The sequence below is a fragment of the Stegostoma tigrinum genome, chromosome 7 (assembly GCF_030684315.1).
Source record: "Stegostoma tigrinum isolate sSteTig4 chromosome 7, sSteTig4.hap1, whole genome shotgun sequence".
NCBI lineage: Eukaryota > Metazoa > Chordata > Chondrichthyes > Orectolobiformes > Stegostomatidae > Stegostoma > Stegostoma tigrinum.
In genome coordinates this window covers 1,239,893-1,311,981 of record NC_081360.1, presented here as the reverse complement: position 1 = coordinate 1,311,981, position 72,089 = coordinate 1,239,893, and the positions used below count along the sequence as shown (strand labels likewise).

General features: G+C 45.5%; 1 long non-coding RNA gene across 1 annotated transcript; it reads left to right on the top strand.

The window, feature by feature from the left end:
• The first annotated feature begins 45,562 nt into the window (after positions 1 to 45,562).
• On the top strand, positions 45,563 to 57,245 carry LOC125454180 (uncharacterized). The gene is made up of 4 exons (XR_007247944.1): positions 45,563 to 45,670; positions 46,784 to 46,915; positions 54,129 to 54,242; positions 56,574 to 57,245. It is a non-coding gene; the product is annotated as an uncharacterized LOC125454180 (long non-coding RNA).
• The last annotated feature ends 14,844 nt before the right edge of the window (positions 57,246 to 72,089 follow it).

The following is a 72,089-nucleotide window of genomic DNA, read 5'->3' as shown; positions in this document are numbered from 1 at the left end:
GAGAGAGGGGGAGGCGGACCGAAGATGGAGAGTAAAGAAGATAGGTGGAGAAGGTGTGGGTGGGGAGGTAGGGAGGGGATAGGTCAGTCCAGGGAAGACGGACAGGTCAAGGAGGTGGGATGAGGTTAGTAGGTAGCTGGGGGTGCGGCTTGGGGTGGGAGGAAGGGATGGGTGAGAGGAAGAACCGGTTAGGGAGGCAGAGACAGGTTGGACTGGTTTTGGGATGCAGTGGGTGGGGGGGGAAGAGCTGGGCTGGTTGTGTGGTGCAGTGGGGGGAGGGGATGAACTGGGCTGGTTTAGGGATGCAGTGGGGGAAGGGGAGATTTTGAAACTGGTGAAGTCCACATTGATACCATATGGCTGCAGGGTTCCCAGGCGGAATATGAGTTGCTGTTCCTGCAACCTTCGGGTGGCATCATTGTGGCAGTGCAGGAGGCCCATGATGGACATGTCATCAAGAGAATGGGAGGGGGAGTGGAAATGGTTTGCGACTGGGAGGTGCAGTTGTTTGTTGCGAACTGAGCGGAGGTGTTCTGCAAAGCGGTCCCCAAGCCTCCGCTTGGTTTCCCCAATGTAGAGAAAGCCGCACCGGGTACAGCGGATGCAGTATACCACATTGGCAGATGTGCAGGTGAACCTCTGCTTAATGTGGAATGTCATCTTGGGGCCTGGGATGGGGGTGAGGGAGGAGGTGTGGGGACAAGTGTAGCATTTCCTGCGGTTGCAGGGGAAGGTGCCGGGTGTGGTGGGGTTGGAGGGCAGTGTGGAGCGAACAAGGGAGTCACGGAGAGAGTGGTCTCTCCGGAAAGCAGACAGGGGTGGGGATGGAAAAATGTCTTGGGTGGTGGGGTCGGATTGTAAATGGCGGAAGTGTCGGAGGATAATGCGTTGTATCCGGAGGTTGGTAGGGTGGTGTGTGAGAACGAGGGGGATCCTCTTGGGGCGGTTGTGGCGGGGGCGGGGTGTGAGGGATGTGTCGCGGGAAATGCGGGAGACGCGGTCAAGGGCGTTCTCAATCACCGTGGGGGGGAAGTTGCGGTCCTTAAAGAACTTGGACATCTGGGATGTGCGGGAGTGGAATGTCTTATCGTGGGAGCAGATGCGGCGGAGGCGGAGGAATTGGGAATAGGGGATGGAATTTTTGCAGGAGGGTGGGTGGGAGGAGGTGTATTCTAGGTAGCTGTGGGAGTCGGTGGGCTTGAAATGGACATCAGTTACAAGCTGGTTGCCTGAGATGGAGACTGAGAGGTCCAGGAAGGTGAGGGATGTGCTGGAGTTGGCCCAGGTGAACTGAAGGTTGGGGTGGAAGGTGTTGGTGAAGTGGATGAACTGTTCGAGCTCCTCTGGGGAGCAAGAGGCGGCGCCGATACAGTCATCAATGTACCGGAGGAAGAGGTAGGGTTTGGGGCCTGTGTAGGTGCGGAAGATGGACTGTTCCACCTTCTTAACCATCTTGTCCATATGTGACACAGACTTCACAGAACTCTACCTGACAGTCTAGTGTCTGTTCTGCAACATGACCAAAGGTCCTAATTTAAATTGTAAAAATCCTGCCTTGTTTGTTTTTCCGAAAACAATATCTCGCATTTATGAGAATAAAGACAACCTGCCACACCACAGCCCAGTGAGTGATATTCCAACGCACCACACATCCTGACATGTTTTGAAAGACCATCCCATCTCCAGAAGGCCAAATAACTCTGACCTTTATTTTCCCAAGACCCTGCACTTCGTTTGCTTTGTACGGGCATGAGGAGGGATGGGGGTGGTAGATTGCAGACCAGCCAGTGGTGAGGAGATTTTGGAATATAATTTGTTGCTTTGTAACATTTAGTGGTATTAGGAGGCGGGCAGTCACGCATACAAGGTGGGAAATAGTGATCTGCAATACGGTCTCTTGGGGCCGGAACTTCTGCTCTTTTGTCGTCTCTGGTGTTCAGTAATAATATCTATTCGAATCTTTGTCGGGCCGAGCATGTCTACAGGATTTCTTCCCAAATGTTGCAGTCTACAGATAATAACCACTTAAGCTGGAAATCATGGCCGAGAAATTAAAGATGTTAATAGTTCATCACAATGGCACAACACATGCACTCAACATCCTCTAGTTGAGGAAAGTACCCTGTATTTGTTCAATGCTGAAAAATCTTCCCTGTGTAAGTCAGGAAAGCTAACTAGAATTTGATAAATCCAAACTGAGTTGATAGCTGGCGTGCAAAACGTGACACAAAATCTGGGCATGGCTTTGTTCTTATGTAATGGGTTGCACCAAAGTCTTTGTGCAGAGTGCTGCATTGAATTCCCATCCCTGAACCTGTGGTAATGTTACTAGCTCTGGATTCAAGTCTTGCCAATAGCAGAGGTGTGTCGCAGCATGTCAGAAGAGGTTGATGAGCCAATTTACAGAAGGATAATGTTGCAGAATCAAGGACTATTGAAGTGCTGTGGTAATGTCCCTACCTCTGGGCAGCAAAGGTCAAGATTCAAATTCCACAAAGCTGATTCCTAAAACTTCTGAACAAGACAGTTAAATCTTAGACAGTGAGACAGTCTGAACAAGACAGTATTATCTCTAGACTGCAGTCTGAACAAGACAGTATTATCTCTCGACTGCAGTCTGAACAAGACGTCTGTGAGGTCACTCATCAAAGACATTTTAGTTTATTTTATTGTGTACAATTGTGGCAATTCTTCCACACAGCACCCACAGCCAAAAATGAAATTAATCATTAAGATTATCTGTATTGGTGGTGTTGTTAAAGGGACAAATGTTAACCAGATTGACAGGAAATCTCCCCTCTTCCTCAATACATTTCCGGGGAAAATTGAGCACCTGACTGAGACGGCAGACTAGATTTATTCCAGCATCTGAAAGGCAACATTTTTGACCGTGCAGCATTTGACTCAAATGTCAGTCTATCGACTGGATTCCATACAATGTTGAAACAGGCCATTTGGCCCAACAAGCCCACACCGCCCTTTGAAGCATCCCACCCAGATTCATTCCCCGATCACCCACACACCCCTGACCACTATGGGCAATTCAGCATCACCGATCACCGAGCCTACACATCTTTGGACTGTGGGAGGAAACTGGAGCACCCGGAGGAAACCCACGCAGACACAGGGAGAATGTGCAAACTCCACTCAGACAGTTGCCCAAGGCTGGAATCGAACGCCAGTCCCTGGTGCTGTGAGGCTGCAGTGCTATCCACTGAGCCACCGTGCCGCCATATTATGTGCTTGTATTTTTTTAAACACTCAAGGATCAGAATGATTGCCAGTAGAACCTCCACCTGATGATCTGACAACAAATAACCCTAATGGTGTATTGCTCAGTTTAGAAACACCTCGGCAACCAGCTGCACACCACAGGAAGGACCCTGCAACCTTTCCCAGCTGCTACACAGCGAGCCCTGATTAGCTGACAGGAAATGCATATTCGAGAGAATTATTTATTTTCAGTTTGGAAAGCTGCAACTACTGGAATTCCTCAGGGATCAGTGTGAGACTATCAACAGTTTACAAACTAGATTATCAGTTTGGATCAAGGGCAGATTGGATTGGAGCTCCATGTGCTAGTAAGCTAGCATCGTCATCCAATAAGATGTCAAGTGGAGGCAGAGCATCTGCAACAGGCTGTAGACAGGTGATGATAACGAACAAACTTTCAGCATTGCACATAAAACAGTACAGTGTGGGTTATGGGAAATGTGAGTTTTGGGGAACGGATAAAACAGTCATAAATTATACAATATGGAGAAGGAACGCGGAGGTCGGTGCTACAGAGGGATTTGTGTGTCCTGGTACATAAATCATATAATATTATTCTGAAGATGCCGGAAGTGATTTGGAAAGCGAATTGAATGAATTTGTTTCTTGCAAAGCGTGCCAGGTATGATCTTAGGCATGTTTCCCTGCATCTGTACAGGGCATTGCTGAGACCACATCTGGTGCTCTGCGAGTAGTTATGATGCTCTAAAGTGCAAAAAAAACTGTATTTGAAAATTTTCAAAAATGTTTCTCTGTACACTGTCCTGGCATGAAGGAATTATGTTATGGAGGATTTACCGCACAGACCTAAGAAAAATAAATCATCTTCTTAACTATCTAAGATTTTGCAGAGAGTGCAGCTGGTGAATACCTGCTGGATATTTCCTCGTGTGTGGGAGAGTAAAACTGAGGAACTAATTAAAAAAAAAGAAAGCATGTTCTGAGGAATGTTCACTGGACAAGAAACATTAACTCTGATTTCACTTCTAGATGCTTTCGGCTTGCTAAGCTTTTCTAGTAATTTCTGTGTTTATTTAGGAATAAGACACTTTCATTTTTACACAGATATTGTGAAGACATTAACATTTTTATTTTTAAATTACGCAGGGACATATAAACATATATTTAAATCAAGTAGGCCCATTTGCTGCTATGGAAATTGCTCTGTGTACGCCAATAGCAATGATGCACTGACATGGAGCAGGAAATTTGGTGGAAACATATAGATCTTACAAAGTTCAAGGAAACCTCACGTGTTCCAGTTTGGGGGCCGAATAACGTTATTGTGTGATTCAACTCAGTGTGGTTAAAATAATGTAACCTCCCTGTTTGGCAACAGCCTATTGCTCCCTCTCTCTTTCCTTCCTCATCACAACAATGTATGAGAGTGAAACACCAGTCAGTCATCTTTACCACTCATGGAGGATTCATGACAAGGAATCACTGGAATCTCCCACTGCTTGAAGCAAAGGGAATTCAGCCAAATCTACCTGTTCCAGGAAGTAATCTCATTGACAACAACTGGTGCGACCAGAACACATTTGGAAGCAGAGTAACATCTGGGGAAATGTTGCATTTTTCTTTTTATCATGAGTTCAACTATTATGGGGACAATGTTATTTCAAATCAACATTTGACTTTGTCATCAAACGTACGTACGAGTGTGTGCGTGTGTGTGTGTTTGTGTGATTAATTTTAGAAATGGAAAATATCAATGGACCTATTTGCAGATCTAAACTGTTTTAATTCTTCTATCCATCACAGCTTGAGTAACTTTATTTTGGTCATAAACGTGCTTTTCAGTAGATCAAAGAAAACTGCCTGACTTGTTCCTAACACCGACCCTGACCCAGTTTGATGTCTATATCATCAGCCACATCACCATCCTAGTTACATTTAAAATTTGTTGTGATCAGTGGAGGAGTGGGACTGGAAAAGGAAACAATGATGAGCCAAGTCAGGGAACCACAGACCAGTGAGCCTGACATGAGTCCGGGGTAAGTTGCTGGAGCACATTCTAACGGATAGGATTTACATGCATTTGAACAGGCAAGCATTGATTAGGGATAGTAAACATGGCTTTGTGTGGTGGAAAACATAGAACAGTACGCCACAGAACAGGCCCTTCAGCCCACAATGTGCCGACCATTGATCCTCATGTATGCACCCTCAAATTTCTGTGACCATATACATGTCCAGCAGTCTCTTAAATGTCCCCAATGACCTTGCTTCCACAACTGCTGCTGGCAACGCATTCCATGCTCTCACAACTCTTTGTGTAAAGAACCCGCCTCTCACATCCCCTCTATACTTTCCTCCAACCAGCTTAAAACTATGACCTCTTGTGCTAGCCATTTCTGCCCTGGGAAATAGTCTCTGGCAATCAACTCTATCTATGCCTCTCATTATCTTGAATACCTCAATTAGGTCCCCTCTCCTCCTCCTTTTCTCCAATGAAAAGAGACCGAGCTCAGTCAACATCTCTTCATAAGATAAGCCCTCCAGTCCAGGCAGCATCCTGGTAAACCTCCTCTGAACCCTCTCCAAAGCATCCACATCTTTCCTATAATACGGCGACCAGAACTGGACGCAGTATTCCAAATGCAGTCTAAGAAAAGTTTTATAGAGCTGCAACAAGATCTCACAACTCTTAAACTCAATCCCCCTGTTAATGAAGGCCAAAACACCATATGCTTTCTTAACAACCCTGTCCACTTGGGTGGCCATTTTAAGGGATCTTTGTATCTGCACACCAAGCTCCCTCTGTTCCTCCACACTTCCAAGAATCCTATCCTTAATCCTGTACTCAGCTTTCAAATTCGACCTTCCAAAATGCATCACCTCGCATTTATCCAGGTTGAACTCCATCTGCCACCTCTCAGCCCATCTCTGCATCCTGTCAATGTCCTGCTGCAGCCTACAACAGCCCTCTATACTATCAACAACACCTCCGACCTTTGTGTCGTCTGCAAACTTGCTGACCCATCCTTCAATCCCCTCATCCAAGTCATTAATAAAAATTACAAACAGTAGAGGCCCAAGGACAGAGCCCTGTGGAACACCACTCACCACTGACTTCCAGGCAGAATATTTTCCTTCTACTACCACTCGCTGTCTTCTGTTGGCCAGCCAATTCTGTATCCAGGCAGCTAAGTTCCCTTGTATCCCATTCCTCCTGACCTCTGAATAAGCCTACCATGTTGAACCTTATCAAATGCCTTACTGAAGTCCATATACACCACATCCACAGCTCGACCCTCATCAACGTTTCTAATCACATCCTCAAAAATCTCGATAAGGTTTGTGAGGTATGACCGACCCCTAACAAAGCCGTGTTGACTGTATTTGATCAAGCTATGCTCTTCCAGATGGACATAAATCCTATCCCTCAGAATCCTTCCTAACACCTTGCAGACGACAGATGTGAGACTTACTGGTCTATAATTGCCGGGGATTTCCCTATTTCCTTTCTTGAAGAGAGGAATTACATTTGCCTCTCGCCAGTCCTCAGGTACGACTCCATTGGAGAGCAAGGATGCAAAGATCTTCGCAAGTGGCGAAGCAATTGCATTTCTCACTTCCCAAAGCAGCCGAGGACAAATCTGGTCCGGGCCTGGCGACTTGTCAATCTTAATGTTTGACAAAATTTTCAGCACATCAGCTTCCTCTATCTCTATCCATTCCAGCATGCACACCTGCTCTTGAAAGGTTTCATTCACTACAAAGTTCGTTTCTTTCGTAAAGACAGAGGCAAAAAAACTCATTTAAGGCTTCCCCTACCTCCTCAGACTCCACGCACAAGTTCCCTATGCTATCCCTGATCGGCCCTACTCTTTCTTTGACCATTCTCTTATTCCTCACATAAGTGCAAAATGCTTTTTTGTTTTCCCTAATTCGTTCTGCCAAGCCTTTCTCGTGCCCCCTGCTGGCTCTCCTCAGACCATTTTTGAGCTCCTTCCTTGCCTGCGTGTAATCCTCTCTAGCTGAGCTTGACCCTAGCTTCCTCCACCTTATGTAAGCTACCTTCTTCCTTTTCACAAGAAGCTCCACCGCTCTCGTCATCCAAGGTTCCTTTATCTTACCCCTTCTTGCCTGTCTCAGAGGGACATATTCACTCATCACTCGCAACAACTGTTCCTTAAACAGTCTCCACATGTCTATAGTTCCCTTACCATGGAACAATTGCTCCCAGTCCATGCTTCCTAATGCATGTCTAATCGCGTCATAGTTTCGTCTTCCCCAATTAAATATCCTCCCATTTTGCCTAATCCTCTCCTTCTCCATAGCTATGTAGAATGTGAGGCAGTTATGGTCACTATCACCAAAATGCTCTCCCACCACAAGATCTGATACCTGCCCCGGCTCGTTTCCGAGCACCAAGTCTAGAATGGCCTCTCCCCTCGTCAGCCTTTCAACGTACTGCCTTAGGACACCCTCCTGAACACACCTTACAAAAACAGCTCCATTCAAATCTGCTCGAAGGAGGTTCCAATCAATATTAGGAAAGTTAAAGTCACCCATTACAACAACCCTACTGCGTCCACACTTTTCCAAAACCTGTCGACCTATGCTTTCTTCAATCTCCCTGCTGCTATTGGGGGCCCTGTAGTAAACCCCTAACGAGCTGACTACTCCCTTGCTGTTCCTAGTTTCCACCCATACTGACTCAGTAAGCAGATCTTCCTCGGCAATGGAAGCTTCTGTAGCTGTGATACCCTCTCTGATTAGTAGTGCTACACCCCCTCCTCTTTTTACCCCCTCCCTATTCTTTTTAAATGTTCTAAACCCTGGAACATCCAGCAACCATTCCTGCCATGAGAAAAACATGTCTCTGTTATGGCCACAACATCATAGCACCAGGTACTGATCCATGCTCTAAGTTCATCACTTTTATTCGTGATAGTCCTTGCATGAAAGCAAACACACTTTAACCGATCCCTTGGTTCCTTCCCACTAGCTGGTCTGCCTCTTGCGACTGCCTCACCTGCATCAACTTTCACCTCTGGTATACAGCTCAGGTTCCCACCCCTCGGTCATACTAGTTTAAACCCTCTCGAACTACTGGAGCAAACCTTCCACACAGGACATTGGTCCCCTTCTAGTTCAAATGCAACCCACCCTTCTTGTTCAGGTCCCACCTTCGCCAGAAGGCATCCCAATTATCTACATATCTGAAGCCCTCGCTCCTACACCAGCTGCGTAGCCACGTGTTAAGCTGCGCCCGCTCCCTGTTCCTCGCCTCGCTATCTCGTGGCACCGGTAGTAAACCAGAGAACACTACTCTGTTCGTCCTGCTCTGCAGCTTCCATCCTAACTCCCTGAAATCACTTTTTTATATCCTCTATCCTATTTCTGGCTATATCATTAGTGCCAATATGTAACACGATTTTTGGCTGTTCGCCCTCCCCTTTTAGAACCTTATACACCCGATCGGAGACGTCCCGGACCCTGGCACCAGGGAGGCAACGTACCTTCCGGTAATCCCAATCCTGACCACAAAATCCCCTAACTATCGAGTCCCCTACCACGAGTATTTTTCTATTCTGCCCCCTTCCCTTCTTTGCCACAGTGTCAGGCTCAGTGCCAGAGAACTGACTACTATGGCTTTCCTCTGATAGGTCATCCCCCCCAGCAGTATCCAAAACGGTATACTTATTGCTGAGGGGAATGCCCACAGGGGATCTCTGCACTGTCTGTCTGTCCCCTTTCCTCCCCCTAACTGTAACCCATCTATCCTCGTCCTGAGCCTTAGGAGTGACCAACTCCCGATAACTCCTCTCAATTACCCCCTCTGCCTCCCGAATGATCCGTAGTTCATCCAGCTCCAGCTCCAGCTCCATTTCCGTAACACGGTTTTCAAGGAGCTGTAGTTGGGTGCACTTCCCGCAGATGTAGCCAGCGGAGACGTGTGCCACATCTCCCAACTGCCACATTCTGCAGGAGGAGCAAGCAACTGCCCTACCATCCATACCCCACTTATCTGAACACCCACTCAGCCGCCTTGCTGATATATATGGTCACTGCTTTCCTTCCCAGCTGCCCCTCTGGTCCTCGTCACTTCCTCTGCTGCTCCCGCTCCTTCTCTGAAAGAGGAAAAACACCGCTGCCCGCTACCGGTAAGTAATTTTAAAAATAAACTGCTTTACCTTAGCTGCAGTCTTCCGGGTCCGTCTTGCCTCCGCTGCTGCTCGCACTCAAAATGGCCGTTGGCGTCGAAGGGTGAGTATTTATACTCACTGCTTTCCTTCCCGGCTGCCCCTCTGGTCCTCGTCACTTCCTCTGCTGCTCCCGCTCCTTCTCTGAAAGGGGAAAAACACCGCTGCCCGCTACCAGTAAGTAATTTTAAAAATAAACTGCTCTACCTTAGCTGCAGTCTTCTGGGTCCGTCTTGCCTCCGCTGCTGCTCGCACTCAAACCTACAAACCTCGCTCTCATACCTACAAACCTCATCCCGACCCCTTGACCAGTCCATCCTTCCCGACTGACCTATCCCCTACCTACCTCCCCACCTACACTCACCTTTACTGGCTCCATCCCTGCCTCTTTGACCTGCCTGCCTCCTCTCCACCTATCTTCTCCTACGCAGCAACAGCTACGCACTGATGATGTCTTCTCGACTGGAGACAAAACGTTTGTAATTCATTTGCCAAACTCGGCGAATAAACCAACAGCCAACTATCTTCTCCTCTCTCCATCTTCAGTCCGCCTCCCCCTCTCTCCCTATTTATTCCAGAACCCTCTCCCCATCCCCCTTTTCTGATGAAGGGCCTCGGTCCGAAACACCAGCTTTTGTGCCTCTGAGATGCTGCTTGTTTTGCTGTGTCCATCCAGCTCCACAGCTTGTTATCTCACACTCTCCACCTTCCGCAGTTCCCATTGTCTCCCCCTGATTGGTGGGAGAATAACCCCGCCCACCCGCCGCGCGTATGACGTGAACAAAACAAAGCTCCGTGGGTCCGGCAGCTTCTGTAACGGAGTAAACACAGTTGACGTTCGGGTCCGGTGATCCTGACTTTGAACTGGGCCCTGCCCTTGACCTTTGATTGGTTGGAGGAGAAGCATTTCCGGTGCCTTTTCTGTCCCGCCTCTTGCTTGCTATTGGTCGTTCGATGTCAGCTCAGTTTAGGTCTCAAGTCACAAACAGGGGTCTTGTGGTGCTGTGTGTAGGTTGCAGAGAGCCTCAGGCTTCTTCCCTGAAACAGGCCTAGACTGTCCTGTGAGAGGGAAGGTCCTGTCAGCTTTTACCCTGTCAAGCCACTTCAGAATGTTATTACAGCAATGAGAGGTGTTCTCAGTAAAGCAGAACTCCAACGTGCACTCACTGGTTAGAGGTCTTTCCACTGTGTCCAGTGTTAGCACCCTCACTGAGTTTTTAAAAATAATTTTTGGCTTGAATCTGAGAGTTGAACGGTGACGTCTGGACTGTGAGCAGCAGTTGTGCTAAAAATACAATACAAAATCAATTATTGGTTTCTGAGGCCGGGCCTGGAAGTTAATTGCAGGTTGTTTCTTATTCGAAAACCGTGTAGACTCTTTTGGCCATTAATAAGGTCAGCAACTGGGAACTGGTGCCAGCAAGTCTGTGAGGGAATGTGGTCAAACAGAAGGAATTTACAACTGGGGCAAATGCACATCTTTGACACTGAGCTGGCTGCTGGTGTGACAGAGGCTCAGAGAAAGACCATAGAGTGGAGGGAGAGAGCTGAGCAGGGTGGGGCCGTGTGGTTTGGATATTGGGGTTATTCTTTGCCCTTCACCCCACCACAAAATCCAGCCAGTTGTTTCTCTCGTTGTCCCTCTTCCCCAACTTTACCCACTTCTGTACCTCGAGCCCCTATCCCACCCCTTGCTTCCCCCAGTATCAGCAAACTTCCAAAGATATTTCTGAAATACTATGTTACTTTTCTCAGGGCATTCAACAACTTGAAAACTGGATTGAAAACGAGAGACAAAGCAGCCACTGCAGAAGCTTCCAAAATCACTCTGCACCTTCTTGAACTGCTGCAGTCTGCACAGTGAAGTCACTCCCATGTTGCAATTTCGTCAGGAGTTATAGGATTTTCTTCCAGTGGTCATAAGGTCGTGCTTGTTTTTGTGTCAGTTATCGTCATTTTGTTCGTATATTCCACATTCAACTGAATAGAAACATAGAAAATAGGAACAGGTGCAGGCCATTGCAGCTTTCGATCCTTCTCCGCTCGTCACTTTGATCATGGCTGATCATTCTACTCAGCCTCTTCCCACTTTAGAGCCAGACCCTTTGATCCCTTAAGCCCTGACAACTAGACATATCATGTTCTTCTTGGAAACATCCAGTGTTCGGCCTTAACTGCTTTCTGTGGCAGCAAATTTCACAGAATCACCAGTCTCTGTATTTTTTTAAAATTTCCTCATTTCAGTCCTTAACAGGCCTAGCCCATGCCCCTAAGCTCCAACTTCCTGGTCATTGACAACATCCTTCCTGTATTTACCTAGAATTTTATTGGTTTCTGTGAAATCTTTCCTCGTTCTTCTAAACTCCAGTGAATTTCATCCTAACCAATCCATCCTATCCTTATATGTAAGACTTGCCATCCCAGAAATCAGTCTGATCAACTGCTGTGAATAGCCTCCACAGCCAGAAGTTCCTTCCTCGGATAAAAATTCCAAATTTACACATACCATCCCAGGTGTGGTCTCACTAAGATCCTGTACAATTTCATTAAGTCATCCCTACTCCTGTACTCAAATCCTCTAACTCTGCAGGTCAAAATACCATTTGCCTTCTTCACCCCCTGCTACACCTCCATGCTTACTGTCAGTGACTTGTGTTTTCCTAGTTTTGTAATCCAAGTGGATAATCTCGAACTGAGACGCATTTCTCATTTAAACAACTAATTGATTGTATGCATACCTGGGATCCACCATGGACCACAGTACCACACTGGTCACTGGCTGGCATACAAGAAATGACTGTTTATTCTGACTGTTTCTGTGTGCCAAACAGTTCTGTATCCCTGTGAATACCCAATCTCTCATGCTTTAAATCTACGTGCTAATCTCTTCTGCTGGGCCTTTGAATGCCTTCTCAAAGCCGACATAAGGCACATCCACTGACTTTTCAACTCTAAATATTGCATTCTTGAAACATTCCAGCAGTTTTGTCCAACATGATTTCCCTTTCGTAAATCCTTACTAACTCTAATTGTGTCACAGTTTTCCAGTGTTAGGCTAAGGTTCATAGTTCTCAGGCTTCTCCCACTTCCCATCTAAAACAAAGGGATAATATCACCCACTCTCCAGTCATCTCACACCCACCCATATTTATAGATGATACGAATATTTCTGCAATTTCCTCCCTTACTTCCCACAATATCCTCAGATACACGAGATCAGGTACTGGAGATTTATCAACCTTTATATTTTCTGAGTCATTTTGCACTTCGTCTCCTGTAATGTGAACTATTTTCAAAACATCAAAATTTATTACTGAGTTCTCTAGCCTCCTTCGTTACAACTTGTCCATGCCGACCAGGCTTCCCAAACTGAACGAGTCCCACTTGCTTGAGTTGGTTCCATATCCCTCTAAACCTTTCCTATTCATGTACCTTTACAAACATCTTCTTAAATATTGGAAGTGTACCTGCATCTTTCACTTCCTTTGGCAGTTCATTCCACATAGAAACAACCCTCTGTTTGAAACAGCTCCTCAATGCTGCACTTCAAATCTTTCTCCTCTCCCGTTAAAAATTACGCTGTTGTTTAGACTCCCCTATCCAAGGGAGAAGAGCCTTGCTGTTCACATTATAGCCCTCACAATTTTATAAACCTCTCTAAAGTCACTGGTCAACCTCCTATTTTCCAGTGAAGTCCCAGTCTCTCCTCATAACTCATACCCTCCAGTACTGGTAACCTATAGACTGTAAGTGTAGCATGAAGCCACCAGGAGTAGAAAGTTAATCCAGCCACGAGAAGCATCACCTAACCTCCATCTCTTTGGCCCTTTGTCAAATAGCCTGGCAATAAGAACTGTCCAGATTCAGGCATGAACAGGGAATGTTTCAGCTTGCTTCGTCCCCAGCCCCCCTAGTCTTGGAATTCCCCTCCCAAATGAAAAGGGATCGTCCATTCACCTTATCTGTACTCTTCATGATTTTATAAACATATAAATCACCCCTCCATTCCGAGACTGCAGTGGAAAAATGCCTCAACCGATCAAGCCTCTCGTTATGATTCTCAACCTCCATTCCTGGCAACTTGCTGCTAAATCTTTGCTGAATCCTCCCCAGGTTGATGATATCCTTTGAAGAACAGGAGATCTGAAGTAAACACATTACTCCTGAAGAGGCCTCACTGATGTTCTGCACGATTTCAACATAATGTCCCACCTCCTATACTCAAAAGGTCTGAGCAGTGAAGGCAAGCAGGCTAAACACCGACTTAACCACCCTTTCTGCATGTGACGCCAACCTCACAGAATTAAAGGCCTGAACCCTGAGGTCTCTCTGTTCGACAACACTAACCCCAAGGCCCTACGTTTAATTGTACAAGTACTGATGTTGTTTGTTTTACCAAAATGAAATACCTCACCTTTATCCAAATTAAACACCACCTGCCATTCCTCAGCCAGTTGACCGTATAAATCAAGATCTCTTCGTAATCTTGGACAGCCGACTTCGCTGTCCACTATCCTGCCTATTTTGGTGTCATCTGCAAACTTACTGACCATGTCTCCACTATTCTCATCTAAATCACTTTTTTATATAAAGTCAAACAAAATTGGAGTGAGCACTGACACCTGTGGAACACTTCTGGGAACAGGCCTCCGGTCTGATAAACAACCCTCCACTACCAGTCCCTGTGTCCTGTCACTAAACCATATTTGTATCCAGTTGACAAGCTCCCCCTGAATCCCATACAATCTAACTTGACTAATTAGTCCACCTTGTGGAACCTTGTCAAAGGCTTTACTCTTGTCAAAATAAACTACTTCCACCACTCTGCCCTCAATAATCTTCTTTGTTACTTCTCCAAAAAACTCAATCAACTAATCATTCCTTGACTCTCCAAATACATGAATCCTACATTTGACAATTACCTTCAACTACGTACCCAAAACAGAATTCAGACTCAGGTCAACAGCTCCCAGGCTTCTCCTGATATCCCTTAATCAAAGGCACAATTTTAGCCACTCTCCAGTCATCTGGCACCTTGCCGGTAATGATAGATGATACAAATATTTCTGCAAAGGGATCCCATGTTTTCTCTTTAACTTCCCACAACATGGTTTGATGCACTAGAGCAGGACCTGGAGGTTTAAAGTCAGAGTGTAATACCGCATGGATTCAGGCCCTTCGGCCCAAAAAGGCCTGTGCCGACTATGGTGCCCTCTCAGCAATTTCTAATTGCCTGCATTTGGTCCATATCCCCCTCCAAACGCTTTCCATCCATGTACCTGCCCAAATGTGTTTTAAACGTTGCTATTGTACCTGTCTCAACCACATTCTCTGGCAGCCCATTCCAAATATGCACCACTCTCTGTGTGAAGAAGTTGCCCATCATGTACTCCTTAAATCTGCCTCCTCTCACCTTAAATCTGTACACTCTAGTTTTCCATTCCCCATCCCTGGGAAAAAGACTATGTGCATTCATCCTATCTATGCCTCTCATGATTTTTTTCACCTCAGCAAGGTCAGCCCTCATTCTCCTCCATTCCAAGGAATAAAATCCAATCCTGGCCAATCTCTCCTTAGAACTTGCGTACTATTCCTAGCAACATCCTTGTAACTAATCTTTGCCCATTTCCCAGTTTAACTATGCCTTTCCTGTAACAGGGTGACCAAAACTGTACACCATACTGCAAGTGTGGCCTCACCAATGAGCTGTACATCTTTAACATAACATCCCAACTCTTATATGCAATGCCTCGACCGAAGAAGGCCAGCATGCTAAATGCTTTCTTCACCACCTTGTCTATCTGTGATGCTGCTTTCCACCAACTATGCACTTGTGCTTCTCGGTTTCTCTGCTCCACAATATTCCTCAGAACTTTACCATTCACTGTCTAACTCCTACCTTGGCTGAACTTTCCAAAGGCCAACACCTCACGCTTAGCTCTATTGAATTTCATTTGGCAATCCTCAGCCCACTTACCCATCTGATCACAATACCCTGTAATTTTTGATACCTCAACGAAACCTCTTAAGTTTGCAGATGACACAAAATTACTAATCATGCCATATACATTCACATCCAGATCATTTATATAAGAGACAAATAACAAAGATCCCAGTATCGACCCCCGTGGCACACCATTAGCCACAGGCCTCCAGTCCGAGAACCAACCTTCAGCCATCACGCTATGCTTCCTACCATCGACCCAATTTCGAATCCCATGAGCTAGCTCTCCCTGGATCCCACACAACCGAACCTTCATGACTAGGCTGCCATATGGGGCCTTGTTGAAGGCCTTACTAAAGTCCATATAGACAGCATTCGCTGCCCTAACCTCATCAATCCTCTTGCTTACCTCCTCAGAAAACTTGAATAGATTTGTCAGACATGATTCTTGTGCACAAATCCATGCTGACTGTCCCTAATCAGATCTTGAATATCCCAGCTTTGGTTGATTGACTCCCTAAATATCATCTTCAATACCTTCTCTACCACTGGTTCACTGGCCTGTAGTTCCCTGGCTGGTCTTTGCTACCTTTCTTAACCAATGGGACAACGTTAGCCACCCTCCAGTCTTCTGGAATTTCAGTCGTGAGAAAAGATGAAGGGAAAAATCTCTGCAAGGGTCTCTGCAATTTCTTTCCCAGCCTCCCACAGTGTCCGAAGATGGACTTCATCAGATCCAGTGGAATTATCAACCTTAATGTGCTTGAAGGCTGCAAACGCCACCTTGATAGTCCAAAACATCCCCACTTGCTTCCCTTATTTACTTAGCATCCATCATTCACTGCTTAGTAAATACTGAGGAGAAACATTCATTAAAAATCTCCCCCATCCCCATGAGTAGTTTTCAAACCAAAATATTTCTACACCTGACTTGTTCCCCCCTCCATTTCCTTCTCAACAGTAAAACCTGATGCAATATATTCCTTTCAAATCCCTCTCCTTTCCTGATGCTCAACACAGAGTTGACCTCTTTCATCCTCATGGAGCCCTGCTTGCTCTCTCGGTGCTCTCTTGCTTTTAATGCACTTGGAGAAACTCTTTGAATTATTCTTAACCTTATCAACCAAAGCAGTTTCATGTTGCATTTTTGCTGTCCTGATCTCCTGTTTAAGAATGCCCCTAACACTACTTACACTGTTCAAGAGATTCATTTGAGCCGAGTTTTTATTTATATCTGCTAATTTATATTTTTTTTATTCTTGACTAAAACCTGAGTATCTTTTTTCACCCATTGTTCTCTCATCCTACCAGCCTTACCTTTCACTGTACCAGAGACATAATGACTCTGAATTGTCACATTTTTGAAAGCCCCCCACTTATCAGACATCCTTATACCTGCCGTCTAGTCATGTCAACTTTTGAAAGTTATAAAAACAGAAGCTGCTGGAAAAGCTTAGCAGGTCTGGCAGCATCTGTGAAGGACAAATCAGAGTTAATGTTGCGGGTCTGTTAATCCTTCCTCAGAAGTGTTGAAAGTTCTTTTCTTATAGCATTAAAATTTGCCTTACTCCAGTTAAAGCTTTTACTTTTTCTGGAAGGCATATCCTGTTCCACAATTGTTTTAATACTGATAGTAATTCTGTCACAAGACTCAAAGTTTCCCTGTACCGTCACTTCAGTCACTTACTATGCCTTTTTTTTCCATAGGAGCATCGATTTATTGATAAAGAAAAATTTCTTGAACACATTTCACAAAATGCTCACCATCTAAACCTGGAACACAATGGATGTCCCAGTAAATGTTTGGAAACTGAAAATCACCAGCTATTATAACCTTGCTATTCTTAGACATATCAGAGATCCCTCTGGATATTTGTTCCTCAGTTTCCCTCTGACTATTAGGAAGCCTATGGTACAATCCCATCAGATGATTGTTCCTTTCTTATTTCTTATTTCTAATTTCAAGATATGTTTTTATGGGATGATTTTTCAGAAACATCTCTTCTAGTGATAGCAGCAATGTTTTCCTTATTTAAAAAAACTTCCTGCAATTGGCCCATATTCGCTCCAAACCATTCAAATTCATGTACTTATCTGAATGTTTTTCAAACATCGTAACTACCCACATCCATCACTTCCTCTGGCAGTTTATTCCACTCACTGAACACTCTATGTAAAACAAAAAGATGCCCTCCATGTCTTTTTTAAAATCTTTCTCCTCTCATTTTAAAAATATGCCCCTGGTTTTGAAATCCCCCACCTGAGGAAACGACAGTTGCTATTCCTCATCTGTGTCTCTCATTATTTTATTAAACCTACATAAGGTCATCCCTCAACCTCTAACCTTCCCGTGAAAGAAGTTCCTGCCAATCTAGCGTATATTTATAACTCAACCCCTCCATTCCTGACAATATCCTGGTAAGTATTTTTCCAAACCCGCTCCAGTTTAACAATATTCTTCCCACAACAGGACGACCAGAGCAGCACACAGTGCTCCAGAAGAGGACTCGCCAACCTCACTTCCCAACGCCTGTACTCAAAAGGCCTGAGCAATGAAGACAAGTGTGCTAAATGCCTTCCTAACCACCCTGTCTACCGGTGATGCAAATTTCAAAGAATGATGTACCTGAAACCCGAGGTTTTTTTCTGTTCTGCAACGCTCCCCAGAGACCAACCATTAATTGTGCAATTCCTGCCTTTGTGAAGTATTGCATTGTGGTAAAACAAACATTTATCCAAATAAAATTCAATCTGCCATTCCTCAGCCCATTGCCCCAATTGATTAAGATCTCTCTGAAATCCAGAAAGCCACTAGACCATCTCCCTTGTTATGACAACAAATAATCATCAATGAAAAGATGTTCTGCTTCATTTGTACAAGGAAGGGGTCAGACCAAATCTCGAATACTGTCTGCAGGTTTTGGTCTTCTGTTCGTTTATTCAAAGTGGCTCAGAGGAGGTTTACAAGATTGAAACCTGGAATCAGTGGGTTGTCTGAGGAAGATGGATTGGGCAGGAAAGAGGGAAAAGGATTTGTCAGGAGCTGCTGATTAAAACAGGAAACTGATGTGAGCCAGGATACAGGGTGTATTGAAGTAGAGTCTGTTTGGGTTGAGCAATGGACAGAAAATGACCTTAGTGCTGCATATGGACCCCAAGCTGCAGTAATATTGGGGAAGGCATTAGGGTGGATTTGAGAGATATAAGGCATAAAGTTATGGCTTTAATTACAGGTGACTGCAACCTACTTATAAATTGCCCAAATCACACTGTAGCAGTACAGTGCAGGAGGAATCCTTAGCGTCTACATGGTACAATTTTATGAATCAACATGTTGAAGAAGCAGATGGGTGTTGTCTAATGAGGATGGAATAATTGACAATCCAGTTGAGTATGGGCCCTTAAGGATGAGTGACCACAATAGGATAGAATTCTTCACAAAGCTGGAGTGTGATTATGTTGTTTCTGAGACTCTGGTCCTATAATTAAGTGAAAGAAGTTAAAATGGTATGAGGCACGAGCCAGTTGTGATAAATGGTGAATCAGTGTTTAAATGGATGATGGGAAATGGGTAATGGCAAACATTGAAAGAGGGTGTGGGCAAGCTTTGGAAGTTATTCATCGCAGCCTGGCGTAAGAACAAAATGGGAAACATGATCAAACCACAGCACAGAAAGGGAAATGAACACATATTAAAATTAAGGAAGCAACATACACAATTAGGCCAATAAAACAACTGACAACAGGATTGGGAGCAGTTTAGATTTCTGCAAAGGGAAACAAAGGGATTTAATCAGAGTGAGAATACAGAACATGAGTGCATGGTGCAGGGACCATACAAACCAATAGAATTTTGTTTTATATTCATTCACAGGACATGGACTTTGCTGGCTTGGCCAGAACTTATTGCCCATCTCCGATTGCCCAGAGGGCTATCAAGTGTCAGCTGCATTGCTGTACGGCTGGAGTCACACACATACCAAACCAGGTAAGGATAACAGATCCTTTCCCTGAAGGATATCCGTGAGCCAGATGCCTTTTTTTTTCCTGACGATTGACAACGGTTTCATGATCATCATTAAACTCTTCGTTGAAGATTGGTAGTGAAAGACTGGTCACGAAGAATATGGGTTCTCCTTACAAGCAGAAACAATGAATTTATAATGGAGTACAAAGTGATCACAGACCAATTAAATATGTCTGAGGTTTTCAATCAGGAGGATACAAATAATGTCCCAAAATTAAGGGGATCTCAGGGTCTAATAGGAAGGTCGAATCAGTATTAGTAGGAAAATGATATTGGGAAAACTAATGGGATAACAGGCAGATAAATCCCCAGAGACTGATAACCTTCATCTCAAAGTACCTTAGGAAGTGGCTGTAGAAATAACAGATGCATGAGTGGCTATCCTCCAAATTCTATAGACTGTCAGTTTTTTGTGGATTGGAGGATAGCTAATGTAACCCAAGTATGTAAGAAGGGAGTCAGAAAGAAAACAGGGAATTTGCATAAAATTGTTGGTTGGCAAAATATGTTAGGGTCAGCTATAAAAGATGGAATAACAGAGTACTTGCAAGATAGTGTCAAGATCAGACCGAGCCAGCAGAGCCTTTTTTCCATGCTGTGGACTCGGCGTTGGGCGTGAATTCCCTCCACGCCACTCACCATCCTGACTTGGAAATGTATTGCTATACCTTCAGTGCTGGTGAGCCAAAATCCTGAATTCTCTCCCTAACAGCGTTATGTGTCCACCTACCATTCATGGACTATAGTAGTTCATGAAGGCAGATCCCTGCCACCTTCTCCATGATAACTAAACTCAGCCAGCAATGCCCACAGGATGTTTTTAGAAAACAATTAAGGCCAAGTGGGAATGTGGAATCCAAGTGTAAATAGATCAGCTTTGACCTTTTTGAGGCTCGAGGGGCACAATGGACAACTCTGATTCCTAATTTGTGTGTTCTCTACTCCGATTTAAAATGCATCATCTCATTGGGAACGATGTATTCCCTGTAACTTAGAAGGATGACAGCTGATGTGATTAATATTTTTCCAATGTTAATTGAAGCTGTTTGGGGTGTAGAGAGGAACTAATCCACTGGGTGAGTGAAGTGGGAGCACAAACCCTGACCCAGCTCACCCACAGTAATCAGACAAGACTCGAGTTTCTTTGTCTTGCGGTTTATTCAAACAAAGGAATGAGGAACATGTGTAGGCCACTCGGCCCCTCGAACCTGCTCTGCGACTCAATGAAATCACTGCTGATCTAATTTCAACCTCAGCTCTCTGTGCCTGCATATCTCAGAATATCTTTCATTGTCTTGGTCAGCGAGAGTCTGCCTTTTTTTTAAATAGCAAGATTCTGCATCCACTGCCTTTTGACAAAGGGAATCACAAAGGTTCTCAGCCCTCTGAGAGAAAAGCAATGTTCCCCACTATTTCAAATGGACTCACCCTTACCTTTAAACAATGACCCTCAGTTCTAGAGCCTTCCAGAAGAGGGACCATGTTTTCACCATGCATCTGGTCAGGTCCCCTCAGGATTTTTCATGTTTCAATTTAGTCTCCTCTTTCTTTTCTCAACTCCAGAGGATACAGGCCGAGCCTGTCTAGATTTTCCTCTGGATTTTCTTTTAAGGCAATCCACTCATTCCAGGTATTAGTCCACTGAATTTGCCCCGAAATGTTTCATAACCTTCTTAAAGTTGGGTGACCGGAACTGAACACAGTACTCCAAATACAAATCTCACCAGTGCAAAAGGGGAATTAATTATTGAAAGGAGGACCATGAATTCCGCCTTGCTTGCAGGAATGCATTTTCAGCCAGCTTCGGTCATTTACACATATCCGGTTACAGACAGACACACGAGATGGTCAGATAGTTGTACGGTTTGCATTGTTACACCGACAGCATTGTTGTGGTCTCACTCAAACCTCCCACTCTGGCTCTGCACAAATAATGATTGGCTCTGCAGTCAGTTCCCACAGCCTGGTTTGTCCTGTATTTTTCATCTTCTGTCCTTTCAAAGATATCAAATGATCCAAGTGGAATAGCTCAGCAGGACTGACGACATCGTGAAGTAAAAAAAGAGTTTCTGTTTCGGGTCCGGTGACCCTTACTCTGAACTTGAGAAATTGTCACCAGACCCCAAACATTCACTTTTTTTTTCATTCACAGATGTTGTCAGACCTGCTGAGCTTTTCCAGCAACTTTTATTTTCATTCCTGACTTACATCAGCCGCAGTTTTTTTTTGATCAGCTGGCAATCCGGCAGGTTTCATTCTACTTTTAACTGTATTAAATTTATTTTCCAGGAAATTTGAAAGGGAACATTTACTGACAGGCAGCTCAACTCAAACACTGGATCAAAAATTGCCAGGAACACTTAATTCTCAGGAGCTTTGAATATGGAAGGAACAAGTGTCATTCACAGTGAAGAGAAACCATACATGTGGTCTGTGTGGACAAGCCTTCAGTCAGTTGTCTGGCCTGTCAGTACGTAAATGCAGTCAAAACAGGGTGACAACCATAACATCAAACAGCTCTTGCTTCGTAATATCATAGTGATGGATCTCAGTTTGAGTTAAGCAAGGGCCACTCATCTCCTCTCCTCCCTACATTCTTGGTGAAAACATGGACCAAACAGTTGTATTCGAAATGTGAGAGTGACTATCCACTATCTTAAGGCTCCATTTGACAGAGCATTGTATTAAGGAATCATAAGAAAGCTAAATTCAATAGGAACCAGAGAATATTATTCTTCCTTGGATAGCTGGTTTTTGAAAACATTGTGTCTTCAGACCTCACTAGATTGAAACAAGTTGAGTTGATTGAAACGTGTGCCACATACACGCGGAAGAGGTCTATAAGCCTCGCTCAGAGACACTCTTCCATTTACAGCTACTCAGAAACAGCATATTGAGGCATTTTCACATCATAATGGTTGCATGTAACATTGATATAAAATAAATTTATATGTCAGTTACTTACTACAAAACAGGATGCTGTTCAGTTTCTGACAAAGTTCTGAGTCCTCTCATTTCAACAGGACTGCCACTTCCATACTATCTTCAGAGCTTCTCTACCCCACCATCTGCTCACAGCTGGGTGAGCAATACTTATATGACTATCACAAGTTATACGTAACTGATGTTACGCTGTTATGGACCTGCAGTTAAACTGTCTGAGAGATGTTAATGTGAAAACATCCCAATCATTTATATACTTCTATAAATTAAAGTCTTTTATCTGCATTTGATTCCTACACAGTGACTTTAACTTATAGAAGTAAACTCTTATTTACCTACACATAGATATGCAGGCACTGCCCTGAAGCTTCCTGCCCAGCTAGGAATTCAGTGTAAAGCTTTTGTAACTCCTTTTCTTCTCACACATCGGTATGCAGACACTGTCTTAAGCCTCCTGACTGAATTAAAATCCGAATCAAACTGTTTCACATAGGGTTAGGTGGGGAAATTTTGTAAAGGTGTGAAACCTCTGAAGCATGTAACTTCTGTCGCTGACAAAGGGGCCAGGGCACTGATTTGGTTCTAGCCAGACACACTGGCAACTTGAAATCACAATCTGTCCCAGACAACAACTCGAAATCGCATCCTACCATTAGCAGCTGCTTCACTAGCAATCGATACTATATCCTGGTCTTTTATGTTGTTGATGTAATAATTGCTTGGTATCCTGTTTTTGTCTGTTGTAGTAATTGTTTTATGTATCATGTCATTGTAAATTGTGAACTCGTTTTATGTATCATGTCTTTTGTAAAGTATAAAAAGCGGGAACTGTCCGCTGCTCGGGGAAAATTACTTGTGAGACTCTGCACGCTGAGTACAGTGATTCTCCACAGCTTGTACTTGGTAATAAAGGGATTTGTGTTTTTCTAAACAGGTCAGTGTCTTGTTATTGCAGCAAGTCCGTCAGGGTCTCCAAAAACGAACTTGACATTTGGCGCAAGAGCAGGGTTCGAACATATACAGCACTCTCATGTGGAGGGCTGAATAAGTGATCGCTAGAGTGTTGGTGGAGTGAGATGGACGGGCCCGCAAGGTACGATTCACCTTGGTCTCTCTCACTAACCTGCCATCCGTGCGACCCTTCGTCCCTGCGCATCTCTGTACTGACGGAACCCGAGTTAACTCAGGGTCTTGAACACTGCTAAATCCTAACGCCTGGAGGCTCAAGTCCCCAGGTGAGTAAAGAAATCCGGGAGGTTCGAGTCCCTGGTGGCTGGGGTTAGAGTCCCCAGGTCAGATAACTGGTAATTTTGAAAATCCAGGAGGGTAGATTTCACCCGGTGACCGGGGGTGAAATCCTTTGTCGGGCAATAGGGAAAAGGTAGGGCATTTAGTGTAAGACCTAGGTACAGTGTAGTTAGTGTCTGTCTGTTTCAACCACCCTGCCTTAGAGCGGTTGTTAAGAGGGGAATCACCCACGTGAAGGTCAGGACCCTGAAGTGGGTGTTGAGACTAAGTGCACTGCAGTAGTATATATGGATAGTAAAAAGTGAAAGCGCTAATAAAAAAAAGCAAAGGAAAAAATGGGACAAACACTGGATAAACCAGGTGTTGGCACTCCTTTACATCGATTATGCCGGGATAATCCCGAAAATGAAGTACAGTACAGACGTCTGTCAGCATGCTTAAACAAAAGATTGGGAAATGAGAATTGGCCATTGGGGAGAACGCGGGATATAGATCTATGCACTAAAGCAGAAGAGGCACTGGAAAGGGTTAATGTCATTCTGGAGAAAGAGAGCTGAGGAGCTGACTGAAAGATCAAAACTGGCCATTTGGGTGGATAATGCACAGAGGAGACGGATCAGTGCCTGTGATAACGAGGGGAAACCAAAAACTTGTGAAGTTTTAAAACTGCAGTGTGAGGATCATGAGACGAATGAAAGGGAAAGAGTTAACCAAGAAAGGCAGGAGAGAGAACAACGAGACAAAGAACGTGGGCTAGAGCGGCAGTCCGCATTGACAGAAAACAAAAAATCGGAGGTACCTCCTGACATATCTGGCGTGCCGATGTTGTTCCAAATTAATGACACAGATGAGCAAGACCGAGGAGGACTGGGGAAGGCATCCCTCTGCCTCATCGGGACTGCTACCCCCTCCAGAGCCCTACCCGTCCTTGGCCAATCTACATCTGCAGGCACCCCAACACTGCCATCAGTCCCAGCAACCGCCACCGTACGCTGCCCAAACTAAACCTCCCATAGAATCTCCTAGCCCTTCAGTAGCCAGCCCACATGGATCCCCTGACAAGCCCACGGCTTGTACTGACCCGACCTCCTGTCATACCAGATCTAAAACAAAACAGACAAACAGGAAACAGGGCGCAGGCCAGACGGTCAGTGAACAGAAGGATCCTTTTAAAACCCATGAGAAGCCCAGGAAGACATAACTCCTGGGTGCAGCCTACTTGACCTTCTAACACCTGTTTACTGTTTCCTGGCGACTCCACAAGCAGCGAAGAATATGATCGTCCCATCTCACATGCAGAGGATAGTAAATGTGAGGACAGAGTTTGGAAGAGATCCTCGAATAGCCAACCCCTAAAGAAGGACCCCTGTGAGAAAAAATGCACCGGCAACTCCCTAATCGCACGGTCCCTCACCCAAGCCCAAAACAAGGGGGTCAAAATGCAATGCAAGTCGATGCCCCTTGGAAGCCACAAAAGATGTGTTTCATTATGTCAAGGGCCCCTGATCGAGCCTGTGCTGCATCTATGCTGCGCTCTCCAGCCCTGGGGGTCAGTCCCAGGAACTTGACCTCCCTCAACCCTATCTGTGCCGCCTTAGGGTTTACCTTCAACTCGCTCTTGCACAGGAGTTGTAACAACTCACTCAGTAGGGGGCCATGTTCCTCACTATTGTCTGTGAACAACAGGATGTCATCCACGTACTGTACAAGCCTGTGTGGCTCACTGAAATCTTTTAAACAGTCTGCCATACACTGGTGGAGAATGCTGGGGCTATAATGGAAACCCTGTGGCAGAAAGCTCCACGTGTACTGTTGTCCTGTAAAAGTAAATGCGAATTTGTACTGGTCCTGCCGAACCGGGATAGACCAGAAACCATTCGAGATATCCAGCACTGTGAAATTCCACCCCACCCCCCTGCTTTAAGGCAGGAGAGCGCCTTTCCATCAATGGCACACGCCACTGTTTTGAAATTCACGCCCACTTCTCCAGGTAACGGATACCTCTTGAAACTTGCAGTTTCTCCCACAGCTGTGGCTCTGCTGGGTCCTGGGGCCCACCTGCAACATTAATTCTCTTTTTTCCCCAAGAATTTCTGATTTTTGTGTATGGTAAATTTGGTTAATTTTTTTTGCACGTATAAATCCAACTCTTGCTTGGTAATTTTTTAAACGAACTGGAGTTTTCTTCCCCTCCTGCCACTCTCTCTCTAAGTCCTGGATACCATTGCAATGTTAGTGCCCATAATGCCTCCCTGGTTCAGTTTGGTAAATGGGATATGGTGACACTGTGCAAATGAGACATGACACAGAGCAGAGATTCCTCCTGTGAGCTCACCCTGTTGCCCTTCCTCCTGACTGACAGCAATCATCATGCGGAGTGGGCATTGAAAGTGCCCTACCCCGTGTGGTACTACATCACTTACACACGCACAGACATCATACTGAAACTGACAGGTTTACAATAGGCCCTTTAAACTTGAATTATAACGTCCAGTTGCCTACTACTCCACTCACCTGGGCACTGTATCCCAGGGATTACCCCTTTGTTCACAGGTTCTCCCTGCGATTTGTTCCCTGTCTCTTCCTGCTCCAGTATTAACCCAGTCACATTTCTGAGCGAACCCCCACATGACTGCCCGCTGAGGAACCAATTTCTAACCTCACCCCGCCTGGCCCTTACTGATGCCCCACTCCCTTCTCCGGACCCAGTGTGGATTTTTAACGTCCTCAGGTACACCCATCCAGGATTCCCTGTCTGTTGAAAACCTCCAGGCAATCCTCCTCCCTAAACAGTTTCACACTTAAAACGAAACAATTGGCTATTATCAAATGTGCTGCCCATGCCTCTGATTCGACAGTTACTCGGGGCAGCGCTCGGGCTGATCTGGCTGCTAAACAGGCTGCTGCAGACCAAATTTTTATTATACCCTCTATGAACAAGCAGGCGGTAAATCGCACACCTTCAGACAAGACGGGCATGCCAGATATGGTCACTGTTCGGCACTTACACGGGGGACGCCCCTGCTTCTGAAAAGAATATTTGGAAGGCGCATGGATGTTTGCATTCTGCGTCCTCATGCCTTTGGGTTACACCAGTCGACCAAGTGTGTGTATCTAATACTTTATTACCTATGCTTGTTGACTGCCTGCATTCTGACACCCACCTTGGCAAGGAGGGAATGAGTGGTATTATGCTCCATACCTGGTGGCACCCCAGACTGACTGAGGCAGCCCAGTCTCGTGTAGCGTCTTGTCCCACATGCGAGCAAAACAATGTGGGTCAGGGGGTGAGATGCTCACCAGGAAAAACACCCTTGCCAGGTGGACTGTTTGAATACATTAAGCTAGATTTTATTGAACTGCCTCGCGTAAACTGTTATAAATATTGTCTTGTCATTGTGGATGTTTTCAGTAGGTGGATAGAGGCTTTCCCAACGACAAACAACAAAGCCTCAACAGTAGTAAAACTGTCATTAACCAAAATAATACTCAGGTTTGGAGTAACGTGACAAATTAGTTCAGACGATGGCTCTCACTTTGTAGAGAAAATTAACAAGGAACTGTGTGATACATTACACATCCAACAACAATTCCACTGTGACTACCACCCTCGGGCAGCAGGGATAGTAGAGAGAGCTAATGGAACACTTAAAACCAAACTAACCAAGTTGACATCTTCACCAGTTTCAAAATCTCACCTTCCCCTACTGCATCCCGAAACCAGTCCAGTTCGTTCCCTCCCCCCACTGCACCACACAACCAGCCCAGCTCTTCCCCCCCACCCACTGCATCCCAAAACCAGTCCAACCTGTCTCTGCCTCCCTAACCGGTTCTTCCTGTCACCCATCCCTTCCTCCCACCCCAAGCCGCACCCCCATCTACCTACTAACCTCATCTCACCTCCTTGACCTGTCCGTCTTCCCTGGACTGACCTATCCCCTCCCTACCTCCCCACCTATACTCTCTCCACCTATCTTCTTTACTCTCCATCTTCGGTCCGCCTCCCCCTCTCTCCCTATTTATTCCAGTTCCCTCTCCCCATCCCCCTCTTTGATGAAGGGTCTAGGCCCGAAACGTCAGCTTTTGTGCTCCTGAGATGCTGCTTGGCCTGCTGTGTTCATCCAGCCTCACATTTTATTATCTTGACATCAGAAACCGGCCTGAATTGGTTAAAGGTTTTGCCATAAGCCTTGTATCACATCCGAATAACACCCCACTCTACTACTGGGCTCTTAGCAGCGGAAATAGTCTATAGCCGACCCAGCAGAACAGCATGGGATGCCAATACCAGCCCACCCACCAAAACTGGCCTAAATGTGATGGCAGAAGAAATGCAAAGGTACTTCCGACAACTAACATCATCTTGAAAGTTTCTCCATCCGCAGGTGAAGTGCACCTTCGCACCACCTCCGCAGACACCGGAACAAGACCTCGAGATTCAGGATCGATCTTCGTGGCTGCAGATTGGAGATTTTGCACTTGTCCCGGACTGGGATCGCCCCAAGCTTGGACCAAGGTGGAAAGGACCATACCAAGTGTTTCTTCAGACTCCGACAGCTCTTAAAGGACAGAATCGCTGGATCCACTTAAGTGACTGAAATGATGGATTTCCTCATCGGTGTGCAGTTAACCATTGGACTGAGTGTTATTCTGCCCATGCATGGCCAGCAGGACAATCTGTTTTATAGAACACAGATCTAGCTACATGGGAATCGGACAGCATGTTACACAGTAGCACGGTCTGTATAAGCGTTATTTGTGGCAACATCTGCCTGGAACCCTAGTCAGCTTTATGAAATAGAGTATTCCGGTAAGCCTTGCCAAGGGGATGGGGGAACTTGGACAGGGGTGTGCAGGGTACATGTGTGAAACTGGTAGTTAGTGGTCTCTCTGGTTGTGGGGACACTAGACCTGGGCATGGGAAGGAAGGGGCTAGCTGTACAAATCCCAACATCTATATGTTTTGCTTTCATGGAACTGGGACTTGTGTGCCTGCTCTCGTTACTCATCACCGCGATAATGTTTCCTGGCCCCATCGGTGCGTAAAAAGAAGTTGCACCACTACAGGAGGATTGTTGAACTGCCCCTGCTTAGAATCTAAGCCAATAACTGTGACCCTGGGCATACAGTAGAGTTGTGGGGATTGCAACAGCACCCATGTACAAAACGGACTGTGGGTCATGTCCATTTAACTCTGCAAACTTCCATACAAGAGTCAGTCCTCCTGGCATAGCTGTCAAGAAATACGTGAGTCTGTTATCTGCTACCAGGCTAAAAAAGGGATTAGTTTTCCTCCTAAATGGGACCTTCACTACTGCCACTCCAACTCTGCCGGTGCTGTTTGCTGTTGGGACCATTGGGCCCCTCACGGTCCCTTGTCCCCAACAAGCACGAATTCAATGGCGAATTGTCACACGCTTCCTGACCCGGGAGTTTTGCCCTGCATCGCAGAACCCAGTTGCCCTGGGCTCTTCCTTGGGATACGGCTTCGTGGGAACTGTCGGCTTGGGAGGCTCCCCTGGGGTAGTGGCCACAAAAGAAAATTCGAAATTACCTTGTATGTGGACTCACCGCCCTGGGAAACAGCACAATGACGGCATTGGAGGCAGTCAACAAAGAATTAGCCAAACTTCGGCTCTATGCTCAGCAAACCCGGTATGCAGTGGACTATCAGCTGGCTCAGCAAGGAGTATGCACTATCATCGGGGACAAGTGCATTACCCACGTCACCAACGAGTCCTATAACATTACCCAGGCTATCCAAGCCATACAGGGGCAGTTGGAACAGCACAGTGAGGGACCCCGGCCTGGACAGGGTTTGTTGGGATGGCTTATGGGCGGTTCTTGGGGCTCATATTTGCTGCATGGGTTAGTTGTTCTAGTGGTTGTCTTAGCTGCCTGCTGTATTTATGGCATGCCTGAGCCCTTGCTGCAGATTTGTGTTTGACAGGCTGGCAGCTCCCCTCTCGGCCCCGTTATAGGTTATCATGAAATGATAAAAGGAGAGAATGAGATGTTAATGTGATAACATCCCATTGATTTCCATACTTCTATAAATTAAAGTCTTTTATCTGCATTTGATTCCTATACAGAGACTTTAATTTGTAGAAGTAAACTCTTATCTACCTACACATAGGTATGCAGGCACTACGCTGAAGCTTCCTGCCCAGCTAGGAATTCAGTGTAACGCTTTTGTAACTCCTTATCTTCTCACACATCGGTACGCAGAACTGTGTTAAACTTCCTGACTGAATTAAAATTAGAACCAAACTCTTTCAAATAGGGGTAGGTGGGGAATATTTGTAACGGTGTGAAACCTCTAAAGCTTGCAATTTCTGTCGCTGGCAAAGGGGCCAGGGCACTGACTTTGTTCTAGCCAGACTGACCACTTGAAATCACAATCTGTCCCAGACAACAACTCGAATTCGCCTCCTACCATTAGCAGCCACTTCACTAGCAATCGATACTGTATCCTGGTCTTTTATGTTGTTAATGTAATAATTGTTTGGTGTCCTGTTTTTGTCTGTTGTAGTAATTGTTTTTTGTATCATTTCTTTTGTAAAGTATAAAAAGCGGGGACTGTCTGCTGCTCGGGGAGAATTACTTGTGAGACTGTGCACTGCCGGGTTGAGTACAGTAATTCTCCACAGTTTGTACTTGCTTGGTTATAAAAGGATTTGTGTTTTTCTAAACAGGTCAGTGTCTTGTTATTGCAGCAAGTCCGTGAGGGTCTCCGAAAACGAACTTGACAACATCACGGCTCTGGAACTCAATCCCTCTACCAATAAAACCTAACACACCAAAAGCCTTCTTAACAGCACTATCAACCTGGGTGGCAACTTTCAGAGGTCTATGTAGATGGACATCAAGATCCCTCTGCACATCCACACTACCAATTTTTTTTCCTTTGACTCAGTCTCCTGCCTTCGTATTATTCCTCCCAAAGTGAATCACCTCACATGTATCCGTATTAAACTCCATTTGCCACCTTTCAGCCCAATTCTGCAGTTTATCCAAGTCTCCCTGCAACCTGCAACATTCTTCCACACTGTCCACCACTCCACCGACTTTAGTGTCATCTGCAAACTCACTCACCCATCCACCTATGCCAGCGGCCAAGTCGTTTATCAAAATGACAAACAGCAGTGGTCCCAAAACAGATCCTTGAGGCACACCACTAGTGACCTGACTCCAGGCTGAATATGGTTATGGGGAAGTCTGTGTTATGATGGAAGGATAAAATAACAGTGAATTACATGAACGGAAAGCAATTGCAGAACATGGTGGTGCAGATGTATTTGTGAGTCCTGGCACATGAATCCTATAATTTTAGTCTACGCATGTAGCTAGTGATTAAGAAAGTATATGGAAAGGTGCTGTTTTATGCAAAAGCTATCTGTATAATCATTGGCTTGTTGTATTGCATCTGTACTGGGCTTTACTGAGACCACTCCCGATATATTCCGTGCAGGTACAATTCCCTAAACTGAAAACAAAATGCAATTGCTTCAGAAGCTTATCAAATTTATTTCACGTTACTCATTCCTGGAAGGAAAGCCTTGTCGAGCCACAGAGTCATACAGTTCAGGAAGAGACCCTTTGGTCCAACCCGTCCATGCTGACCAGAATTTTCAAACTGATGTATTTCCATTTGCTAGCATTGGGAAGATAACCCTCTAAACCCTTCCTATTCATGTATCCATCGTGGTGCCTTTTAAATGTTGTGACTGTACCAGTCTCAACCACTTCCTCTGGCAGCTTATTGCTTACACACAACACCCTCTGCACGCAACAGTTACCCTTCAGGTCTCTTTAAAATCTCCTCCGTCTCTCAATAACTCTATGCGCTCTATTTTTGCACACCCTCACCTGAGGAAAAATGACCTTGGCTGTTCACTGTATCACACAATATTCAGAGAAAAATTGCCATCTCTCAGCCCCCGAAGCAGTCTGTGTACATGTGTGGGATGACAACAGTCAAGCTTATGCTGTTGAAGTGTCGGTAATATTCATGTAACAGTACATAGCTATTCACTGCTCATGTCCACGGTAATAATGGAGCAGTTTATCCAGCTCTTCAAGCTGGTTTCAAAGGAAGGGGATGAAGCCATTCAGCTCATCAAAACTATTGGGAAATAAGAGGCACAGTCCATTCACTCTCCCCTGCCTATTACACAGGAAGACAAGGAGTCTCGTCAGCACATCGAGCTGTTAAACAGGTACCAGGGGTCATCGAATCAGGTCCTTGAACCTTTTCCATGGGAACAGGAGTCGGCCATTCCCACCCTCAAGCCACATAAACAGAAACAGAAGGATGTCATTGATGCTACAACATGACAAACCAATGAAGCCGAGAATGCACAGACAGACTGCTCCATGTGGTTTCTCCTGGTGCCATTGCTAACGGTACTCACATGTGATTTTAACGTCAGAACAAAAACAAAGTCACTGGAAAAACTCAGCAGCTCTGGCAGCATCTGTGAAGGAGAAAACGGAGTTAATGTTTCGGGTCCGGTGACCCTCCCTCAGAACGGTTACTTTAATGTCACTTGCTGATGGTTAGGAGGGACAGTGGATGATAAGGGAATAGTGTAGGTTAGGTGGGCTTCAGTTTGGTTTCACAGGTCGGTGCAACACCGAGGGCTGAAGGCTCTGTACTGCACTGTAATGTTCTATGAATCATATCAGATCGCATGGATCAGTTACAGCAGTAGCTGGAGGCAAAGAGGAATTTACAGGAGCGAGGGAATGTGATGAATATCTGTTCCGGGGGTAGAAATACTGCAGATACAGTGAGGTTGATGGGTTACTTGTAGGAAATGTAGGATGGGTAGACAGGCAATGCAGGAGGCTCCTGTGGCCATCTCCATCTCAAACGATTATGCTGTTTTGGGGAATTCGGGCGTGACAGACTCTCGGAGGAATATAGCACTCAGAGCCAAGTTTCTGGTCGCCATACTGTCTCTACTGTAATCAGGGTTACATCAGGCTCCAAGTGATTGATTTCAGGGAACTGTCAAGGCAGAAGCACAGGCAGACGTTTCTGCAGCCAACTGCAAGACAGCCGGATATTGTGTTGCCTACAGAGTGCGAGGGTTAAGGATGTCTTGGACAGGGTATATAATATTCTCAATGGCTCGACAGACGAATAGGAGATTGTTGTACACTTTGGAACTAACAACATAGGATGAGAAAATGGATGAGATTTTGAGGGTAGCACATGGGAAATTAGGGAAGGATGTATGAATGTTAGTTGGTGAGTACAGTAATACCTGGATTACTTCTGGTGCCACGAACTAGTGAGGTTTGGAATACAGAGGATCGAGCAGATGGACTCGGGGCTGAGGAGCTGATGTGGGGGAAAGGATACACATTTCTGGATATTTGGAATCTCTTCCGGGTTGAAGTGAACTTTATAAGGAGGATGGATTGCAGTTGAATGGGAAGTGGCTTAATATTCTAGCAGTGAGAGTTGTTATAGCCATCCAGGAAGACTTAAACTGGTAAGATGATGAGGGTGGGACACGGGGTTGGTGCAGATGGATATGCTGGAGGGATCAAGCGACATTGTGAGAAAAGGGAGCAGTTTGAGTCTGGTGCAGTAGTTTTTTTTTAAAGAAGCAAGTCAAATAGGCAAGGCAGGCTGGAGCAAAGCAGAGAATGAGGTAGGTCTGATAAGTTAAAGTGCATTTATATCAATGCACGTGGTCTGACAGTATTGCAGATTAACTCAGGGCACGGTTGGTGACATGAGACTGGGATAACATAGCTATCAGAAATGTGTCTCCTATGGACAGTCATGGCAGCTTAACGTTCAAACAGATAGCTGCTATCGGACAGGTAGAAAAGGTTGCAAAGGAGGTGGGGAAGAAGGGCAATGGCATTTTTGATTTTGGATAATATTCTGGCTGTACTTAGGGAGGATATTCCTATGCGTGTGATCAATGAAGTTATTTGGGTGCAATTGAGGAATAAGAAAGTGTTGACCACCTTGTTGGAACTGCACTCCCCACCACAAAAATAAACAGTCAGTGGTTCAATTGAGAAGCAAATTTGTTAGGGTCTGACAGTTATCTGTAAAAATACAGGTGGCCACGGTCGGGGATTTTAACTTTCCAAAAATAGACTGAGCCTGCCATAGTGTGAAAGAATCGGATAGAAAGAGGGTTTTTTTTGTTTATGTTCATGGATTTTTTTTTGTTCAGCACATGGATTTTCCTCCAAGAGAAGGTTAAAGAAAGAATTAGACGTACTCTTGGGGAATCAGGCAGGGAAAGTGACTGAGTTGTCAGTGGGGTAGCACTCTAGGGCAAAAAAAATCCATAATTTTATTCATTTTAAAATAAGTATGAAAAAGAATTGACCTGATCTAAAAGCTAAAGTTATAAACTTCAGCAAGGTCATTTTGAATGATATTAGCCATGAACTTTCAAAAGGTGATATGAGTGACATTCGCAAGAAAAGGGATGGCTTACAATGGGAAATCGACATAAATTTATTTAGAAATTCCAGAGACAGTACACTTGGTTTGGATGAAAGGCAAGGCTGATAGGTGTAGGGAACGCTGGATGACTCGAGAAATTGAGGTTCGGAACAAGAAAAAGAAGGAGGCATGTATCAGGTATCGACAGCAGGGATTGCATGAATCCCTACAGGAGGCGAAGGACAGTTGGAGTATACTTAAGAAGGGAATCATGAGGGCAAAAAGTGGTCATGAGAGAGTTTCAGTAAATATGGTTAAGGAGAAGTCAAAGGATTTATGCAAATACATTTTGGAGAAAAGAGTATATAAGGAGAGAATGGGGCCCCTTAAAAATCAGCAAGGTTGCCTATGTGTGGAACCGCAGGAGATGAGTGAGTTACTAAAATGAACAATTTGTATCTGTGCTTTCCGTTCAAAGCATGCGAACCTGAGGGAACTCGGGGAAATAAACTGTAAGAAGTGTCCATGTTACAGAGGTAGTAGGGCTGGCCCCTTAAAATGCATAAAGATGAATAAATCATCAGGATCTGATCAAGTATATCCTCGGCATTTATGGGAACCTAGGGAACTGACTTATGGGCCCCTTGCTGAGATATTTGTATCATCGATAGCCATCGATAAGGTGATGGAATGCTGAAAGTTGGCTGACATGGTCCCACTATTTAAGAAAGGTGATCAGGGAAAGCTAGGGAACCGTAGACTGGTGAGGATGACATCAGTGATGGGCACATTGTTGGAGGGGATTTTCAGGACAGGATTTACATGTATTTGGAAAGGGAAGGGCTGATTGAGGACAGTCAACATGGCCTTGCGCCTGGAAAATTGTGTCTCAATAACTTGATTAAATTTGAAGAAATGACGAGAAGGATTGATGGAGTCAGAGTGTTAGATGTTGTCTATTCAGGTTTCAGTGAGGCATTCAACAAGGTTCCACATAGTGGACTGGTTAGCAATGTCACATCACATGGAATACAGGGAGAACGAACAAGTTGAATAAAAAATGGCTCAAAGGAAGAAGACAAAGCACAGTGACAGAGTGCTTTTCGAAATGCAAACCTGTGTCCAATGGTGTGCTACAAGGACCAGTAATGGGCCATTGTTTTTGTCATTCTATAATGATTTCACTTTTAAACAGGAGGTATAGTTGGTAAGTTTGCAGATGACACTAAAATTCGTGATGTCATGAACAATGAAGCAAGTTATCTCAGAGTAAAATTTGATTTGAATTTCCCACAGTTCCTCATTATCACTATTCACCATGTTCCCTGCTATTTCTGGAAGAGTTTCTGTTCCTCCCTTCATGGAAACAGAACATCACATTCACTACACCAGGCAGGGCCGTCCTGTGTCATGTCGTGAATATATTGGAGGTCAGCACTCTGGCACATGATGGATAAGTCACCCACTGCTGCAAAGAAAGTTCTAGAATGAGATAACAATGTGACGAGCTGGATGAAGCGCCCAGACCCGAAACATCAGCTTTCCTGCTCTTCTGATGCTGCCTGGCCTACTGTGTTCATCCAGCTCTATACCTAATCTCATATTCCAGCATCGGCAGTGTTTGAAATGCCTTTCTCTCCTTAGTATATTTTCCTGGCTGATAAATAGACATATCTCTACACAGTCGCAGTGGCCTGAAATATTAATGAGTCTGCTCTTAGTAGAAGCAGTTGACACTGTAATTGCACAATTTCTGTACCACAGTCGCGATAGCAGCAACACCACTCTTGCTGCTGGACGTGACTGGGGATGTTGGGGATGAGATGACCTTGTGGTATTATTTCTAGTCTATTAATCCAAGGATCCAGGTAATGACCCACACCCTGATTCACATCCTGCCACAGAAAATTGTGGAATTTGAATTCAATGAACTACATGGAATGATGAAACTACTAAGCCATCGTTGATCATTGGGAAAAACGCACCTGGCTCACGAATAGCCTTCAAGGGGGGAAATCTGCCATCCTCACCTGGTCTGGCCTACATGTGACTCAAGACCAACAGCAATGAAGTTACCTCTCAACCGTATTTTGGAATGGCCAAGCCAGCCACTCACTTGTATCAATCACCACAAAGTCTCAAAGAAATGACACAGGACAGACCTATATAACAGCAATGTACAGCACGTGGTCTGTCGTGAATCAAGAAAGCAGCTCACTGATACCTTTTCAAGGGCAACTAGGAAAGGGAAATAAATGCTGGCCCAGCCAGTCACACCCACAAACCATTAATGAATAAGTGAAGATGACCACACTCAGGGAAGACAGACTGAGGGGACATAACTTATTTCAGACAGGGACTTCGAAGTATATCCACATGGGAACGACATTCAGGAATATGGGAAAAGGCGAAAAGTAAAGGTAATTAATTTCACATTTTATTTCCATCTCACCTGATCATCAACAATCCACCTTCAGTCAACCTTCAGTTCACAATTAAAACTGGACTGGATTGCATGTTAACATCGTTGGCTATAGGTCTTACATACCATTAGCAATTGCTCTAACGACGTCTGTCGTGAGGGAGAATGATGGATGTTTTCATTCTTTAGGCTAAATGGCTCTGCCCTGTTGTCCATGTGCAATGCTGTAACCACCTGCACCAACACCCTCCCCCTCCAAAAAAACACAATCAAAATGTTATTACTGTGCTGATTACTCTGATACAGCGAACAACAACAAAAAAAAATCGCTGGGCATAGTCAGGCTGACCTTGCAGAGTAAGTGTGGTTTCCTCGCTGCTGTAATAAAACAACAATGTATCTTCAACATGCAAAGTTCTTCATTGCAGGTTATGTGCTTTTAAGCGTAACATTTACATTTCTTGATTCAATTGACCAAAACTAAAATCAAATGCAGCGTGTACAATGACGTTGTTCATTAAAGAGCATGGACTAAATAGTCAGGGACAGAATGAATGTGACAATGGTTCAGAGACACAGTGGAATGGCGGCAGTGGCTGCAGTGACTGGAGAGGAGGACAGTGATATTCCAATGTCACCAGTATTTAACTAGCATTTATTCTGACAGACAGAATGAAATGCAAAGCAGAGCAAGTCAATACGTTATACTTGGGAGATGGAGTGCCAAACAACAATATGATCATAGTATGATAACTTTAAATGTGATGTAGGAAATTACGTATTATGTATACACTTTTTAATCATGGGGTATCCCCAGGATATTCAAAATTAAAAGCAGATCAAGATTTCAAAATGTTAGGTGTATCGCGAGATGACAGAATAATAATAGTAGGAATACAGTTCATCCCCAGCCGGTACAGAGATGATGGGCTGAGTGACCACAGCTTTGCTGTAAATATTCTGAGGTTTGTATAAAAAGTTTTCAGAGCCTGAGGGGAGATGCTTTCAGTGAAGGGCACGGATTGTGCTGTCATGAGTAATCTATTTCTGTTGTCTCATGAAGTGCAGCCACCTCTAAAATTACTTTTAATCAAAATTGATTTCCAGATATTCATGCATTTAGGATGATATTCGCATTTTTTTGAAACTTAAAAGAAGAAACAGACACTGGGGCATGATGAGTGTAATCGGCAGAATAACACTAATGGAAACAGGAATGGATGATATTGTCAAAATCTCACCAAGTTGGGCCAGTCCAGAAAAGCAAAATGCTGGAGATTATGGAAATTTGAAACAGAAACAGAAATTGGTGGAGAAACGCAACAGATGAGGCAACATCTGGAGACACATTTTGAGTTAACATATCTAGTCTGTTATGAACCTGTTCTGAAAAAGTCATATTACAGATGCTGCTGGACTGGATAAGTTACATTCCAGAATTTCTTTTCTTTCTTTTGGACTGTCACAATTTGTCTGATCTGGATCAGAACAACAAAGCTGCCATTTGAGTTGACCTTCAAGTATTTGTGAATGATCATTAAATGAGTCATTGCAAAGTTTCCGTATTAAAGATCCCTAATATTGATGCCATGTCGCATTGAGATAAATTGCCAAGAATGGATTGAACTCAGTGGCACTGATATCGCATGATCAGTCCTCTGATTGAAAACGATGAGGATCCTTACCACAATGTCATGCCATGCTCCTGATGTTGCTGGGCTTACACTCATTTGGCAAAGTCTTACCTTCCAAGACTTTAGACTCAACTTTGAAACCATAAGGTATCTTGATATTCTTAATAAGACACACTCATCCATGGATTTTAGCAGGCACGAGCAAGGGCTATGTTTATTTTTCATCAAGAGCTCTGGAGAACGTAACATGAAGCTGCCTTCCTGAAACGCTTCCAATCCAAGTGGTGCAGAAGTACACACAGAGCTGTTTATAAGGGGGTCCAAGATTGTGCAGGATTGTCTCCAATTTGCATTGATCACATTTTTGCTTCGGGTCCATGATGCCATAATGAGTGAAGTACCATGGGCGGCATGGGAAGTTACTCTGATCTCACTTCAAATGATATTCGAACACCAGCTGAAACAATAAAGAGTGAAAGTACAGAACACTGTGCTCACAGTCCTCGCAAAATTCCGAAGAATTTTCGGTATAGACTTGCAATTCTGTCAGGAGATGTTTGTCCTATTTGTGATGAGGCTATCTGGTGTCTGAAATGCACTGCCTGGGAGGATGGCTGAGGCAGGTAACATGCCAAACTATAAAAAGCATTTGGATCAGCACCTGATGGTGCAGTCTCAATGAGTCTTTTCTCAATTGTCTGATTCTATGTGGTAGCAGCCATGAAAGGTCTGATATATTTCGAAGTACGAGCCAATGGCACTTGTTTGTCTGTTCCATCAACAGTGTTCAGAAAGTTTTTTTCAAAACTGCATCTCTCATTAAGTATCAGCACTCACTCAACCTGGGACAGCCCAGCTGTCTCTGAAAACATCCAGCTTTTTTCAAATGGTCAGTGCCAGATTATTCCAGCTGTTTATCACCATTATTTTAATGAAACTAATAAAATGGATACAGCTTTCCCTTCATTAGAATAATATATTTTAGCTGTTATGGTGTCATTCCTCAAAGGAACAATAAACTCCTTGTTCCCATGTGCATATTTTGATGATGTATTTGTTTTCCTGCCAGTTCTTAACCTCCACTCCCAGTGCTGTTTCCATGATCCGGTTCCATGTTTGTGTCACTGGAATATGCATTGCCAAAGAAAATGTTTCTGTTTGAGCCAGGATTGTGAATGCTCACAAACTAACAGAACACATTGACAGGAGATTAAAACATGAGCAACCCAACTGTACTGAAACCGAGTCCTCAGCACCGTTTCATGGTCCTCAGTTACTGCAGTCATCTGTGTCGTTATTCCAAAAGATGTGGGCACCATTCAGGTTTAGCTGATGAATGGCTAACAAGAATAGTTCTTCAGTGCTGTCCGGCAGGAATTATCTCCAACAGGAGGCAAACCAAAAGCCCTCCCTTGATATTCAATGAGATAATCAACTTCCAGCAACAAATATCCTGCATGCAACTATTCATCAGAAATTCACCAAATCATAGAGTCAGAAAGTTGTGAAGAACGGAAACAGAGGCTTCCGTTTCACCTCGTCCGTGCCAACTACATATTCCAAATAAATCTTGTCCCATTTGCCACCATTTGGCCCATATCCCTCCAAACCCTTCCGAATCACATACCCATCCTTTCAAATGTTGTAATTGTACCAAAATCTAGCACTTCCCCTTGCAACTCATTCCACACACACACACCACCCTCTGTGTGAAAAAGTTACCCCTGACATCCCTTCTAAATATTTTCCAGCTCACCTTAAACCCACACCGTGTAATTTTGGACTTCCCGACCCCAGTGAAAACACCTTGTCTGGATGCCCTATCTATTCCCCTCCTGACTTTACAAACATCAGTAAGGTCACCCCTCAGCCTCCGAATCTCCAGGAAAAAGTTTTTTCAGTTGCCCCCTGCAACTAAAACCTTCCAACCCTGGCAACACCCTTATAAATCTTCTCTGAACCCTTTCAAGTTTCACAACATCCTTCCGATAGCAGGAGAGAGAATTGCATGCAATATTCCAAAAGTGGCCTAACTAGCGTACAGCTGCAACAGGACCTCCCAACTACGATACACAATGTACTGGCCAATAAAGGCAAGTTGTACCAAATTCTTTCTTCACTATCCTCGCTGCCTCTGAATCCACTTTCAAGGAACTATGCGCCCACTAACAGGACACATTTTCCAGCAATACACTCCAAGGGCTCACCATTTAGAGTATAAGTCCTGCCCTAATTTGAATTCCAAAACACAGCACATCACATTTATTCAAATTAAACTCTATCTACCACTTCTTGGCCCAGTGGCCCATCTGATCAAGATCCCATTGTACTCTGAAGTAACCTTTTTCAGTGTCCACTACATTTCCAATTTGGTGAAATTCGGGCTGGAAGTTTTCAAGGTCAATTAGGGCTGATCTAGCTACATTAAAATCCCAAATGAATTCAAAAGAAAGTCTGATTTTCCCGAAGATTATAAAACAATGTAGACATTTGTAATGATCTATCAAGCTAATCACTGTCTTTGATGTTGTGGGATATATTTGCAAAACGCAGTTCATGCATAAAGTGAAAGAAAAAAGCAAAATCTCAGGTCACAGATAATTCAAGATAACTCAGCATTTGAGAAGCAGCTGGAGGAGCATTCAAAATGCCAGAGCCTAGTGGCTGTAGACTTCAAGGTAAGTGTGATCAATGTAGTTTTGTTTGTTTGACTGGAATAGGCATGCTGAGCTGAAGGTCCTGTTTGTCAACTGAATAACACTCTGACCTTAATTTTTGAAAACAGAAAATACAGTCTTACAATTTCCATATGTTGTGAGCATCAAATGTTGAGGATTACGCTGTCCAAGGCCACACAGCATCCTCGTTTGGATATATATCATTGTCCATTCACTGTCACTTGCTCAGAATCCTGTACTTCTCCATGAAACGTATCTGTTAGTGTCCCTGGGTTTCACCATCATATTCTGAATGGGAATTAGACAGAGGCAATAAATGCTGGTCTTGTCAATGAAACTCATCTCACCAGAACAAATAAAAGTAATCTGTCCTATTAAAGACATATATTCCGCCCAATCTGTTTACCAAAGCAGTTTTAATGAGAATTTAACTTTGTTCTATGTCTGTGATCTTTCTGGAAAACCATGAAACTTTCCCGAGTATTTTCATAGTGCTGTTTAAAAATCGGATTTGGAAGTTGTACCCATTATTCTGAAAGGGAGAGCCTTCGTGACCACATGAATTCTTTCCTTATTTTTCCAGTTTATGAAGACAATAGACATAGAAACTTGGATCAGAAGTAAGTGATCAGAAAAAATCAAACCCAGTCTGCCATGCCATGAGTTCTTGAAAGATCTGGATGTGGCCTCAAATAAACATTCCTCTCCACCCCTTATAACATTAGTGTGCCATTCTTAGTCAAGAATCTTTCTGCCTCTCCCTTAAGAATATTCAATCATTTATCCTCCATCTCTCTCTGGAAAGACTTCCATAAGCACACAATCCTTTGAAAGGGTAAAAGAAATAAGTCACCATTGTCTAACTGAGATATTCTCCAGTTTTACAGTCCATCCACTGTTCACAAATGGAAATATTGTTTCAGCATTCAACTTGAAAAGACTGCTCAGAATATTTTGGGTTTAAACAAGACCATGTGTCATTTGCCTAAAGTCCAATAAATCCAAGTCCAGTCTGGTTATGATTTCCTCTGAAGATAAATGCTTCTCACAGGAATCAGTTCAGCCAATCATCTCTGGATAGCTTCTGATTTCATCATGTCCACAGTGCTCTCAATGCAGTCTCACCATTACCCTGGAAAAGCGTCCAAAAACTTCCCTCTTCAGCCTTGAAACTGCTCGACCACATCCTGAAGCAAACCAGGTACTACAGCCACATCACCTTTCTGCGTCCCTGCCTATGGAACCAGATCATCCCCATTGGACTACTGTCCACATTCAAGCCTTCCCAATTTGGCCCCAAATGTGACAATGTCTACATCCAGAACTTCAGAAGCGTTCAGTACATTAAGACATTTCAGAAGTGTTTCTCCCTGTGCCTCCTGAAACACACACTCGCAACAATGCGCCGGCATCTCCAGGCACTGCAATCCAGCCTACCCCAGCTCAGAGCCTCCCTCTCTCAGACCTGCAAAGGAGCTCTTTTTTTTATTCTTCGTAGCATCCACAACCTGAACTCACAATTCTACTCAGCTTTAGTGGACACAAAAAACCATAAGTACAGTAAACTCACTGGTGCCTACCATCCAAAACGGGCTTCCTCCACCACCCAAATCGCCAACCCTACCCGGGAACTCCCCCACAATGTGCCCGCCACCATTGGCCATGTGGCCACTGTCGGAGCCACCAGGAAAGATGACACATCCTCCGCCGCCGGATACACCGTTTCCAGGACAGTGAATGCCACTGCCTCCATTTCCGAGTCCAACACCATAGACACTGAGGACACTCCTACCGTCACCGCGGCTGCCACCTCTTACCCTGCTCCGCCCACCACCGGCACCTACGGCACTCCGCCCACCGCCGATGCAACTCCACCCACTGCCACCGTACACAACTCTGCCCACTGCTGACGCAACTCCACCCGCCATTGCCGAAGCAACTCTGCCCACCGCCTCCACAGCCAGCAGCTCCAGAGGAGACAGAAACACTGAGCCCTGCCGAGTCTACACCTTCCCTTCCTTACTACCCCCCTTACTGAGGACGAACGGTCAGTTCTCAGTAAAGGGCTCACCTTTGTCCCCCTCCACCCACAATTCAACGAGATAGGCTCATGCTTGGACGCTGAGTAGTTTTTCCACCGCATCTGCCTCCACCCTTACTTCTTTAATCGTGAGCCTAACCCTCCCTCTACTGGCCCCTTCTCCCTCCTCCAACGCACCCACCCCTCCTGCACACCTTCCCAAGACCCCCGACCCTCCCTCAACCGCTTCATCATTAACTGCCGTCATGACATCAATCGCCTCGACCTCTCCGCCCCTCCCACCCACTCCAACCTCTCCCCTGCAGAACGTGCAGACCTCTGCTCCAATCCCAACCTCACCACAAAACCCATGGGCAAGGGAGGCGTAGTTGTAGAATGGTGCACTGACCTCTACATCACTGAGGCTGTATGCCGACACTCCTACACCACCTCCTACTGTCTCCTTGATCATGACCCCACGCCCGACAACCAAACTATCGTCTCCCAAACCATCGACAACCTCATCAACTCAGATGACCTCCCACCCACAGCCTCCAACCTCATCATTCCCCAACCCCAAACTGCCCACTTCTATCTCCTTCCCAAAATCCACAAACCTGCCTGCCCTGGTTGACCCATTGTCTCCGCCAGCTCCTGCCCCACCGAACTCATCTCCACCTATCTGGACTTCATTTTCTCCTCCTTTGTCCAGGAACTCCCTACCTGCATCCGTGACACCACCCACACTCTCCACCTCTTCCAGAACTTACAATTCCCTGGTCCCCAAAACCTCATTTTTACCATGGACACCCAGTCCCTATGCACCTGCATTCCCCATACAGATGGCCTAAAGGACCTCTGCTTCTTCCTGTCCCACAGGCCCGACCAGATCCCCTCTACTAACACCCTCATCTGCTTAGCCAAACTCGTCCTCACACTCAACAACTTCTCTTTCAATTCCTCCAACTTCCTACAGATAAAGGGGATGACCATGGGTACCCGCTTGGGCCCAAGCTATGCCACCCTCTTTGTAGGTTACGTGGAACAATCCCGCTTCCGTACCTACACTGGCCTTAAATCCCTTTTCTTCCTCCGTTACATTGACGACTGTATCAACGCCGCCTCATGCTTCCAGGAAGAGCTCAAACAGTTCATCCACTTCACCAACACCTTCCACCCCAACCTTAAGTTCACGTGGACAATCTCTAATACCTCTCTCTCCTTCCTTGGCCTCTCTATCTCCATCTTCAGCAACCACCGAGAAACCGATATCCATTTCAAGCTCACCAACTCCAACAGCTACCTAGAATACACCTCCTCCCACCTACCTTCCTGCAAAAATGCCATCCTCTATTCCCAATTCCGCCACATCTGCTCCCAGGACGAGGCATTCCACCACTGTGCATCTCAGATGTCTTCATTTTTCAAGAACCACAACCAACCCTCTCAGTGATCGAGAACGCCCTCGACCATGTCTCCTGCATTTCCCACAACTCATCCCTCACACCCCCTCCCCGCAATAACAACCAAAACAGAATCCCCCTCGTCCTCACGTACCACCCCACCAACCTCCGATCCAAAGCATCATCCTTCGACACTTCAGCCATCTGCAATCCAACCCCACCATGAAAGACATTTTTCCCTCCCCACCCTTATCTGCTTTCTGGAGGGACCACTCTCTCCATGACTCCCTTGCCTGCTCCACACTCCCCTCCAGCCCCACCACACCCGGCACTTTTCCCTGCAACTGCAGGAAGAGCTACACGTGCACCCTATACCTCCCGTCCCCCCCCATCCCAGACCCCACATCTGTTAATGCGGTATACTGCATCCGCTGCTCCCGTTGTGTCACCCTTTACATCGCGGAAACCAAGTGGAGGTTTGGGGACCACTGTGGAGAACACCTATGCTGGCTTCACACTCAACAACTGCACCTCCCAGTCGCAAAACATTTCAAATCCCCCTCCCGTTCCTTCGACGACATGTCCATCCTGGGCCTCCTGCAGTGCCACAACGATTCCACCCGAAGGTTGCAGGAACAGCAACTCATATTGGGAAACCTGCAGCCCAATGGTATCACTGAGGACTTCACAAGCTTCAAGCTCTTCCCACCCTACCGCATCCCAAAACCAGCCCAGATTGTCCCCGCCTCACTAAACCTGTTCTTCCCCCAACCTATCCCTTCCACCCACCCCATTTCCTACCTCCTAACCTCATCCCGCCTCTTGACCTGTCTGTCCTCTATGGACTGACCTATCACCTCCCTAACTCCCTACCTACACTCACCTTTACTGGCTCCATCCCCGCCCCTTTTACTTGTCTGTCGCCCCTCCATCTTCTCCTCTATCCATCGTCTATCCACCTCCCCATCTCTCCCTATTTATTTGAGCCCCCTTCCCCTCCCCCATTTCTGATGAAGGGTCTAGGCCCCGAACGTTGGCCTTCCTGCTCCTCTGATGCTGCTTGTCCTGCTGTGTCCATCCAGCTCCACACCTTGTTATCTCAGATCCTCCAACACCTGCAGTTCCTACTGTCTCTGTTGGAAAAGCTCAGAGTTCATGGGAACTGCATTAAAACTGCCCGAAACACCAGCTTTTGTGCCCCTGAGATGCTGCTTGTCCTGCTGTGTCCATCCAGCCCCACACTTCGTTTTGCTGGAAAAGCTCAACCTGTTTGCAGCATCTGTGAACGATCAGGCAGAGTTTAACGTTTCGGGTCCAGTGTACCCGCCCTCAGAATTCTGGCCTCGTCCTCTGATTGGTTGGAGAACAAGCACATCCGGGGCCATTTTCCTGTTCCGCCTCTTGCTTGCTAATGGCCGTTACATGTTTTGGTCAGCTATGGAGCATGCGCACTGGGAGGGATGTCCGGAATGAAATAGACCTCCATGAGAGCCACAAGCTGTGAGTACAGGTTAAAGGGGAGGGCAGCTTCGGTGCTGTATTCCAGCAAGAGGGCTGCATGATTGCTCAGTTTAGGTCTCAAGTCCCAAACAGTGGTCTTCTGGTGCTGCGTGTAGGTTGCAGAGAGCCTCAGGCTTCCTCGCTGAAACAGGCCTAGACTGTCCTGTGAGAGGGAAAGTCCTGTCAGCTTTTACCCTGTCAAGCCACTTCAGAATGTGATTACAGCAATGAGAGGTATTCTCAGTAAAGCAGAACTCCAACGTGCACTCACTGGTTAGAGGTCTTTCCACTCTGTCCTGTGTTAGCACCCTCACTGAGATTTTAAAAATAATTTTTGGCTTGAATGTGAGAGTTGAACGGTGACGTCTGGACTGTCAGCAGCAGTTGTGCTTAAAAAAATACAAAATCAATTATTGGTTTCTGAGGCCAGGAATGGAAGTTAATTGCAGGTTGTTTCTTATTCAAAAACTGTGTAGACTCTTGGCCATTAATAAGGTCAGCATCTGGGAACTGGTGCCAGCAAGTCTGGGAGGGAACATGGTCAAACAGAAGGACTTTACAACAGGGGCTTTCTGAGGAAAAAGTATTTAGCTGCTGATGTGACAGGGTAAAGGTTTGACAATCCTCTGTCCACGTGAAACAGTGCAACAGGGAAACTGCTTATGTAATGTGGTCAGTTTTGTTTTTTTTAATTTATCTTGTGACTGTCTTTGGTGTGAAGGGGGCTGGTATCAAAAGCTAATGGTTTAAATTATTGCTGTGTACACTGAAGACTGTTTGCAATCTGCTTGTCCTCGTGCCTGAGACTGATGGAAAAGTGTCCGTCCACATGCACATCTTTGATGCTGAGCTGGCTGCTGGTGTGACAGAGGCTCAGCGAAAGACCACAGAATGGAGAGAGAGAGCTGAACAGGGTGGGGCCCTGTGGTTTGGATATTGGGGTTATTCTTCGCCCGTCACCCCACCACAAAATCCAGCTAGTTGTTTCTCTCATTGTCCCTCTTCCACAACTTTACTCCCTCCTGTACCCCCAGCCACTGTCCCACCCCTCAGGTCCCCCAGTATCAGCAAACGTCCAAAGATATTTCTGACATACTATGTTGGTTTTCTCAGGGCATTCAACAACTTGAAAACTGGATTGAAAATGAGAGACAGAGCAGCCACTCCAGAAGCTTCCAAAATCACGCTGCACCTTCTTGAACTGCTGCAATCCACGTGGTGACGTAGCTCCCATGTTGCAATTTGGTAAGGAGTTATAGGATTTTCATCCAGTGGTGATAAGGTTGTGCTGATATTTGTGTCAGTTGTAATCATTTTGTTCTCATTCCACCTTCACCATATTAGAAACATAGAAAATAGCAACAGGTGCAGGCCATTGTAGCTTTTGATCCTTCTCCGATAGTCACTTTGATCATGGCTGATCATTCTACTCAGCCTCTTCCCACGTGAGAGTCATACCCTTTGATCCCTTAAGCCCTCACAACTATAATGTTGTCGTCATCATCATCATCATCAGCATCAGTGTTTGGCCTTAACTGCTTTCTGTGGCAGCAAATTTCACAGGGTCACCAGTCTCTGTGTTTTTTTTTAAAAGGTTTCCTCATTTCAGCCGTTAACAGCTTAGCCCATGCCCCGAAGCTCTGACTCCCTGGTCATTGACAACATGCTTCCTGTATTTCGGCTTGTTAGAAATTTATTGGCTTCTGTGAAATCTTTCCTCATTCTTCTAAACTAGGGCGGCACGGTGGCTCAGTGGTTAGTACGGCAGCCTCACAGCACCAGGGACCCAGGTTCGATTCCAGCCTCGGGCAATTGTCTGTGTGGAGTTTACACATTCTCCCTGTGTGTGCATGTGTTTCCTCTGGGTGCTCCGGTTTCCTCCCACAGTCAAAAGATGTGTATGCTAGGTGGATTGGCCGTGCTGAATCCTCCGTAGTGTTTGGGGGTATGTGGGTTGGAGGGGGATGGGTCTGTGTGCGATGCTTCAAGGGGTGGTGTGGACTTGTTGGGCCGAAGGGCCTGTTTCCACACTGTAGGGAATCTAATCTAATCTAAACTCCAGTGAATTTCATCCTAACCAATCAGTGCTGTCCTTGTACGTAAGCCTTGCCATTCCAGGAATCAGTCTCATCAACTATGTGAATAGCATCCGTAGCCAGAACATCCTTCCTCAGATAAGAATTCCAAATTTGCACATACCACCCCAGGTGTGGTCTCACTAAGATCCTGTACAATTTCAGCAAGACATCCCTGCTCCTGTACTCAAATGCTGTCACTCTAACGGTCAAAATACCATTTTCCCTCTTCGCCCCCTGTTGCCCCTGCATGCTTACTGTCAGTGACTTGTGTTTTCCTAGTTTTGTAATCCAACTGGATAGTCTTGAACTTATCCACATTATATTTCATCTGCCTTGCATTTTTGCCCCACTCACTCAACTCCAAGTCACACTGAAGCATATTTGCATCCTCCTCACAGATCACTGCCCTAAACCTGCAAGCTTGCAGATATGATATTCGAGTTTTCTCATTTAAATAACTAATAGATGATGGAAATACCTGGCGTCCATCACTGACCCCTGCAGTATCTGGCTGGCACACAAGAAATGACTGGCACACAGAAGCAATCAGTTCTGTATCCCCGTGAGTACCCAGTCTCACATGCTTTAACGTTACTTTTTAATCTCTTCTGTGGGACCTTTTGAATGCCTTCTCAAAGCACACATGAGCCACATCCACTGGCTTTTCATTCCAAATGTTGCATTCTTGAAACATTCCAGCAGTTTTGTCCAGCATGATTTCCCTTTCATAAATCCATACTGACTCTAATTCTGTCACTGTTTTCCAGTGTTACATTAAGGTCTATAGTTCTCAGGCTTCTCCCTACATACCTTCGAAAACAAAGGCATAATATCAGCCATTTCTGGCCATCTGGCACCCCACACATATATCGAGATGATACCAACATTTTTGCAATTTCTTCCCTTACTTCCCATAATGTCTTGGGATACATTAGATCAGGTGCTGGAGATTTATCCATCTTCATATTTCCAAGACATTTAACACTTCCTCTCCTGCAACATGAACTGTTTTCAAAATATCAACAATTATTTGAGTTCTTTTGCCTCCTTTGTTCCAACTTGTCCATGCCGACCAGTTTCCCAAACTGAACGAGTCTCACTTGCTCGTTTTGGGTCCATATCCCTCTAAACCTTTCCTATCCATGTACCTGTACAAATGTCTTTTAAATATTGGAAGTGTACCTGCATCTGCCACTTCCTTTTGGCAGTTCATTCCACATAGAAACAACCTTCTGTTTGAAAGAGCTCCCCCTTGTTTACCTTTAAATCTTTCTCCTCTCCCTTTAAAAATATACCCTCCAGTTTTGGCCTCCCCTCTACAAGGGAGAAGACCCTTGCTGTACACATTATACCCCTCATGATTTTATAAACCTCTCTAAAGTCATCCCTCAACCTTCAGTGAAGTCCTAGTCTCTCCTCATAACTCATACCCTCCAGTACTGGTAACCTCTAGACTGTAAGTGTAGCATGAAGCCATCCAGAGTAGAAAGTTAATCCAACCACAAGAAGCATCACCCAGTCTCCATCTCTTTGGCCCTTCGTCAAATAGTTTGGCAAAAGCAACTGTCCAACTTCATACATGGAGAGTGAACGTTTCAGCTGGTTTTCTCCAGCCCCCTGAGTCTTGAAATACCTCCCCTGAATGAAAAGGGATCTTCCATTCACCTTATCTGTACTCTTCACGATTTTATAAACATATAAATCCATACCTCCAATTCTTAGACTGCAGTGGAAAAATATCTCAACCGATCAAGCCTCTCCTTACGACTCAAAGCCTCCATTCCTGGCAACATCCTGATAAATCTTTTCTGAACCCTCCCCAGCTTGATGATGTTCTTCATATAACAGGAGATCTGAAGTAGCCACCCTTTCAACATGTGACGCCAACCTCAAAGAATTAAGTGCCTGAACCCTGAGGTCTCTCTGTTCGACAACACTAACCCCAAGGCCCTACGTTTAATTGTACAAGTCCTGATCTTGTTTGTTTTACCAAAATGAAATACCTCGCCTTTATCCAAATTAAACACAACCTCCCATTCCTCAGCCTCTTAACCCTATAAATCAAGATCTCTTTGTAATCTTGGACAGCCTACTTCGCTGTCCACTATCCCGCCTATTTTGGTGTCATCTGCAAACGTGCTAACCATGTCTCCACTATTCTCATCTAAATCACTTTTTTTATATAACGCCAAACAAAATTGGAGTGAGCACTGACCCCTGTGGAACGCTTCTAGGAACAGGCCTCCGGTCTGATAAACAACCCTCTATCACCAGTCCCTGTGTCCTGTCATTAAGCCATATTTGTATCCAGTTGACAAGCTCCCCCCGAGTCCCATACGATCTAACTTTACTAATTAGTCCACCTTGTGGAACATTGTCAAAGGCCTTACTCTTGTCAATATAAACTACTTCCACCACTCTGCCCTCAATTATCTTCTTTGTTACTTCTCCAAGAAAATCAATCAACTAATCACTCCTATCTCTCCAAATAAATATCCTACATTTCACGATTACCTTCAACTACATACACAAAACCAAAGTCAGACTCTCAGCTCAATAGTTCCCAGGCTTCTCCTTACGTCCCTGAAACGAAGGCACTATTTCTGCCACTCTCCAGTCATCTGGCACCTCACCCGTAATTATAGATGATACAAATATTTCTGCAAAGGGGCGCCATGTTTTCTCTTTAACTTCCCACAGCATGGTTTGATGCACTAGAGCAGGACCTGGAGGTTTAAAGTCAGAGTGTAACACAGCATGGAAACAGGCCCTTCGGCCCAAACTGGTCTGTGCTGACTGTGGTGCCCACTCAGCAATTTCTAACTGCCTGCATTTGGTCCATATTCCCTTCGAAACACTTTCCACCCATGTACCTGCCCAAATGTGTTTTAAACGTTGCTATTGTACGTGTCTCAACCACTTTCTCTGGCAGCCCATTCCAAATATGCACCACTGTCTGTGTGAAGAAGTTGCCCCTCACATCCTCCTTTAAATCTGCCCCCTCTCACCTTAAATCTATACACTCTAGTTTTCCATTTCCCCATCCCTCGGAGAAAGACTACATGCATTCATCTAATCTATGCCCCTCATGATTTTATTCACCTCAATAAGGTCAGCCCTCATTCTCCTCTGTTCCAAGGAATAAAGTCCAATCCTGGCCAACCTCTCCGTAGAACTTGCATACTATTCGTAGCAACATCCTTGTAACTCGTCTTTGCACATTTTCCAGTTTAACTAGGCCTTTCCTGTAACAGGGTGACCAAAACTGTACACCACACTGCAAGTGTGGCCTCTCCAGTGACCTGTACATCTTTAACATAACATCCCAACTCTCGTATGCAATGCATTGACCAAAGAAGGCCAGCATGCTAAATGCTTTCTTCACCACCCTGTCTACCTGTGATGCTGCTTTCAACCAACTATGTACTTGTACTCCTCAGTGTCTCTGTTCCACAATACTCCTCAGAACCTTACCATTCACTGTATGACTCTGAACACGGTTGAACTTTCCAAAGCCCAACGCCTCACGCTGAGCTGTATTGAATTTCATTTGGCAATCCTCAGCCCACTTCCCCATCTGATCACCATCCCGCTGTAATTTTTGATAACTTTCACTGCAGTCAGTGATACCTCTTAATGTTGTATCATCCGCTACATTACTAATCATAGAAAAAGTCAGAGTTAACATTTCGGGTCAGTTGATCCTTCCTCAGAACTTTTGAAAGTTCTTGTCTTATACCATTAAAATTTGCCTTCCTCCAATTGAAAACTTCTAATTTTTCTGGAAGACATATCCTTTTCCACAACTGTTTTAAAACTGATAGAATTACTATCGCAAGATTCAAAGTTTCTCTGTTCTGTCACTTCAGTCACTTGCTATGCCTTATTAACCAAGAAAAGCTTTTTATTTTCATAGGAACATTGATTTATTGGTAAAGAAAATTTTCTTGAACACATTTCACAAATTACTCACTATCCAAACCTTTACCACTCTGTCAGCCCAGGTAAATGTTTGGAAACTGAAGATGACTAACTATTATAATCTTATTATTCTTACACCTATCTGATATCTCTCTGCACATTTGTTCTCAATTTCCCTCTGACTATTAGGAAGCCTCTGGTACAATCCCATTAGATGATCGTTCCTTTTTATTTCTAATTTCAACATATGTTTTCATTGGATGGTGTTTCTAAAATATCTCTTCTGCTGATAGCAGCAATGTTTTCCTTATTAATAAAAGCTACTCCCTCACCTGTTTTGCCCTCCTTTCGATCTTTCCTCTGAAATTTGGAACATTATTACAGGCAAAATATTTTGCAGGAGGTGGATGATGTGGAAAAATTCTTCCTACCAAAATGAATGGAGCACAATATTCGTTAAATGGAATTCTGAAGTGCAGAAGAATTTAAATTTATAAATTGAGTTTCAGAGTCAGTGTGCAGATATAGAATGTTATCAGGGGGTCATACAGCATGGAAACAGGCCCATCAATACAACTAGTTCATGCCGACCATGTTTCCAAACTAAACTAGTCCCTCTTCCTGCATTTGGCCCATATTCACTCTAAACCTTTCAAATTCATGTACTTACCTGAATGTTTTTTAAACATTGTAATTGTACCCACATCCATCACTTCCTCTGGCAGTTCACCCCACACACTGAGCACTAGGTAAAACAAAAAGTTGTCCGTCATGCCTTTTTAAATCTTTCTCCTCTCATCTTTAAAAAAAATGCTCCTGGTTTTGAAACCCCCCACCTGAGGGAAAAGACCTTTGCTATTCCTTATCTGTGTCCCTCATTATTTTATTAACCGACAGAAGGCCATTTCTCAACCCCTAACCTTACAGTGAAAGAAGTCCCAGCCGATCCAGCGTATTTTTATAACTCAAACCCTCCGTTCCCAGCAATATCCTGGTAATTTTGTCCAAACCCACCCCAGTTTAATAATAATCTTCCCATAACAGGACGACCAGAGCAGCACACAGTCCGACAGAAGAGGACGAGCCAACATAACTTCCCAACTCCTGTTCTCAAAGGCCTGAGCGATGAAGACAAATGTGCTAAATGCCTTCTGAACCACCCTGTCTACCTGTGATGCAAATTTCAAAGAATGATGTACCTGAAACCCGAGGTTTTTTTTCTATTCTGCAACACTACCCAGAGTCCAACCATTAATTGTGCAAGTCCTGCCTTTGTGAAGTATTGCGTTGTGGTAAAACAAACATTTATCCAAATAAAATTCAATCTGCCATTCCTCAGCCCATTGCCCCAATTGATCAAGATCTCTCTGAAATCCAGAAAGCCACGAGGCCATCTCCCTTGTTATGACAACAAATAATAATCAATGAGAAGATTTTCTGCTTCATTTGTACAAGGAAGGGGTCAGACCAAATCTTGAATACCGTATGCAGGTTTTGGTCTTTCGTTCTTTTATTCAAAGTGGCTCAGAGGAGGTTTACGAGATTGAAACCTGGAATCAGTGGGTTGTCTGAGGAAGATGGATTGAGCAGGAAAGAGGGAAAAGGATTTGTCAGGAGCTGCTGATTAAAACAGGAAACTGATGTGAGCCAGGATACAGGGTGTATTGAATTAGAGTCTGTTTGGGTTGAGCTGAGAAACACCAATGGACAGAAAATGACCTTCGTGCTGCATATGGACCCCAAGCTGCAGTAATATTGGGGAAGGCATTAGGGTGGAATTGAGAAATATAAGGCATAAAGGTATGGCTTTAATTACAGGTGACTGCAACCTACTTATAAATTGCCCAAATCACACTGTCCCACAGCACAGTGCAGGAGGAATCCATAGCGTCTGCATGGTACAATTTTATGAATCAACGTGTTGAAGAAGCAGATGGATATTGTGTATTGAGGATGGAATAATTGACAATCCAGTTGAGTATGGGCCCTTAAGGATGAGGGACCACAATAGGATAGAATTCTTCACCAAAGCTGGAGAGTGATATTGTAGTTTCTGAGACTCAGGTCCTGTAATTAAATGAAAGAAGTTAAAATGGTATGAGGCACGAGCCAGTTGTGATAAATGGTGAATCAGTGTTTAAATGGATGATGGGAAATGGGTAATGGCAAACATTGAAAGAGGGTGTGGACAAGCTGTGGAAGTTCTTCATCGCAGCCTGGCCAAAGAACAAAATGGGAAACATGATCAAACCACAGCACAGAAAGGGAAATGAACAGGTATTAAATTTAAGGAAGCAGCATACAAAATTAGGCCAATAAAACAACTGACAACAGGATTGGCAGCAGTTTAGATTTCTGCAAAGGGAAACAACGGGATTTAATCAGTGAGAAAACAGAACATGAGTGCATGCTGCAGGGACCATACACCCAATAGAACTTTGTTTTATATTCATTCACAGGATGTGGACTTCCCTGGTTTGGCCAGAATTTATTGCCCATCTGTGATTGCCCAGAGGGCTATCAAGTGTCAACTGCATTGCCGTACGGCTGGAGTCACATACAGATGAAACCAGGTAAGGATACAGTTCCTTTCCCTGAAGGATATTAGTGAGCCAGATGTTGTTTTTTTCCTGACGATTGGCAACGGTTTCATGATCATCATTAAACTCTTCGTTGAAGATTTGTAGTGAAAGACTGGTCATGAAGAATATGGGCTCTCCTTACAAGCAGAAACAGTGAGTTTATAATGGGGTACAAAGTGATGGCAGACCAATTAAATATGACTGACTTTTTCAAAAAGAAGGATACAAATAACGTCCCAAAATTAAGGGGATCTCAGGGTCTAATGGGAAGGTGGAATCAATATTAATAGGAAAATGATATTGGGAAAACTAATGGGATAACAGGCAGATAAATCCCCAGAGACTGATTACCTTCATCTCAAAGCACGTTAGGAAGTGGCTGTAGAAATAGCAGATGCACAAGCGGTTATCCTCCAAATTCTATACACCGTCAGTTTTTTTATGGATTGGAGGATCGCTAATGTAACCCCAGGATGTAAGAAGGGAGTCAGAAAGAAAACAGGGAATTTGCATAAAATTGATTGGAAAAATATGTTAGGGTCAGCTATAAAAGATGGAATAACAGAGTACTTGGAAGATAGTGTCAAGATCAGACAGAGTCACCAGAGCCTTTTTCCGTGCTGTAGCCTCTGTGTTGGGCGTGAATTCCCTCCACGCCACTCACCATCCTGACTTGGAAATTTATCGCTATACCTTCAGTGTTGCTGGGTCAAAATCCTGAATTCTCTCCCTAACAGCATTGTGTGTCCACCTACCACTCATGGACTATAGTGATTCGTGAAGGCAGATCGCTGCCACCTTCTCCATGACAACTAAACTCAGCCAGCAATGCCCACAGGGTGTTTTTTTTAAAAAACAGTCAAGGCCAAGTGCGAATGTGGAATCGAAGCGTAAATAGATCAGCTTTGACCTTTTTGAGGCTCGAGGGACAGAATGGACAACTCTGATTCCTAATTTGTGTGTTCTCTACTCCGATTTAAAATGCATCATCCCACTAGGAATGATGTATTCCCTGCAAGTTAGAAGGATGACAGCTGATGTGATTAATTTTTTTCCAATGTTAATTGAAGCTGTTTGGGGTGCAGAGAGGAACTAATCCACTGGGTGAGTGAAGTGGGAGCAAAAACCCTGACCCAGCTCAGCCACAGTAATCAGACAAGACTCGAGTTTCTCTGTCCTGCGGTTTATTCAAACACAGGAATGAGGAACAAGTGTAGACCACTCGGCCCCTCAAACCTGCTCTGCGACTCAATAAAATCACTGCTGATCTAATTTCAACCTCAGCTCTCTGTGCCTGCATATCTCAGAATATCTTTCATCGTCTTGGTCAGCAAGAATCTGTCTTTTTTTTTAAATAAAGATTCTGCATCCACTGCCTTTTGACAAAGGGAATCACAAAGGTTCTCAGCCCTCTGAGAGAAAAGAAATGTTCCCCACTGTTTCAAATGGACTCACCCTTACCTTTAAACCATGACCCTCAGTTCTAGATCCTTCCAGAAGAGGGACCACGTTTTCACCATGCATCTGGTCAGGTCCCCTCAGGATCTTTCGTGTTTCAATTTAGTCTCCTCTTTCTTTTCTCAACTCCAGAGGATACAGACGAGCCTGTCTAGATTTTCCTCTCGATTTTCTTTTAAGGCAATCCACTCATTCCAGGTATTAGCCCACTGAATCTGCCCTGAAATGTTTCATAACAACCTTCTTTAAGTTGGGTGACCAGCACTGAACACAGTACTCCAAATACAAATCTCACCAGTGCAAAAGGGGAATTAATTATCGAAAGGAGGACCATGAATTCCGACTTGCTTGCAGGAATGCATTTTCAGCCAGCTTCGGTCATTTACACGTATCCAGTTACAGACTGACACAGGTTATGGTCAGATAGTTGTACGGTTTGTATTGTTACACAGACAGCATTGTTGTGGTCTCACTCAAACCTCCCACTTTGCTGGCTCTGCACAAATAATGATTGGCTCTACAGCCAGTTCCCACAGCCTGATTTGTCCTGTATTTTTCATCTTCTGTCCTTTCAAAGATATCAAATGATCCAAGTGGAATAGCTCAGCAGGTCTGACAGCATCTGTGAAGGATAAAAAAAGTTAATGTTTCGGGTCCGGTGACCCTTCCTCTGAACTTGAGAAAGGGTCACCAGACCTGAAACATTCACTGTTTTTTTTCATTCACATATGTTGCCAGACCTGCTGAGCTTTTCCAGCAACTTTTATTTTCATTCCTGACTTACAGTACCCACAGTTTATAATGATCCAGTGACAATCCAGCAGCTTTTAATCTACTTCTAACTGTTTTAAATTTATTTTCCAGGGAATTGGAAAGGGAGCATTTACTGACCGGCAGCTCAACTCATACACTGGATCAAAAACTGCCAAGAACACTTTATTCTCAGGAGCTTTGAACATGGAAGGAACAAGCATCATTTGCAGTGAAGAGAAACCATACATGTGGTCTGTGTGGACAAGCCTTCAGTCAGTTGTCTGGCCTGTCAGTACGTAAATGCAGTCAAAACAGGATGACAACAATGACATCAAGCAGCACTTGCTTTGTAATAGATAGATCTCAGTTTGAGTTAAGCAATGGTCACTCATATCCTCTCCTCCTTATGTTCTTGGTACAAACCTAGACCAAACAGCTGAATTCCAAATGTGAGAGTGACTATCCACTATCTTAAGACTCCCTTTGACAGAGCATTGTATGAAGGAATCATGACAAAGCTAAATTCAATAGGAACCAGAGAATTTTATTCTTCCTTGAACAGCCGGTTTTTGAAAACATTGTGTCTTCAGACCTCAGTAGATTGAAACAAGGTGAATTTATTTTAACTTGTACCACAGACATACGGAAGAGGTCTCTAAGTCTAGCTCGGAGACACACAACCTTTTACAGCTCTAAACAGCATATTAAGGCATTTTCACATCAGAATGGTTGCATGTAACATTGGCACATAATTTATTACATATCAGTTACTTATTACAAAAACAGGACAAAGTTCTGAGTTGTCTAATTTCAACAGCACTTACGCTTCCACATTATCTTAAGAGCTTCTCTACCCCACCATCAGCTCACAGGATGCAAGCCTTTCTGTGTGAGTAATACTTACATGACTCTTAAGCTACACAGATAGTTACATAGGGCTCAGGAACTGTTGATGGTCCACTGTTATAGACATGCGTTTAGACGATGTCCAAATATGGTTGTATTTGACTTTTATCTTATGCAGTACTGCTTGGACACATTTACTTTCTACTTGTTCTGGGTTTTAATGTTCTGCTCCTTTTCCTTCTCTGTTTCCAATGTCCATTCTCTCATCCTCCTTACCCTACTTCACCCTGGTATGATAATACTGAATACAGACGAGGAGGCTTGTGATTGTGGGAAGGCAATTGTCTCAGCTGCAGGAGTTCCTCAGGATCAGGTTCTCGTCCCAACCACATTCAGCTGTTTCATCAATGATCTTCCCTGTGCCATAAGGTCAGAAATGGGAATGTTTGCTGATGCTTGCACAATACTTTAGCACCATTTGTGGCTCCTTGGATACTGAAGCAGTAAATATCTAAATGCAGTGAGCCTGGACAACATTGAAGTGAGCCCGCCATGTGACAAAGAACATTTGCACCAACAAGTACCTACAGATAATGACCAAATCTGAGAAATGAGAATCTAACCATAGCCAAGTGACATTCACTGGGTGTATCTTTATGGAATTCCCCATTATTATCATCCTGGGGGCTAATATTGATGAGAAACTGAATTGGAGCTACCAGCTGAATAATGTGCCTACAAAATACGTCAAACCCTCTCAACCACCTGATCTTCCTGTCTAACCATGTTCAGGGATTTGTGAATGTTCACTCCAAGGTCTGTTTGTTCTTCTACGCCACTCGCTATTCCTCACTTTCATTGTTCAGCTTCCCTAAATTCATTATCACTCACTTCTCTGGATTCAATTCCATTCACCACTTTATCTTTCCATTCGATTGCTTTCTCCCTGCAGTCCACGTTTTTTTTTGTCGTGGTCAACGACATGATTATTTACTGCATGTCATCTACAAACTCCTAAATTATGGCTTCTACAGCTAGGTTTTAATGATGGTTATATTTCCGAAAACAGTGGAACTCCACTGGATTAAAAACTGAAATGACTGCAAATGCTGTAAATCAGAAACAAATAAAAAGCATAAGTTACTGGAAAAGGTCAGCAGAACCGGCAGCATCTGCGGAGAGAAATCAAAGATAATATTTCAGGGCGAGTAACCCTCAGAATTTCACTGGAAACAGGCATCCAGATATAGTTCATTCTTAGTTAGGGATTCTCAGCAGCTATAACAGCAGGATATAACTGTATGTGAATCTGTGGGTGTCTCCGGAACTTATTTTGCTGAGTGATCCCTTCCCACACACGGGAATGGTGAACAACGTCTCCCCAGTGTGACTGAGTAAATGAGTTTCCACCTCAGTGGGTAATTGAATCCTTCCCTCGGTCCGCACAGTTCCCTGGTTTCTCTGTGCTGTGGGTGTCCTTGTCTCTGTCCAGATTGGATGATGAGGTGAATTCAAGTCAATGCAGGCAGAAGGCCCAATTTTCCATTGTGAATGTTTTTATTCTTCCTTATTCTCCCATGGGATGTGGGTATCGCTGGTCAGGACAGCATTTGTTGTTCATCCCTAATTTACCTTGCACTGATGTCAGAGGGTGGTTAGGGGTCAACCATGCTGTTGTGGGCCTCAAGCCACTTGTATGCCAGGCCAGGCAAGGACTTCCCTTTCAAAGGGACGTAAATGAATGGGATTTCAGGAAATTAAAGTCATGGTCTCTGTTTCTGAAACTCAGGTTTACTTTCCAGATTTTATTCACTGAATTTAAACTCCAGCAGCTGCTGTGTCTCAGTCCCCAGGGATTACTTAGATGTATGTCACCACTGCACTGCGATCTCCCTGTTGCATTACCTTAGTGTAGAGAATAACTTCCACTGTTCAGATCAACCCAGAACAGGAGAAGGTCATTTGGACAATCACACCGGTGTTAGTTCCTGGTGAGAAAAGGACTGAGTGAAAGGGACTCACTCACTTTAGCTGGTGCATGTTTGCAGCACTTACAGTGTGTCCGTGTCAGGATAAATGCAGATTGAAGTGGTCGCTGGGAACAATAAGTTGGTGCAGAGACAATGTGAGCACAATTAACTTCGCTGCTACTGCTGAGGTAATAAACATCAGTTTGTTGGAGTAAACAGCAGAGAATGGTTTCAATCCAGCACACACACACGCACACACCACTGCATGATTAACATACACATAATGTCAAAGGGGCCAAGCAGACCAGCAACTCACTCAGGTGGACAGGCTCATGATTTGACTGAACTTTTGGTAAACGCTAAACCAACAGTTACATTCTTCATTCTGAAGAGCTCGAAAGAAGGGTCTCTGAACCGGGAACGTTAACCCTGCTTTCATACACCTCTACACTCTTGTAGAAGGACCATGTGCTCACCAATTGCATCACTGCCATTCCTAGATGTCACAGTAGAGCGAACAGCCAATGGGTAACTTCAAACCAGCATCTACAGGAAAACAACACATACGGATCAAATACCGAACTACAGGAGCAACTATCCCAACACCCACAAACTAAGCTGCATTAGAACATTATTCCAACGAGCCACCACACACTGCAGCACAGAGGAACTACGCAGAGCAGAGGAAAATCACCTATACAACGTATTCAAAAAGAATGGGTACTCTATGAACACAGTCCGCCGATTCCTCAGCAATAAACCCAAACAAACAGACAAAACGGGCTCAGAAACCATAACCACTCTCCCCTACATCAAAGACATTTCCGAAATGACTGCCAGACTACTCGGACCTCTTGGCATCAGGGTAGCCCACAAACCCACCAACACACTAAAACAGCAGCTAATGAACTTAAAAGACCCTATACAGACAACAAACAAAACAAATCTCATTTACAAAATACCCTGCAAGAACTGTGACAAACATTGGACAAACAGGCAGAAAGCGAGCCACCAGGATACATGAACATCAAATAGCCACAAAACGACATGACCCACTATCACTAGTATCCTTACATAGAGATGAGGAAGGACAGCACTTTGACTGGGACAACACATCCATCCGAGGACAAGCCAAACAGAGACACGCACGAGAATTCCTAGAAGCATGGCATTCCAACCGGAAAGCCAGCAACAAACACATTGATTTGGAGCCAATCTACCATCCCCTGAGAAAAAGAATAGGAAATGACATCACCAACACAGGAAATGACATCACCAACCCAAGGAAACCTAACCAGATAAATAGAAAGCGGGACATAACACCAGTGCTTCGTCGGAGGCTCACTGATGATGTTACCTGGAATGGTGACGAAACATCTGGGGACAAACCTTACAGCTCAGTGAACCAGCTTACATCTCGAACACAATAAAGACCCACTCTCTTGTGGACTGAGAGGACGAGAGTGCTGTCTTGGAGGTGAAAGGAGGACGTCGGGTTGGCTGTGCACCCTTGCGACCAGTGGATCTTAATGCTGGCTTTGGCCTAACGCTGGTTCAGGGGAGCAGCCAACCTGCAACGATGGCTGCGGCAAGTGCTCGTGCCCCAGGTCAGGGGGTCCGGAACACCATCCGTGTTTCCGTAAAGAAGGTGGATGAAGGTGCACCTGTGGACCGCACCTTCTTCGTGAAGAGGGTCCTGTTGGACTGTTGTGGGTTCGCTGCTGCGGACATTTACTGCCTGCAGGATTTCCCTGGAGGGGGTTTTTACGATGTGACCTTCCGGAGTGCCAAGCTTTGCGAGCGCTTCCTGGAGGTTTTCAAGGAGAAAGGAGGTGAGGGCCCCCTCTCTGTATTGACCGCTGTCCCACTGTTTGTGATGCCAGCGCAGAGGAGCCGTATGGTGACTGTACACATGTACAACCCGCATGTGCCAGCAGTTGATATCCTGACCTTCCTCGGAAGGTACGTGAAGGTGGAAGGGGACCTAACTGACATGGTGGACCCCTTTGGCATCTGGACGAGTAAGAGGCAGGTCAAGGTGACGCTGAGGATGGGCGCAGACGGGAATGTCGCACACCCACCGTCCAGCTTCGCGATCGGCGGGAGCAGGGGCTACCTGACCTACGCAGGGCAACCCAAAGTCTGCCATGCCTGTGGTAGGTCAGGTCACATGGCGGCCGACTGCAAAGTCACCATCTGCAGGAACTGCAGGGAGGAGGGACACCTTGCAAAGGATTGCCCACGAGAGAGAAGCTGCAACCTTTGCGGGGAAGCGGGCCACTTCTATAGGGCATGCCCGCGGCGGGGTACCACCTATGCCCAGGTCGCCGGCAGGGGAAATGCGGGGCCAGCCCCCCCGGAGGAGAGGAAGGCACCAGGACCCAGCAAGGACCCCACTAATGTGCAGGAGGGCCAGGCCGTGCAGGAGGGCCCAGCCCTGCAGGATGGCCACGAGGCCAGCAAAGCACCCCTGCAGGCTCCAATCCCCCCCGACAACCCGGAGCCAATGGAGGCGGCGACAGGCGACCCAGGGGAGTGGACTACAGTCCGGAAAGCGAGGAGGAAGGTGCGTCGACGGGCCCAGGAACCGCAACAATCAGGAGGGAAGAGACAGCTACAGGGGGGCTATAAGAGCTCCTCTGACGAGGAGGATTCGGAGAGGGCCCACCCGAAGCAGAAGTTAAAGGTCTCGAGGGGGAAGGAAAGCAGCACCCCGCTTCCAGGTGACGGGAGGCGTCCTGAGGCTCACTCCGACACCCAGTCAAGTGCCGCTGGAGCACTGGAGGGCCCCCCGGAACTTCCAGGCGGGAAGGAGGAAACAGCACGTCCCCAGCCTGATCCGGAGCCGGACCCTCCTGCCTCCGCACCCCTGACGGGGGGATGCCACCCGGAAGGCAGCACAGACGGTTTCCTGAGCCCAGAGAGCGTCCAGCAGTTAGCCCGGGCAATGGGCATGAAGGGACAGATGGAGGGGCTGGACCTTGGACTTGGGGAGGGTACTGCGGTCACTGCCCACAATGGGGGTACGAATTGCGAGCATTAATGTGCGCAGCGTCAAGTCAACCGCGAGATGTGTGTCCACGTTGGCCTACCTGACCACCATCAAGGCGGACCTCCTGTTTCTGCAGGAGTGCGGGATACCGCACCTCGGCAGGTACGGGAAATGGTCCGGCGCCTGGACCTGTGGGCCTTCGATCTGGTCGGGGGGTAACGACTGTCGCTCCTCGGGCCTGGCTATTCTGCTGCGGGGGCACAACTTCACCATCTCTCAAGTTCAGGAGGTGGTGGGGGGGCGCCTCCTAGTGGCTGACATCACCTACAGGAATGCTCCCCTGAGGCTGATCAACGTGTACGCCCCAGTGGTACGGAGTGAGCGGTTGGACGTCCTGCAGCGGCTTCCACCCCTGCTGGCTACGTCCAGGCCGGTCATCCTAGGCGGAGACTTCAACTGCATCATTGATGCAGATGGAAGGTCCGGCGTGGGGACAGCGGGTGGGGGGATTCAACTGGACGTCACGTCCAGATTCCTGATGGGCACGGTGAAGGACGCCAAGCTGCTCGACGTCTTCAGCACCCCTGCAGACGGAGCGCAGCAGAGGTACACCTGGTCGCGGCCAGACGGGTCTATCCGCTCAAGGATAGACTTCCTGTTTGTGTCACGGACGTTCTCGGTCAGGTCCACTGGTGTCGAGCCGGTGTTCTTCTCTGACCACTGCCTCCTGTTGGCCGACTGTCACTTACAGGACGACCGGCCGGCCGGCAAGGGGACGTGGAAGCTCAACACGACTCTGTTGACCCCAGAGAACGTCGAGGAGCTTAAGAGGGAGTACACCGGTTGGAGAACCGTGAAACCCCTCTTTGAGTCTCCAGGCGACTGGTGGGAGACGGTGAAGGAGAACATCAAGAGGTTCTTTGTCCTCAAGGGTGTTCAGAAGGCAAGAGAGAGGCGGGGAAAGCTGTCGCGACTCCAGAAAAGGGTGCAGAACCTGCTCCTTCTGCAGTTGATGGGGGTCGATGTCACGGAGGACCTCCGCGAGGTGAGGGGCCAGCAAGCCTCGCTCTTCGCCGCGGAGGCCTCCAGGATAATCTTCCGGTCCAGGGTCCGCTCCGTGGAGCAGGACGAGACGTGCTCGCGTTTCTTCTTTCAGAAGGTGCACAAAGAGAGCTCTGTGCTTAGCCGGCTGAAGGAGGACGACGGCTCGGTGACGTCGTCTCGGCCCGACGTTTTGAGGATCAGCAGATCCTTCTATGCCGGACTGTACGACACGAAGCCCACGGACAACACGGCCTCCGAGTCGTTCCTGTCGTCTATCACGGAGGTCTTAGACGACGGCACGAGGGAGTGGCTGGACCGGCCGATATCCCTGGACGAGCTGGCCAGAGCCCTCAAGTCCTTGCAGAGGAATAGGACTCCCGGAAGTGATGGCTTACCAGTCGAGCTGTATTCTGCTCTGTGGGGCCTGGTCGGCCAGGACCTGCTGGAGGTGTACGATAGTGCGCTTCGGGCAGGGGAAATGTGCAAGTCCATGAGGAAGGGCATCATCACCCTCATTTACAAGAGGAAGGGGGAGAGGGAAGAAATTAAGAATTGGCGTCCCATTTCACTTTTGAACGTGGACTACAAAATCCTGGCCAAGGTCATTGCCAACCGGGTCAGGTCTGTCCTGGAGTCGGTGATTCACCCTGACCAAACCTGTGCTGTGCCGGGCAGGAAGATCGCTGAGAGCCTCGCGCTCATCAGGGATACGATCGCCTACGTACAGGACAGGCGGGTGGACACCTGCCTCGTCAGCCTGGACCAGGAGAAGGCCTTCGACAGGGTCTCTCATGCTTACATGAGGGACGTCCTCTCCAAATTGGGGTTTGGGGAGGGCATCCGCAATTGGATCCGGCTGCTCTACGCCAACATCGTTAGCGCAGTCTCGATCAACGGGTGGGAATCAGACAGTTTTCCTGTTAGATCTGGAGTCAGGCAGGGCTGCCCGCTCTCTCCTGCCTTGTTCGTGTGCTGTGTGGAGCCCTTCGCCGCCTCCATCAGGAAGGACGTGAGCCTGAGGGGCGTGACTATCCCGGGCAGCGGAGGCCTTCAGGTCAAGACCTCCCTGTACATGGATGATGTCGCCGTCTTCTGCACCGATCGTCGGTCGGTGAGTAGGCTGTTGGACATCTGCGGCCAGTTTGAGCTGGCCTCGGGTGCCAAAGTCAATAGGGGTAAGAGCGAGGTCATGTTCTTCGGGAACTGGGACGACCGCTCCTTCATCCCCTTCACCGTCAGGACAGACTACCTGAAGGTGCTGGGTGTTTGGTTTGGTGGAGCTGGGGCATGCACTAAGACTTGGGAGGAGCGTATCTCCAAATTTAAGCAGAAGCTGGGCAGGTGGACGCTCCGGTCCCTCTCCATCGCGGGTAAGAACCTGGTTGTCAGGTGCGAGGGGCTTTCGGTACTGTTGTATGTGGCGCAGGCCTGGCCTATTACCTGGACCTGCGCCGCTGCCGTCACCCGGGCCATCTTCCACTTCATTTGGGGGTCGAGGATGGACCGGGTCCGCAGAGATACCATGTACAAAGACCTGGGAAATGGGGGAAAGGGCGTACCGAACGCCACCCTCGCCCTGACGGCTACCTTTGTGTGTGGCTGCATCAAGCTGTGCGTAGATCCTCAGTACGCAAACACCAAGTGTCACTACTTACTGAGGTTCTACCTGTCCCCGGTGTTGCGAAGGATGGGCCTGGCCTCGTTGCCGCGGAACGCTCCGAGTAGTTGGACCGTTCCGTACCACCTGTCCTTCGTGGAGAAATTTCTGAAAGGAAACACCTTTGACCACAAGGCCGTCAGGCAGTGGTCAGCACGTAGTATCCTCAGGACCCTTCGGGAAAAGGAGAGGGTGGATCCCGTCGTGTGGTTCCCCATGCAGACTGCCAAAGTCGTTTGGCAGAATGCCTCATCGCCAGAACTTTCAAACAAGCACAAGGACATTGCTTGGCTGGCGGTGAGAGGGGCTCTGCCAGTGAGATCCTTTATGCATGCCCGGAATCTCTGCACCACCGCACGCTGCCCTCGAGGTGGCTGCGGGGGGGACGAGACTGTTGATCACCTCCTTCTGGAGTGTGCCTATGCGCAGGAGGTCTGGAGGGGGATGCAGTGGTATTTGTCGAGGTTCGTCCCGAGCAGCTCCGTGACGCGGGACTCCGTGCTCTACGGGCTGTTTCCGGGGACGCACACCGAGACCAACATCAACTGCGCCTGGAGGACCATCAATGCGGTGAAAGACGCTCTTTGGTCTGCCCGCAACTTGCTGGTCTGCCAGCTGAAAGAACTGACCCCGACCGAGTGTTGCAGACTGGCGCACTCCAAGGTCCAGGGCTACGTGTTGAGGGACGCGCTAAAGCTTGGGGCAGCCGCCGCCAAGGCGCGGTGGGGAAAGACCACCGTATGAGCCCCCTCGTCCAGAAAAGGGAAAAGAATCCTATCTGGTAACTGGGCCCAGCTGGCGCCTTCCCCAACTGGTCAGGGGGCCAACTGGGACTGTGCGGGGTGACGACTGCTGGGGAATTTTCTTTGCTTTGTTTTTTTTTCTGTTTTGTTTTTTTTTTTCCTTTAGTTGGTGTATGTACCCCCTGGGTAAAACGGAGCGGCTTGCATGACTGGGTAGGTGTGTAAATATGTTTTATTTTTTTGTACATCTTACGAATAAAGTATATTTTTTCAAATAAAAAAAAAAAAGGTGATGAAACATCTGAAAACTAACCTTCCAGCTCAGCGAGCAAACTCACATCCAGAACCTCAACCTGAGCTACATATCTTCTCAAAACTCACTAGCATGACACCTGTGTTAGTTCCTGGTGAGAAAAGGAGTGAGTGAAAGGGAAAAGTATCAGCTGGTGCATGTTTGCAACACTTACAGTGTGTCCATGTCAGGATAAATGCAGTTTAATGCCGATTGAAGTGGTTGCTGGGGACAAGAAGCTGACGCAGAGACAATGTGAGCACAATTAACTTCGCTGCTACTGCTGAGGTAATAAACATCAGTTTGTTGGTGAAAACAGCAGTGAATGGTTTCAATCCCGTGACCTCTGGGTGTTGGGCCCAGTATGCTTTCACTACACCACACCCTGCCAGGTAAATCACAGCTGAAACACATTGTTACTTCCTCCTTGCTTCTGAATTGAAGCACACTTATTGACTGGCCTTGCTGGCTGTATAGTTCCACAGTGTCACACCAACCAGAATGTGACAGGAAAAAACACACACACACACACACACAGCAATGTACGAATAACATACACATAATGTCAAAGGGGCCAAGCAGACCAGCAACTCACTCAGGTGGACAGGCTCATGATTTGACTGAACTTTTGGTAAACGCTAAACCAACAGTTACATTCTTCATTCTGAAGAAGGGTCTCTGAACTGGGAACATTAACCCTGCTTTCCCTCTGCAGATGCTGTCAGACCTACTGAATTTCATCAGCAATTTCTGTTTTTGTTATACGCCTTATTGTTATTTATCTGTGGGTGGTAACTTTCCCCAAATTGTGAACAATGACATTCAAATTCATCTATGATTCTCCATTCTCTCTATCATCCTTTTCTCACTCTCCTGCCTTGTAGGTTTTTTTTACTTCCTCTCCCTAATGGTGTCAAACACATGAAAATCCAACTGGTTCTGATGGAAAGGTTGTGAATATGAAATAAGATTCAAGTTTTAAAACACACAGAGATAGACATACAAAGAGTGAATTTAACAGGCAGGGGTCTCTCTCGGGAGTGGGAGAGCAATCTCTAATATAGTTGATATTTGAGACATTTCCCTGGGACAGATCAAGATCTAACAAAAAAAGCTCGGCTTTTTTAACAAATTCCATGCTGACGAACATTGCTCTGTACAGCCTGATGCCACAACGTCTGGTCCATGTCAATAAAAGCATTTCCAGGTGAGGTACAGCTCACAGCCTCGGCATTTCATGCATCTCTGTACTGTCATGGAAGGACTGCGTGCTCAGTGATTGCATCACAGGAACCACAGACTAACCCTGTGCGCTCATTGCCATCTCCATTTCCCGTCGTATCTTCGCAGCTGAGTTTCTTTGATTCCAGGCCTGGGAACTGGGATTATATGGTCTTCTGCAGCAGTGGTTACTTCCTTGTGTGAGGGAACTGGTGAGGTTACCGACGTTGAACAGACAACAATAGCAGGATACAGTATGCCCTCACACACTGGCCACACTGTCATACATCAGGGATATATTGGAACTGACAACAGGACTCCTCAGACCATTCAGAACCATGGTGGTGGACACGCCCACAGCCACTCTATGACAAACACTTGTTAGAATTAAAGACCCCATTTCCACAACATGCAGAACCAACATGGTTTACAAAATGCCGTGCAATGACTACCACAAACATGACATCGGACAGACAGGAATGAAACTAGACACGAGAATTCAAAAACTTCAAATAGCAGCAAAACGGAATGACAAACTCTCCTTAATATCGAGACACTCAGACAATGAAGGCCATCAGTTCAACTGGGACAAGGTAACCATAGTAGCCCAAGCCAAACATAGACATGCACAGGAATTCCTAGAGGCATTGTTCTCCACCCATCATGCAATCAGCAAACATAAAGAATTGGACCCCTATACAAACCCACGCAGATCAAAACCAGAAATGACACTACTCACCATAACAGAGCAAACAGTATGAATTCCAAGTGAAGGAGAAAACCACTGCCTCAACGGAGGCTTTATTGATGATGTCACCTAGCATGGTGATGAAACATCTGAACAAGAACAAGCCAGCTCGGCGAACAAGTCAACAAAACACCCACAAACTGAGCTATAGATCTTTGCCAAAACTTTGAGCCGAGTTCAGTGTGAGAGCTGAAGACCAGTTTTCCTGTTTACCCTGGTACACAGATCACTCCGGATCAATCACCCACATTGACTATCACTTGTGTGTTGCCCTTTCCGTGTCTCACCTTGGTTCAGCTTTCTGAGGGGTTCCATGCATTTTTCATTTTGCACATTTTACTGCTGAGAGTTTTGCAGCCTCATTTCAAGACCATTGAGTTTACAAACAGAAAGAGACCATTCAGACCATCAACTCTGCTCTGCCATTCAATGAGATCCTGTCTGATCTGCACTTTGTTGCCTTTCGCCATGACCCTTGATACTTTTCTTGCTTAAAGATCTGTCAATCTCAGCCTTAAATATATTTATTGGCCCAGCCGCAACAAACCTCTGCTGCAAAGAATTCCACCAATTCACAACTGTCTGAGAGAATAATTTCTTCTTCATCTCTGGTTTAAATATTAAACCCCACTCTGATATGAGGTATTCTGGTCCTAGACTGTCCTAGAAGGGAACCAACCTTTCTGCATCCAACCTGTTAATTCTCAAAAAAAACCTGCATGTTTCAATCAGGAGCAAGGTTTTTGACTTCTAGTACAGTGTTTGAGCAGATGAAGGAAATGAATTTCAGAGCTTCAGAGTGTTAGAAAAGGCTTTGCAGATCAGAAAATCAAAACCAAATGATGCAGCAAGATCTAAGCATGCCACTTGGTTCTTTATTCATTCAGCACTGGATATTATTGGTCTTTGAATGTCAGTATTGAGTCAAATAAAAGTCACAAAGTTCCTTCCTTACATCTCCCAGTGACAATTTCCCAAAATCTGAAATCTGTGTTTCTAACAATTTTACTATCAGTGAAGAGGAACAGCTACTCTTTACCTAACTTATCTAAATCTATCATAAACCTAGACATCCTTCTCAAAGATCACCTCAGTTTCCTTTGCTTTGTGCAGAACATTCAGTTACAACTAATATCGTTCAGTTCTTGAATCATTCTGATCAATCTCCTTTCAATCACTCCACAGACCCTCACATCCTTTGTGCGTGTCATCTGTTGATGCAGACCCAAATGCTCTTTGTTCAAGTGGGTGATGTTATCACACACGGGCAATTGATCAGTGACATCACCCTGATTCCTGGGCATTTCCTGAACTGTGGGTTTCCTCTGACCTCAGCGATTCTGATATCTTTTGAGCTGCTGACTCCAGCATTTGATTTTAAAGTTGAAGACAAGGAAATTATTTCAGTATCTTTCACCAGTCATGTACAAATTTTGCTTCACGTGCTGTTCTCAGTCATCTGACTCTGGTGTTGGTGCAACCCATTTTGTCACCCACCTAATGTCTCATTATGTGACTAGTGTCAAAAGTTGCTTTGTAAAATTCCTAATCAGTGACCATCCATTGTTCTGGTTCATCTCTGCTCTCCCTGATTAACTCTCTTCCATTCTGTAACCTCCTCTGTCTCCAATAATGGGTGTAACCGACTTCGGTACTTTATTCAGAAATTCTGAATAAGGCCCCAACTCAAAACGTCAGCTTTCCTGCTCCTCTAATGCTGCCTGGCCTTCTGTGTTCCGCCAGCTGCACACTGCGTTATCACTGATTCCAGGATCGGAAGTTCTTACTGTCTCTGAATAGGTATTTTATTGTTACTGCCATTAACTTCTTAAATGAGGTATTTCCAGCTGAACTTTGCCTGACCATTTGCTTCTGGCAATTATCTTCCCTCAGTAGCTCCCACAGTGCTGTTGGGTAAGTAGTTATTCACCAAGTGATGATGAAGGGACTGTGATGCGTGTCCAAATCAACAACAATTAATTTATATCGATGTAGTACCTTTCACATAATGAAAACTTCCAAGCTGTTCCCTCAGGAGTGTTATGATGCAACTTCTGCCCCCAGTCACATAACAAGATATTAGGGAGGTGACAAATTGTTTAATGGGCAAATGTGTTGTTTTCGAGGAGTATTATTAAGTGCAAAACTGAGGTGGAGAACGAGAGAGGAATAGTGAGGAAATTTCAGTTTGTGGCCTTGGCAGCTAAAGGGTAAGGGGGACCACATGTGGGACAGTTAAAATCGAAAATGCCCAGGAGGTTGGCATTGGAGGCAATGCAAGGGCATTTCGAAAAATTCATATTTGGGGTGGGGGTGGGCATCACTGGCTGGGTTAGCATTTACTTGCCAGCCTAATTCCCCTTAGAGGGCAGGTGGACATCACAGAGATAATCTCCTCTCTATCAAGAGATTTGAACAGAATGACGAAAAGTTTAACATTTATCTGCATGAACAAGGGGGTAGGGGGTGAACAAACCCTGGTGTGAATACTCACATGGGCAGCAGAGTTTAGAATCACCTCAGGATTTCATCTCTTGGTGAATAACCTGTAACTCCTTCCCTTACAGCATTGTGGGAATTTACGTGGGAAGCTAAAGCTGCTAAGGCAGCAGTACATGGTGGGGAGAATCGACAGTGGTAAAACCTCATTCAGATAGAGTTAATGGAAGGAACAATAAGACACTAAACAGAGCTCAAATACACCCATGAACAGAGGCAGAGGAAGTTAGACAAGTGCAGAGAGGGGAATGTGAGAGGACAGTGAGGAGTGTGTAAAGATTAAGCCCAGAGGTAACAAAGGAATGGATCAGAGTTTCAGCAGCAGATGAGCAGACGAGGCGGAACCAGGTGATGCCACGAAGGTGGCAGTCTTGGTGATGGTGGGGATATGTGGTTGAAAACTCATCTTGGGGTGAAGTATTTCACCATAGTTATGACATGTTTGTTTCAGACTCAGGGAGAGGATTTATATGCGTTTGGAATTGCAAGGACTGATTATGGATTGTCAACATGTCTGTGTGTGATGTAATTCATGGCCCACTAACTTGAGTATTTTGCAGAGGCGACAAAGAAGATTGGTGAAGACAGAGAGGGTAAACATTGTTTGGATGCACTTCAGAAAGGTGTTTGAAAAGGTTCCTCATGGTAGACTGGTTAGATCACATGGAATCCAGTGGAAGCTAGTGGTTTGGATCCAAGACTGGCTTGAAGGCAGGAGGCACAGAGTGACGGTAGAGTGTTATATTTCTCACCGGAGACCTGTGACCTGTGGTGTGTCACAAGAATCAGTGCTGGGACACTGCTTATCCATAATTTTATATAAATCCTTTAGATAGAAGCACAGGAGGGATGGTTAGTAAGTTTGCAGATGGCCCCAAAATTCATGTTGTCATGGATCGTGAAGAATGTTATCTCAGAGTACAACGGGACCTTGATCAGATGGGCCAATGGGCGGCAGATAGAGTTTAGATAGATGTGAGGTGATGCGAATTGGTAAGGCAAACTAGGGCAGGACTTATAAGTTAATGGTAGGGCCTTGCGGAGTGTCACCAAACAGAGACATTGGGGTGCAGATGCATAGTTCCTTGAAAGCGGAGTCATAGTTAGACAGGGTGGTGAAGAAGGCATTTGGCATGCTTGCTTTTATTGATCAACGTATTGAGTATAGGAGTTTGGACATTATGATGCAGATGTACAGAACATTGCATTATTCAAAAAGTCGCATTCAGTTATAATCTTCCTGCTGCAGGAAAGTTGTTCAAATGAAAGATTTCAGAAAAAAAAATTACAAGGATGGTGCTTGGATTGAATGGTTTGAGCTACAAGGAGAGGACGCCGAATAGGCCAGGGCTGATCCCCTGGAATGCCATAGGCTGAGGCGTGACCTTACAGAGGTTTATAAAATCATGAGGGGCTTGGATGGGATGAATCGGTAATATCTTTTCCTCAGGGAAAGGAATCCAAACCTGACAGCATGGGTTTAATTTGAGAAGCAAAAGATTTAAAGGGGACCTGAGGGACAGTTTTACATGTACAGAATGCTGCATGTATGGAGGAGGTGGTATAATCACAACACTTAAACAGCATCAGGATTGGTAAATGACTAGGAAGGGGA